This window comes from Arachis ipaensis, chromosome B2, assembly GCF_059453495.1.
Source record: "Arachis ipaensis isolate K30076 ecotype BB chromosome B2, ASM5945349v1, whole genome shotgun sequence".
Lineage (NCBI taxonomy): Eukaryota > Viridiplantae > Streptophyta > Magnoliopsida > Fabales > Fabaceae > Arachis > Arachis ipaensis.
Genome location: NC_142437.1, coordinates 41,516,137 through 41,588,225, shown reverse-complemented (window position 1 = coordinate 41,588,225; position 72,089 = coordinate 41,516,137). Strand labels below are relative to the sequence as shown.

Sequence of the window (72,089 nt, the reverse complement as noted above, 5' to 3'; positions counted from 1 at the left end):
TCACTCAGAGGGTGTGCTTTGGTTGGCGTTCAACGCCAACTCTGTTTGCTTATTGGGCGTTGAACGCCCTTGCTGTCCACCCTGACTGATGTTAAATGCTAGTTTCTCTAGCATTCTGGGCATTGAACGCCCAGCAGAGATGTCCTTGCTGGCGTTCAACGCCAGCTTCCCTAGGCTGGTGGGCGTTGAATGCCCAGTGAGGGGTTTTTCACTGGCATTCAGTGCCAGAATGGCTGCCTGGTTGGGCGTTGAATGCCGAGTAAGGAGTTCCTCACTGGCATTCAATGCTAGGAAGCTTTCTTGTTTGGGCATTGAACGCCCAGCCAGTGCTCCCTAGCTAGCGTTCAACGCTAGCTTTTTTGCCAGGGTGGGCGTTAAACGTCCAGTGAGGACTGCCTCACTGGAATTTAATGCCAGGCTTGCTGCCATTGTGGGCATTGAACGCCCAGTGAAGGCTTCTTCACTGGCATTCAACACCGTCCTAATCTCCTCTGTTTCGGCCTCAACCTCCATAGTTATGGCTTTGCACTCTTCTCTAGGATTAACCTCAGTATTACTGGGAAGAGTGTCTGTAAGAGTCTCAGGGATTCTCTTGCTCAGTTGACCAACTTGCACCTCCAAGTTTCTAATGGAGGACCTTGTTTCATTAATGAAACTGTGGGTGGTCTTAGTGTGGCTGGAGACCAAAATTATTAAGTCAGAAAGGCTCTGCTTAGAGGTCTCCATATTCCCTTGAGAAGATGGGAATGGTGGTCTATTATTGAACCTATTCTAGTTCCTACCACCTTGGTTGTTATTGAAACCTTGCTGAGGTTTCTGTTGATCTTTCCATGAAAGATTAGGATGGTTCCTCCATGAAGGGTTGTAAGTGTTTCCATAGGATTCTCCCATGTAATTCACCTCCTCCATGGTGGGTTGATAAAGATCATAAGCTTCATCTTCAAGAAAAGCTTCCTGAGCACTGCCAGTTGCAGTTTGCATCCCAGTTAGATGTTAAGAGATTATGTTGACCTATTGGTTCAAGATCTTATTCTGTGCCAGGATGGCATACAGAGTCTCAACTTTATGAACTCCTTTCTTCTGAGAGATTTCATGATTTACAGGGTTTCTTTCAGAAGTGTACATGAACTGGTTGTTAGCAACCATTTTAATGAGTTCTCTTGCTTCTGCAGGTGTTTTCTTCAAGTGGAGGGATCCACCTGCAGAGCTATCCAAGGAAATCTTGGATATCTCAGACAAGCCATCATAGAACACGCCTATGAAGGACCATTCTGAGAGCATGTCAGGAGGACATCTCTTGATCAAATGCTTGTATCTTTCCCAGGCTTCATAGAGGGATTCATCTTCTCTTTGCCTGAAGGTTTGAACTTCCACTCTGATCTTACTCATCCTTTGAGGAGGAAAGAACTTAGCCAGAAAAGCATTAACCATCTTTTCCCAAGAGTCAAGACTCTCTCTTGGCAGGGCATCTGGTGCACGAAATTGTGATCATCAACAATGGCACCAAAGACTTGGTGCTCTCAAACGTGAATCACATTTTGTCACAACTTCGCACAACTAACCAGTAAGTGCACTGGGTCGTCCAAGTAATAAACCTTACGTGAGTAAGGGTCGATCCCACGGAGATTGTCGGCTTGAAGCAAGCTATGGTCACTTTGTAAATCTTAGTCTGGCGGATTCAAATGGTTATAGAAAATTGATAATTAAAACATAATTAAAATATAAACTAGGATAGAGATACTTATGTAATTCATTAGCGAAAATTTCAGATAAGCGTATAGAGATGCTTTCGTTCCTCCTGAACCTCTGCTTTCCTGCTGTCTTCATCCAATCATTCCCACTCCTTTCCATGGCAAGCTGTATGTTAGGCATCACCGTTGTCAATGACTACATCCCGTCCTCTCTGTGAAAATGGTCCAATGCGCTGTCACTGCATGGCTAATCATCTGTCGATTCTCGATCATACTGGAATAGGATTTACTATCCTTTTGCGTCTGTCACTACGCCTAGCACTCATGAGTTTGAAGCTCGTCACAGCCATCCCTTCCCAGATCCTACTCGGAATACCACAGACAAGGTTTAGACTTTCTGGATCTCAGGAATGGCCGTCCATGGGTTCTAACTTATACCACGAAGACTCTAATATCTCGGACTCGGTCCCCTGTATTAGATATCTAAGAGATACTCATTCTATCTCATCTTCATGTAGAACGGAAGTGGTTGTCAGGCACGTATTCATAAGTGAGAATGGTGATGAGCATCACATAATCATCACATTCATCATGTTCTTGGGTGTGAATGAATATCTTAGAATAGGAATAAGCTTGAATTGAATAGAAAAACAATAGTACTTTGCATTAATACCCGAGGAACAGCAGAGCTCCACACCTTAATCTATGGTGTGTAGAAACTCTACCGTTGAAAATACATAAGAACAAGGTCTAGGCATGGCCGAGAGGCCAGCCTCCATGATCTCAGAACTAAACGTCCAAAGATCCTCGAATATAATAGTAAAAAGTCCTATTTATGCTAAACTAGTTACTAGGGTTACAGAGATAAGAAAATGATGCAGAAATCCATTTCCGGGACCCACTTGGTGTGTGCTTGGGCTGAGCATTGAAGATTTCATGTGGAGAGGTCTTTCTTAGAGTTAAACACCTGTTTATAACCTGTTTCTGGCATTTAACTCCACTTTGCAACCTGTTTCTGGCGTTTGACTCCAGAATAGGGCAGAGAGCTGGCGTTGAACGCCAGTTTGCATCGTCTAAACTCAGGCAAAGTATGGATTATTATATATTTCTAGAAAGCCCTGGATGTCTACTTTCCAACACAATTGAGAGCGTGCGATTTGGAGTTCTGTAGCTCCAGAAAATCCACTTTGAGTGCAGGGAGGTCAGAATCCAACAGCATCTGCAGTCCTTCTTCAACCTCTGAATCTGATTTTTGCTCAAGTCCCTTAATTTCAGCCAGAAAATACCTGAAATCATAGAAAAACACACAAACTCATAGTAAAGTCCAGAAATGTGAATTTTATTTAAAAACTAATAAAAATATACTAAAAACTAACTAAATCATACTAAAAACTATGTAGAAACAATGCCAAAAAGCGTATAAATTATCCGCTTATCACAACACCAAACTTAAATTGTTGCTTGTCCCCAAGAAACTGAAAATCAAATAGGATAAAAAGAAGAGAATATACTATAAATTCCAAAATATCAATGAAACTTAGCTCCAATCAGATGAACGGGGCTAGTAGCTTTTTGCCTCTTGAATAGTTTTGGCATCTCACTTTATCCATTGAAGTTCAGAATGATTGGCATCTATAGGAACTCAGAATTCAGATAGTGTTATTGATTCTCCTAGTTCAGTATGTTGATTCTTGAATACAGCTACTTTATGAGTCTTGGCCGTGGCCCTAAGCACTTTATTTTCCAGTATTACCACCAGATACATAAATGCCACAGACACATAATTGGGTGAACCTTTTCAGATTGTGACTCAGCTTTGCTAAAGTCCCCAATTAGAGGTGTCCAGGGTTCTTAAGCACACTCTTCTTTTTGCTTTGGACCTCGATTTTAAACGCTCAGTCTCAAGTTTTCACTTGACACCTTCATGCCACAAGCACATGCTTAGGGACAGCTTGGTTTAGCCGCTTAGGCCAGGATTTTATTCCTTTAGGCCCTCCTATCCATTAATGCTCAAATCCTTGGATCCTTTTTATTACCCTTTCCTTTTGGTTTTAAGGGCTATTGCCTTTTTGCTCTTGCCTATTGGTTTAAAGGGCTTTTGGCTTTTTCTGCTTGCTTTTTCTTTTTCTTTTTCTCTTTTTTTTTTTCCCCTAATTTTTTTTCTCTTTTTTTTTTCGCGAGCTTTGTTCTTCACTGCTTTTTCTTGCTTCAATAATCAATTTTATGATTTTTCAGATTATCAGATAACATGTCTCCTTTTCATCATTCTTTCAAGAGCCAACATATTTAACATTCATAAACAACAAATTCAAAAGACATATGCACTGTTCAAGCATTCATTCAGAAAACAAAAAATATTGTCACCACATCAAAATAATTAAACTAGTTTCAAGGATGAATTCAAAATCATGTACTTCTTGTTCTTTTGTAATTAAAATTTTTTTCATTTAAGAGAGGTGATGGATTCATAGGACATTCATAACTTTAAGACATAGACACTTAGACACTAATGATCATATAGTAAAGACACAAACATAAATAAAACAAAAGCATAGTAAATGAAAAATAGAGAAATAAGAACAAGGAGATTAAGGAACGGGTCCACCTTAGTGGGGGTGGCATCTTCCTCTTCTTGAAGAACCAATGGTGCTCTTGAGCTCCTCTATGTCTCTTCCTTGTCTTTGTTGTTCCTCCCTCATAGCTATTTGATCTTCTCTAATTTCATGGAGGATGATGGAATGCTCTTGGTGCTCCATCCTTAGTTGTCCCATGTTGGAGCTTAATTCTCCTAGGAAAGTATTGATTTTCTCCCAATAGTTTTGTGGAGAAAAGTGCATCCCTTGAGGCATCTCAGGGATTTTATGGTGAGGAATTTCCTCATGCTCTTGTTGAGGTCCATGATCTCTTGTTTTCTCCATCCTTTTCTTAATGATGAGCTTTTGAGATGAATCTCTCCATCTCCCATGACTCAGAGGTGGAAGCTTTTGCCTTCCCTTTCCTCTTTCTAGAGGTTTCTCTGGTTTTAGGTGCCATAAATGGTTATGGAAAAATAAAAAGCAATGCTTTTTCCACACCAAACTTATAAGGGTTGCTCATCCTCGAGCAAAAGAAGAAAGAAAGTAGTAGAAGAAGAAGAAAATAGAGGAGATGGAGGGAGAAGGTGTATTCGGACAAGGGGGAGAAGTGGTGGTTGTAATGTGTGAAAAGGAAGGAGTGATGGTTTAAATTTGAGTAGGAGGGTGTAGGTGGGTTGTATGATGGTTTTAGAGGAGTAATGGAGGTGATTGGTGGAGGTTATTTGGGGGAGAGAGTTATGAAAAGGTGTGAAGGGGAGAGAAGAAAAGGTGGGGATCCTGTGGGGTCCACAGATCTAGTGGGGTCAAGGGTTTAACATCCCTGCTCCAATTAGGCGTGTAAAACGCCCTTGCTGTGCAATCCTGACGTTTAATGCCAGACTGCTGCCTGTTTTTGGTGTTAAACGCCCAAATGTAGCCTGTTTCTGGCGTTTAATGCCAGGTAGATGCTTGCTTCTGGCGTTAAACGCCAGCTTGGTGCTTGTTTCTGGCGTTAAATGCCAGACAGATGCTTGTTTCTGGCGTTTAAATGCCAGAATGCTCCTCCTCCAGGGTGTGCTATTTTTAATGCTGTTTTTCATTCTGTTTTTGAATTTTTCAGTAGTTTTTGTGATTTCACATGATCATCAACCTAATAAAATAGGAGATAAAATAAAATGGATATGAATAACATTGGGTTGCCTCCCAACAAGTGCTTCTTTAATGGTAATAGCTTGACAGTGAGCTCTCATGGAGCCTCACAGATAATCAGAGCAAGGTTGGATCCTCCCAACACCAAACTTAGAGTTTGAATGTGGGGGTTCAACACCAAACTTAGAGTTTGGTTGTGGCCTCCCAACACCAAACTTATAGTTTGACTGTGGGGGCTTTGGTTGACTCTGCAGTGAGAGAAGCTTTTCATGCTTCCTCTCCATGGTTACAGAAGGAGAACCTTGAGTCTTAAACACAAGATAGTCCTCATTCAGTTGAAGGACCAACTCTCCTCTGTCTACATCAATTAGAGCTTTTGCTGTGGCTAGGAAGGGTCTTTCAAGGATGATGGATTCATCCTCATCCTTCCCAGTGTCTAGGATTATGAAATCAGTAGGGATGTAAAGGCCTTCAACCTTTACTAGCACGTCCTCTACTAGTTCATAAGCCTCTTTTCTTGAGTTGTCTGCCATCTCTAATGAGATTCTGGCAGCTTGCACCTCAAAGATCCAAAGTTTCTCCATTACAGAGAGTGGCATTAAGTTTATTCCTGACCCCAGGTCACACAAAGCCTTCTCAAAGGTCATGGTGCCTATGTTACAGGGAATTAGGAATTTACCAGGATTCCGTTTCTTTTGAGGTAGAGTTTGCTGAACCAAGGCATTTAGTTCCTTAATGAGCAAGGGAGGTTCATCCTCCCAAGTCTCATTACCAAATAATTTGGCATTCAGCTTCATGATTGCTCCTAAATATTGAGCAACTTGCTCTTTAGCAATGTCTTCATCTTCTTCAGAAGATGAATAGTTATCAGAGCTCATGAATGGTAAAAAGAGGTTCAATGAAATCTCTATGGTCTCTAGATGAGCCTCAGATTCCTCTGGTTCCTCAAAGGAAAACTCCTTATTGGTCAATGAACGTCCCAGGAGGTCTTCCTCACTAGGATTCACGTCCTTCTCCTCCCTTGTAGGTTCGGCCATGATGGTCAAATCAATGGCCTTGCACTCTCTCTTTGGATTTTCTTCTGTATTGCTTGGGAGAGTACTTGGAGGAGTTTCAGTGACCCTTTTACTCAGCTGGCCCACTTGTGCCTCCAAATTTCTAATGGAGGACCTTGTTTCATTCATGAAACTTAAAGTGGCCTTAGATAGATCAGAGACTATATTTGCTAAGCTAGATGAATTCTGCTCAGAATTCTCTGTCTGTTACTGAGTGGATGATGGAAAAGGCTTGTTATTGCTAAACCTGTTTCTTCCACCATTATTAAAGCCTTGTTGAGGCTTTTGTTGATCCTTCCATGAGAAATTTGGATGATTTCTCCATGAGGGATTATAGGTGTTTCCTTAGGGTTCACCCATGTAATTCACCTCTGCAATTGCAGGGTTCTCAGGATCATAAGCTTCTTCTACAGAAGATGCCTCTTGAGTACTGTTGGATGCAGCTTGCATTCCATTCAGACTCTGAGAAATCATATTGACTTGCTGAGTCAATATTTTGTTCTGAGCCAATATGGCATTGAGAGTATTAATTTCAAGAACTTCCTTCCTCTGAGGCGTCCCATTACTCACAGGATTCCTTTCAGAAGTGTACATGAACTGGTTATTTGCAACCATGTCAATGAGTTCCTGAGCTTCTGCAGGCGTTTTCTTTAGGTGAATGGATCCACCTGCAGAATGGTCCAGTGACATCTTTGATAGCTCAGACAGACCATCATAGAATATATCCAAGATAGTCCATTCTGAAAGCATGTCAGAAGGACACTTTTTGGTCATTTGCTTATATCTCTCCCAAGCTTCATAGAGGGATTCACCGTCCTTCTGTCTGAAGGTTTGAACATCCACTCTAAGCTTACTAAGCTTTTGAGGAGGAAAGAACTTGGCTAAGAAAGCCGTGACCAGCTTATCCCAAGAGTTCAGGCTATCTTTAGGTTGAGAGTCCAACCATATTCTAGCTCTGTCTCTTACAGCAAACGGGAAAAGCATAAGCCTGTAGACCTCGGGATCAACCCCATTGGTCTTAACAGTATCACATATTTGCAAGAATTCAGTTAAGAACTGAAAATGATCTTCTGATGGAAGTCCATGAAACTTGCAATTCTATTGCATCAGAGAAACTAATTGAGGCTTTAGCTCAAAATTGTTTGCTCCAATGGCAGGGATTGAGATGCTTCTTCCATGTAAATTGGAATTTGGTGCAGTAAAGTCACCAAGCATATCTTCCTTGCATTATTATTATTTTCGGCCATGTCTCCTTCTTTTTCGAAAATTTCTGTCAGATTTTCTCCAAAGAGTTGTGCTTTGGCTTCCCTTAGCTTCCTCTTCAGAGTCCTTTCAGGTTCAGGATCAGCTTCAACAAGAATGTTCTTATCCTTGTTCCTGCTCATATGAAAAAGAAGAAAACAGAAAAGAAAATATGGAATCCTCTATGTCACAGTATAGAGATTCCCTTTATGTTAGTAGAAGAAGATAAGAATAGAAGAAGGAAAAGATAAGAATTCAAAAATTAATTAAAATAAAATAAAAATATATTTTTTTTATTTTATTTATTATTTAGAATTCGAAAATATGAAAAGGAATAAAATTTAAAATTAAAATTTAAAATAATTAGTTAATTAAAAGGAATTTTGAAAAAGAGGAAGGTGATTTTCGAAAATTAGAAAGAGAGAGTTAGTTAGGTAGTTTTGAAAAAGATATGAATCAAACAAAAAGATAAGATTAATTCAAAAAGATTTGAAAATCAATTTTGAAAAGATAAGAAGCTAGAAAATAAGTTAGAAAATATTTTGAAATTAATTTTGAAAAAGATGTGATTGAAACTTATTTTGAAAAAGATTTGAAAAAGAAATTTAAAAAGATTTGATTTTGAAAATTAAAGTTAATTACTTGACTAACAAGAAACAAAAAGATAGGATTTTAAAATTTAAAGATTGAACCTTTCTTACTAGGCAAGTAACAAACTTAAAATTTTTTGAATCAATCACATTAATTGTTAGTAAAGATTTTGAAATTTTGAAACAAAATAAGAAAAAGATTTTTGAAAATCAATTTGAAATTTTAGAAAATATGAAAGAAAAAATGAGAAAGATTTGATTTTTGAAAAAGATTTGAAAAAGATAGGATTTTTAAATTGAAAATTTGATTTGACTCATAAGAAACAACTAAATTTTAAAAAGTTTTGAAAAAGTCAACTCAAATTTTTGAAAATTTATGAGTGAATAAGGGAAAGATATTTTTTTTATTTTTGAATTTTTAATGAAGAAAGAAAAAAACACCAAAAAGACTCAATGCATGAAAATTTTGGATCAAAACAAATGATGCATGCAAGAACACTATGAATGTCAAGATGAACACCACGAACACTTTGAATGTCAAGTTGAACACCAAGAACTTATTTTTGAAAATTTTTAAGAAAAGAAAAACATGCAAGACACCAAACTTAGAAATTTTCAATGTTGAGACATTAATAATTCAAAAATGCATATGAGAAACAAGAAAAGACACAAAATAAGAAATTTTAAAGATCAAACAAGAAGACTTACCAAGAACAACTTGAAGATCATAAAGAACACATGCATGAATTTTCGAAAATTTTAAGAAAAATTAAAAAGATGCAATTGAAACCAAACTTACAAATTGACACTAGACTCAAACAAGAAACATAAGATTTTTGGTTTTTATGATTTTATAAGAATTTTTTTTGGTTTTTGTTTTTCGAAAATTATTTTGAGAAAAACGAAAAGAAGAAAAAATTTTTTTTTGTATTATTTTCAAAAATAAGAAATAAAAAGCTTAAAAATAAAATAAAATTACCTAATCTGAGCAACAAGATGAACCGTCAGTTGTCCAAACTCGAACAATCCCCGGCAACGGCGCCAAAAACTTGGTGCACGAAATTGTGATCATCAACAATGGCGCCAAAGACTTGGTTCTCTCAAACGTGAATCACACTTTGTCACAACTTCGCACAACTAACCAGCAAGCGCACTGGGTCATCCAAGTAATAAACCTTACGTGAGTAAGGGTCGATCCCACGGAGATTGTCGGCTTGAAGCAAGCTATGGATACTTTGTAAATCTCAGTCAGGTGGATTCAAATGGTTATAAAGAATTGATAATTAAAACATAATTAAAATATAAACTAGGATAGAGATACTTATGTAATTCATTAGTGAGAATTTTAGATAAGCGTATAGAGGTGCTTTTGTTCCTCCTGAACCTCTGCTTTCCTGCTGTCTTCATCCAATCATTCCCACTCCTTTCCATGGCAAACTGTATGTTGGGCATCACCGTTGTCAATGGCTACATCCCGTCCTCTCTGTGAAAATAGTCCAATGCGCTGTCACTGCATGGCTAATCATCTGTCGGTTCTAGATCATACTGGAATAGGATTTACTATCCTTTTGCGTCTATCACTACGCCCAGCAGTCGCGAGTTTGAAGCTCGTCACAGCCATCCCTTCCCAGATCCTACTCGGAATACCACAGACAAGGTTTAGACTTTCCAGATCTCAGGAATGGCCGTCCATGGGTTCTAACTTATACCACGAAGACTCTAATATCTCGGACTCGGTCCCCTGTATTAGATATCTAAGAGATACTCATTCTATCTCATCTTCATGTAGAACGGAAGTGGTTGTCAGGCACGTGTTCATAAGTGAGAATGGTGATGAGCATCACATTCATCATGTTCTTGGGTGTGAATGAATATCTTAGAATAGGAATAAGCTTGAATTGAATAGAAAAACAATAGTACTTTGCATTAATACTCGAGAAACAGCAGAGCTCCACACCTTAATCTATGGTGTGTAGAAACTCAACCGTTGAAAATGCATAAGAATAAGGTCTAAGCATTTCCGAGAGGCCAGCCTCCATGATCTTAGAACTAAACGTCCAAAGATCCCCGAATACAATAGTAAAAAGTCCTATTTATGCTAAACTTGTTACTAGGGTTACAGAGATAAGTAAATGATGCAGAAATCCATTTTTGGGGCCCACTTGGTGTGTGCTTGGGCTGAGCATTGTAGCTTTCACGTGGAGAGGTCTTTCTTGGAGTTAAACGCCAGTTTATAACCTGTTTCTGGCGTTTAACTCCACTTTGCAACCTGTTTCTGGCGTTTGACTCCAGAATAGGGCAGAGAACTGGCGTTGAACGCCAGTTTGCGTCATCTAAACTCGAGCAAAGTATAGACTATTATATATTGCTGGAAAGCCCTAGATGTCTACTTTCCAACTCAATTGAGAGAGCACCATTTGGAGTTCTGTAGCTCCAGAAAATCCACTTTGAGTGCAGGGAGGTCAGAATCCAACAGCATCTACAGTCCTTCTTCAACCTCTGAATCTGATTTTTGATCAAGTCCCTCAATTTCAGCCAGAAAATACCTGAAATCACAGAAAAACACACAAACTCATAGTAAAGTCCAGAAATGTGAATTTTATTTAAAAACTAATAAAAATATACTAAAAACTAACTAAATCATACTAAAAACTATGTAGAAACAATGCCAAAAAGCATATAAATTATCCGTTCATCAACATCCAACCAAAACTTAGCTCTGTCTCTTAAAGCAGAGGGGAAAAGCATCAGCTTGTAGACTTCAGGATTAACTCCATTAGTCTTTATAGGATCACAGATCTATAAGAATTCTGTAAAGAACTTATGTGGATCTTCCATTGGAAGTCCATGGAATTTGCAGTTCTGCTGCAGAAGAGAGACTAACTGAGGCTTAAGCTCAAAATTGTTAGCTCCAATGGCAGGTACAACAATGCTTCTGCCATAAAAGTCAGAGGTAGGCATGGTGAAGTCACCATGGACCTTTCTAGGCTCCTCTTGTGGTTCGGCCATGTCTCCTTGTTCTTGTTCAAAACTTTCTGAAAGGTCTCTTCCGGAGTGTTGTGCTTTAGCTTGTCGTAAACGCCTCCAAAGAGTCTTCTCATGTTCAGGATCAGGAGTCAAGAGGGGTTCTTTATCCCTATTCCTGGTCATAAACAAGAAGAAAAGAAAAGAAAGAAAAAGAAGAAAGTTGTTTCTACCAATAGGCAAGAAGCTCCTCCTTAGAGTTAGAAGTAAAGAAAGAAGAAGAAGAAAGAATAAAATAAATAAGAGAAATAGAAGAAGGATACTTTGAAAACAGGTGATAGAAATAATCAAGATGAGAAGGAAGAATACAGAGTGTGAAGAAGAAGAATGATATAGATGTGAGAAGAAGAGCAGTATAAATAGAAGAAGTAAATAAGAGTTAAAATATTTTTGTTTTTATTTTATTTATTTAATTAATTGATTTTCAAAAATTATGCTTAATAATTTAAAAAGTTTTTAGAATTGGTTAGTGAATTTTCGAAAATAGAAGAGAGAGAGGGAGTAATTTTCGAAAATTAAGAGAGAAGAGAGTTAGTTAGGTGGTTTTGAAAAAGAAGAGAAAGAAGAAGAGATATTGTTTTCAAAAATTAAGAAGAGAAGAATTAGTTAGGTAGTTTTGAAAAAGATGAGAGAGAAGAAGAGAAGTATTTTTTCGAAAATTAAGAAGAGAAGAGTTAGTTAGGAGATTTTGAAAAATAAGAGAGAGAAGATAAGATATTAATTAAGAAAATATTTTAATTTAAAAATAAAATAGAAGATAAGATAAGAAAAGATTTGAAATTAAAGTTTGAAATTAGAAAAAGATAAGATTTTGAAATTTGATTTTGAAAAATATATGATTTTAAAATTTGAAATTTTGAAAAAGATAAGATAAGATTTTTAAATTTTGAAAAAGATATGATAAGATTTTGAAAAAAATAAGATTTTTGAAAAAGATGAGATTTTTTATTTTGAAAAGATTTGAATTTTGAAAACTTGACAACTAAGATAAGATAAGATAAAAATTTAAAATCAAAATCTGAATTTTATTCTAAAAATTTCGAAAATAATAACTAAATAAAGATAAAAAAGATGTTTTTTATTTTTGAATTTTTTTTATGAAAGAGAAAAACACAAAAAAAGACACAAGACTTAAAATTTTTAGATCTAGCACCCCTTTATTTTCGAAAATTTGGAGGGAAACACAAGGGGACACCAAACTTAAAAATTTTAAGATCAAAACACAAACAAGACTCAAGATCACTTTGAAGACTCATAAGAACACAAAGAACACAAGAACATAAAAAGAACACCAAACTTAAAATTTTTAGAAAATTAAACAAAGATTTTCAAAAATCAAAAGAAAATAAATAAGAAAACATCAAACTTAAAGACTTGATACAAGATTTAAATAAAGAAAAATTATTTTTGAAAATTTTTAGAAAGAAAGACTCAAAGAAACAATAATTACCAAGAACATGAACACAACGCTCTAACCAATTGAACAACAAAAATAAAAATATTTTTGAAAAACCTTTTTGAAATTTTCCAAAAATATTAGAGAAGGAAAATAAAAGACTCAACAAGAACATAAACAAAGACTCAAATCAAAGTTATACTCTTGCAAAAATCAAAGACTCATCAAGAACATAAATTGAACTAAGAAAAGAAAAACATTTTTGAAAAAGTTTTTAGTGATTTTCGAAAATTAAGAAGAAGAAGAAGATAAAAATAAATGACTCAATTAAAATAATGTAAAATAAACTTACTTGATCTAAGGAGTAAGACAATCCAGCAGTTTTTCTAAACTCAACAATCCCCGACAACAGCGCCAAAAACATGATGCGTACGAACCCCACACTCTCGTACAGCAGTACCAGCAAGTGCACTGGGTCGTCCAAGTAATACTTGAGTGAGTCAGGGTCGACCCCACAAGGATTGTGGTTTGAAGCAAGCTATGGTTATCTTGCAGGTCTTAGTCAGGTAGATCAGAAGGTTGTTAATTGTGAAAGGAATACCGAATTGGAATAAATGATATGAATAGGGTTAAGGATTGGAGTTTCTTTGTCTTTCTGAATTAACTCTGGTACTACTGTCTTCTCTGCTTGTGAATGATCTTCTTCTATGGCAGGCTATATGTGATCAACCCATGGGCCATGGTCATTGATCTTCTCTGCTACAGATTGAACACCATTGGACGTGGTCATCCAATCTGACGAAGGGTGAAGCGCATAGCAGTCCATTCTCTTGGCGATCCTACTCAAAACGCCACAGACAAGGTCGAATCTTTCGGATTAGAGGATGCTTCTTCTTAGGATTCTAGCCTATACCACGGAGACCCTAATCTCCCCAGAAATCGGCTGAACTGGTGTCTTGAGAAGTCCCCAATGAAGTCGTGGATTAGCCGTCTGAGAGATGTATAAACATAGCAGTTGGCTCGTACTTTCCAATCACGTATTCACACGAACCCAAGTAGATGCAGGTGTTTTTTAGGCACGTTCGTCTTAGTGTGATGAACAGAGCTAATTGGTTAGATCATCCTATTCACCACGATGAAGATCGGATTATACATCTTAGAGATAAATCAAAAACGGATCGAAGAAGAAACAGTAATACTTTTTTTTAATTTATAGGACCCAGCGGGGCTCCTCCCCTCAACCTAGGAGGTTTAGAAACTCATACTGAAATAAAAGCACAATGTAAAAGTGTATAATGCTCTCGTCAATTGAAGATTGTCTGAATTACATAAATAAAATCCTTTAAATACTAAACAAATGACTAGTAAGGGTAAAACAGTCTCTTTAGTGCTAAAATCCACTTCTGGGGCCCACTTGGTGAGTGTTTAGGCTGAGCTTTGATGAGATCCATGTGCTATGAGGTCTCTGGGACGTGGAATGCCTACTAGGGGGTTCTCTTTGGGCGTTTGTATATTGGTCTCTGCTCTTTGGGTGCTGGACGCCTGGAAGGGGGCAGATAGCTGGTGTTGGACGCCAGTTTTGGGCCTTCTAATCCAAGGCAAAGTATGAAATATTATATATTTCTAGAAAGCTCTAGAAGTCAGCTTTCCATAGCCATTGAGATCACTCCATTTGGACTTCTGTAGCTGCAGAAAAGCTCTTCCGAATGAAGGCAGGACAGATCTGGACAGCATCTGTAGTGCTTTTCTGTCTCTGAATCAGACTTCTGCTCCAGCTCCTCAATTTCGGCCAGAAAATACCTGAAATTGTCCAAAAAACAAAAACTCATAGTAGAATCCAAAAATGTGAATTTAACACCAAAACCTATAAAAACTTCATAAAAACTAAATAAAAACTACTAAAAACTATAAGAAAGTGATGTCAAAAAGCGTATAAAATATCCGCTCATCAAGTGCTCACAAAAGAAAAATCAAAAGAGCAAGGATCCATGGCTTTGAGCATCAATGGTTAGGAGGGACAAAGCCCAATTGGGTTGCCATCCCTAACCAAAGGCTTGTGGTGTGAAGGTGTCAAGTGAAAAGCTTCAGACTGAGCAGTTAAAGTCGGGATCCAAAGCAAAAGAGTACGCTTAAGAACTCTGGGTACCACTGACTGGAAATTAAGCAAAGCTAAATTTGAATCCAAAGGGTTCCCCCAGTTAAGTGCCTGTGGCATTTATGTATCTGGAGGTAATACGGGAAAACAAAACGCTTAGGGTCACGGCTAGGCTCAACAAGGTACAAAGCACCAAAGAGGAAGCTGCGTTCAAGAATTGAGAAGAACTTAAAGAAGAGAAGTAATAATATTATCTAGACTGTAACTCTGAGAGATGCCAATGCCTCTGAACTTCAAAGCGATATGAGATGCCAAAGCTGTTCAGAAGTAAAGAACTATTAGCCCCACTCAGTGATTAGATTTGAGCTTCATTGAAAACCCTTAGACTTGTTGTATTTGTGTCTTCTTTTTAATCCTACTTATTTTTGTTTACTTGAGGACAAGCAATAGTTTAAGTTTGGTGTTTTGATGAGTGGATATTTTATACGCTTTTTGGCATCAATTTCATAGCATTTTCAATATGTTTTGTTGAGTTTTAGTAGGTTTTAATGAAAAATTCACTTCTTTGGATATTACTTTGAGATTTTTCGTTTTTCTATGATTTTAGGTGAATTTTGGGTGAAATTGGTGAAGTTCTGGCAATGTCTGATTCAAAGGCAAGGAAAGTAGAGCATATGCTGTCAAATTCTGACCTCCACGCATTCAAACGAGTATTTCTGGAGCTACAAAGGTCCAAATGATGCGTTCTCAATGGCGTTGGAAAGCTAACTTCTAGGGATTTCTAGAAATATATAATGACTTATGCTTTTATTTAGATTGGACAGCCCAAAATGGGCGTTGAATGCCCAAACTACCCTAAGCCCCAAGAGGACCAAACCTAGCATTCAATGCCACAAAGGGAGCAAGAAAGCAGCAATCCTACCCCTAGTGGGCATTCAATGCCCACTTCTTCAAGTTGGACACCAAGCTCTATTCAAATACTCACAAAGTGGGCCCATAAGTAGATTTTTGTGCCTTTAGCTTAGTTTATTTTAATTTTGTAATTTCTAATTACTATTAATGTCTCTTTAGGTTTAGGTTAGTATAAATAGAAAAGAGATCACCATTGTTTAGGATCTCTCTTTTACCACTTTCGAGTATTTCAGTTATTTCTCTGTATACAGTATGAGCAACCAAACCTCCTAGGTTAAGGTTAGGAGCTCTACTGATTGCTATGAATTAATACAAGTACTTTTCCATTTCAATCAATGTGTGATTCTATTCTATGATGCATTATTGTTCTTCATCCTTATGAATCTTGATTCTACATGAGTTCTTACGAGTCTTGACCCGGATTGTACTGAGCTACAGCTTGAGGATGCATCACGGGTTTCAATAAAATTATCTGGATTAATTAGGTATGGGACATATAACCTCGTTAATCAGGGGCAATTGAGGTTCCTGTGGCTCTAAGGGCTAGAACCATAAGAGCAATAATCTCTTATCCGAAAGATCAGACCTTGTCTATGGTGTTTTGAGTAGGATTAGTAGAGAGATTGACTGGCGTGCGCTTCACCCTCTCCCAGATTGATCCAGTCCGTTCGGATGTTTGGTCTGGACTTGAGGAAATTAATGACCACGACCCATAGCTTAATCACTTGCAACCTTGCCATTGAAGGAATCATTCATTGTTGAAGTAGAGAGTACGATGTGTTAATTAAGAAGAAAAAGTACCTCCGAAGCCTTAACTGACGTCTCATCACTGAACCTACTGTATCCATTTACCGCTTTTGTTATTGTTGCTTATGCTCCTACACAATAAACTTACCTTTCTATTTGCCTGACTAAGATTTGCAGGATAACCACAGCTTGCTCAATTCGACAATCCTCGTAGGATTCGACCCTCACTCACCTGAGGTATTACTTGGATGACTCGGTGCACTTGCCGGTTCAGTTGTGCGAGTTTAAATTTCGTGCACCAGTGTCTTTTAGTGTTTCCCTCTCCAATTTTTCGAAATTAGTGTCTTTTGATTTCAAAATTTTTAAGTTTGGTGTCCATTTAGTGTTTTTCTTTTCTTTTTAATTCAAAAAAAAGAAAATAAATAAATATATTTTTGAATTTTTTTTTGATTGGTTTCAAATTTTAAGTTTGGTGTCTTGATTAGTAATCTTGGTTTTCTTGTTTAACTTTTCTATCTTTAAAATATTTTATCTTATCTTTTTCTTTGATTTCAACAATTTTGTTATCTTATCTTATTTCAAATTTTAAATTTTTGTATCTTGTTAGTTTTGCTTTCTTTTAAAATTTCAATTTTAAAATTTTTATATTTTTAAAACTTATCTTATCTTTAACTTAAAATTCAAATTTTAAAAGTTTATTATTTTGTTAGTTTTCTTTCTTTTAAGTTTGAATTTTAAAAGCTTTACATTTATAAAAATCTTATCTTATCTTGTTTCTCTCTCTCTTGACTTTTCAAATTTTGAATTTCAAAATCTTTATTTGTCTTTTCATTTTAAATTTCAAATTTCTTTGAATTCAAATTTTTATTTCTCATATCTTGTTACTTAATTGTTTGTTTTATCTTATTTTAATTTTAAAAGTTTGGTGTCTCTTTAATTTTTCTTTCGCTTCTTTTTCAAAAATCTCTTCTTCTTTCTCTCTCTCTCTCTCCTTTTTCGAAAATATTCAGACTCCATTCTCTCTCTTTATTTTCGAAAACTCTTTTTAAATAAAAGACACCTTTATCTTATTTTCTCTTTATCTAAGTCTTTAACAAGGAGTTTTCTATACTCTAACATAGAGACTCCTTTCTTTTACTTTTCTTCATTTTTTTTTCTTGTTTATGAGCAGAAATAGGGATAAAGAAACACTCTTTGATCCTGATCCTAAACCTGAAAGGACCTTAAGGCGGCGTTTGCAACAAGCTCAAGCTAGCAGAGCCGTAAGGAATCTCACAGAAGCTCTTGAACAAGAAGCTGAAGATACAACAATGGCAGCCAATCTAGAAGCTAGAAGAGACACAAGAAAGGCCTTCGGATCTTACACTGCACCCACATTTGACTTTTATGGGCGCAGCATCTCCATACCTACCATTGGTACAAACAACTTTGAGCTGAAGTCTCAACTGGTCACTCTAGTACAACAGAATTGCCAATTTCATGGACTCTTGCAAGAGGACCCCAACAAGTTCATCTCTGATTTTCTGCAGATCTGTGATACTGTCAAGACTAATGGAGTAAATCTAGAGGTTTACAAGCTCATGATATTTCCCTTTGCTGTAAGGGACTAAGCAAGGCTATGGCTGGATTCTCAGCCTAAGGAGAGCCTAGATACATGGAAGAAGGTGATCAATGGATTCTTGACAAAGTTTTTTCCACCTCAAAAGCTGAGCAAACTTAAGGTGGAAGTCTAGACCTTCAGACAGAAAGAGGGAGATTCCCTCTATGAAGCTTGGGAAAGATACAAGCAGTTGATCAGGAGATGTCCTCCTGACATGATCTCAGAATGGACCATGCTAGAGATTTTCTATGATGGTCTCTCTGAGATATCCAAGATGTCATTGGACCACTCTGCTGGTGGCTCACTTCACATGAAGAAGATGCCTGAGGAGGCGCAGGAGCTTATAGAAATGGTTGCCAACAACCAATACATGTATACTTCTGAGAGGAACCCTGTGAACACTGGGGCTGCTCAGAAGAGAGGAGTCATAGAGGTCAGCACTTTGGACACCATCCTAGCTCAAAACAAGCTCATATTCCAGCAGATCAACATGATCTCCCAGCACTTGAGTGGAACACAGAGTTCAGCTGCTTACTCCCCAGAGATAGCGTATGAAGTGGACGCTGATGACTCTGCATAGACTACCATGGAGGAGGTGAACTACATGGGAAACTCCTCCAAAAACTCCAACAATAATCCCTATTTAAATACTTTCAATCAGGGATGGAGAAACCACCCCAACTTCGGGTGGAAAGATCAGTAGAGGCCTCAACAAGGCTTCAACAACAATCAGGGGGGAATGAACCAGAATAGGTTTAACAACAGACCATTTCAACCCTCTCAGCAGCAGATGGAGACCCCTACACAAAGACTTTCTGACCTGGCTACTATAGTCTCTAACCTCTCCAAGACCACTCATAGTTTCATGGCAGAAACTAAATCCTCCATCAGAAATTTGGAGATACAGGTAGGTCAGCTGAACAAGAGGGTCCTGGAAACTGCATCCAACACTCTTCCAAGCAACACTGAGGTGAATTCTAAGGAAGAATGTAAGGCCCTAACCATGGAAGCTAAGGCCGAACCGAAGAAGGAGCCTGCTACCTAGGAACTAAAGCAAACCAGAGCTCAGGAGGAGCCCATGAATGTCCCCATGCACACCACAATGAAGATGGAAGAGCCTAAAGAGCATCCCTCTCCAGACGTGCAAGAGGATCCTGAGGATGAGCAACTTGCTTAGTTCTTAGCAGTCCTCAAGAAGCTGCAAGTCAACATCTCTTTTGCAGAGGTGTTGGAGAAGAAACCCCTTTAATGGCATGTCTAAGAAGTTTAATTTCTGACAAGAAGAACTTAAAGGAAGATAAGATGGTAGTGCTGACCAAGGAATGCAATGCCTTGGTCCAGAAGAAACTACCTTAGAAGCTACCAGATCCCGAAAGCTTCCTTATTCCCTGTACTATAGGGACTATCACCTTTGAGAAGGCATTGTGTGACCTTGGCTCAAGCATCAACCTTATGCCTCTCTCTCTATGAAGAAGAAGCTGGGGATCCTAGAGGTGCAACCTGCCAAGACCTCACTGGAGATGGCAGACAAGTCCCTTAAACGGGCATTTGGCATGGTGGAAAACGTCCTTGTAAAAGTGGAAAACCTTTACCTTCCTGTAGATTTCGTGATTCTAGACACTGGGGAGGGCAGAGAAGACTCCATCATCCTTGGAAGGCCTTTTCTTGCTACTGCAAAGGCCTTAATTGATGTGGAAAAATGAGAACTAGTCTGGAGGTTGATTGAAGATCATATCTTATTCAAGATTCCCAACCCTCAGTCTCCTTAGGACAAATGAGGTACTGGTGTGCTTGTACATAAAACCCACAGTATTTTATACAACAGAAGCAGTACCAGCAAATACACTGGGTCGTCCAAGTAATACCTGAGCGAGTCAAGGTCGATCCCACGAGGATTGTGGCCTAAAGCAAGCTTGTGGTTGTCTTGCAAGTCTTAGTTAGGTGGAATCAGAAGGAGTTATATTGAATGTGCAAAGCATGTGTTTTAAAATTGTCAGGAATTATATGAATGGAATAGAATTGAGAGTTGGAGTTGCTTTGTCTTTCTTAAGTAACTCTAGTACTATCATCTTCTTTGCTTGTGAATGATCTTCTTCTATGGCAGGCTGTAAGTAATCAAAGCCACACCAATGGTCTTTGATCTCCTCTGCTACAGAATGAACGCCAAGGCCCTTGGTATTCAATCCAATGGAGGGTGAAGTGCATAGCAATCCATTCTCTTGGCGATCCTACTCAAAACTCCACAGACAAGGTAGAAGCTTTCGGATTAGAGAACGTTACTTCTAGGATCTAGCCTATACCACGGAGACCTTAATCTCCTCGAAGATTGACTGAACTGATGTCTCGAGAAGTCCCCAATGAAATCGTGGATTAATCGTCTGAGAGATGTAAATCCAAAGCTGTTGATTCGTGCTTTCTGGCCAAATATTCATACGAACCCAAGTAGACGTGGGTGGTTGTCAGGCACGTTCGTCTTGGTGTGATGAACAGATCTGATTTGTCAGATCATCCTGTTCATCATGATGAATATCGGGATATACATCTTAGAGATAGATCAGACACAGATCGAAGAAGAAGAAATAGTACTTTAATTAATTTATAGGACTCAGTAGGGCTCCTCCCCTCAACCTAGGAGGTTTAGAAACTCATACTGAAAATAAAAACAATGGTGGAAAATATAACTGGAGCTCTCCTAAAATGGAGAGTCTCTAAAAAGATGATGGAATGTTGAATGCCGATCTAAATTTCATAAGTTTAATCCCTTAAATACTAAACAGATGACTAGTAATAGGTAAAACAGTCTATTTAGTGCTAAAATCTACTTCTGGGGCCCACTTATTGAGTGTTTGGGCTGAGCTTTGATGAGATTCACGTGCATTGAGGTCTCTGGGGCGTGGAATGCCAACCAGGGGTCCTTTATGGGCCTTTGGACGTTGGGCTCTGCTCTTTGGGCGCTGGAAGTTTGGAGGAGTGCAGGTAGCTGGCGTTGGACGCCAGTTTTGGGCCTTCAAATCCAAAGCAAAGTATGAACTATTACATATTGCTGGAAAGCTCTGAAAGTCAGATTTCCATAGCCGTTGAGAGCGGTCCATTTAGGCCTCTGTAACTCCAGAAAAGCTTTTTCAAATGCAAACAGGTCAGATTTGGACAGCATCTGCAGTGCTTTCTCTGTCTCTGAATCAGACTTCTGCTCTAGCTCCTCAATTTCAACCAGAAAATACCTGAAATTGTCCAAAAATACAAAAACTCATAGTAGAATCCAAAAATATGATTTTAACACTAAAACCTATAAAAACTCAATAAAAACCAAATAAAAACTACTAAAAACTATATGAATATGATGTGAAAAAGTGTATAAAATATCCGCTCATCACAACACCAAACTTAAACTGTTGTTTGTCCCCAAGCAACTAAAAATATAGTAGGATAAAAAGAAAATTAAGATACAATAAATTTCTAAGTTTCAAATGAAGCTTAGTAAAAATCAGATGAGCGGGACTTAATAGCTTTTTGCTTCTGAAAATAGCTTGGCATCTGACTGTTCATTGAAACTCAGAGATGTTGGCATCGTTAGGAACTTAGAGTACAGATGATATTATTTACTCTCTTAGTTAAGCTTATTTTGATTCTTGAACACAGCTTTTTGAGCCTTGGCTATGACCCTAAGCACTCTGTTTTCCAGTATTACCACTGGATACATTCATGCCACAGACACTTTACCTAGGTGAATCTTTTCAGATTCTGACTCAGCTTTGCTAGAGTCCCCAGATAGAGGTGTCCAGAGTTCTTAAGCACACTCTTTTTGCTTTGGACCACGACTTTAACTGCTCAGTCTCAAGTTTTTCACTTAACACCTTCACGCCACTAGCACATGGTTAGGGATAGCTTAGATTGAGCAGGCAAGGATTTTATTCCTTTGGGCCTTCCTATCCATTAATGCTCAAAGCCTTGGATCCTTTTACCCTTGCCTTTTGGTTTAAAGGGTTACTGGCTTTTTCAATCTGCCCTCATTTTCCTACATTTTTGGGCAGTAATGGATTTTTCTGCTTTATTTTTTTTCTTTTTCGCCATTTTCTTTCTTTTTTTCGCATGCATAATAATTTTTTTTCTTTTGCAACATGCTTTTTCTTTTGCCTTTTTGCTGCTTTTTCTTGCTTCAAGAATCAATTTTCAGATTTTTCAGATTATCAATAATATTTTTCCTTTTTCCTTATTCTTTCAAGAGCCAACATTCATAAATTTCAACTTCAAACATGCACTGTTTAAGCATGCATTCAGAAAACAAAAGAAAATGACACCACATCAAACTAATTAAACTAATCTTATTTTAAACTTGAAATTCATGCATCTCTCAATTCTTTTCAAAAATTTTTTATTTAAGCAAGGTGAGAGATATATGGAACATTTTACAACTTAAAGACATCAAATGTAAATGATCATGCAACTAGGACAAGAAAATAGAAAATAGAAAAATAACAGAAAATGAGTAAAAGAGAACGAATCCACCTGAATGATGGTGGCCAGTGCTCCTCCTTGAGGATCCCATATAGTGCTTGATCTCTTCTATGTCACTCCTTTGTCCTTGTTGAGGCGGCTGCACAAGTTCATGTGCATGTTCTCTAGTTTGCTCCATCCTCTTCTTTTATACTTAAGAGTGGTAGAAGTCACAAAGCAAAGCTTTGGCAACACCAAACTTAAGGGTTTTGCTCGTCCTCGAGAAAATATGATCAATGGGGAAGAAAGTGGGATAAGTGGAGCTTCTGTGGGACCTCTTGGTCCTGACAGGCTAGGAAATTCCAGATTTCTTGCTTCTCTGCACTGGCATTTAACACCAGTAATGCTCCCCTCTTGGGGTTTTGAACGCCTAGAAGGGCTTCCTCGCTGGTATTCAACTTTAACACTCCACTAGGAGTGTTCTGTTTTTACTGTTATGAAATCTATCTCTTGACTGATGCACATGATCATTACTTAGACAACTGAAAGGAAAAACAAAAGGAAAATAAATGGTTTAGTAAAGTTGGGTTTTCTCCCAATAAGCGCTCTTTTAAAGTCACTAGCTTAACCTTCAACTCCTTAAGGAGGTGAGTAAGAGCTCAGATTTTTTCCCTTGACAGTGAATTTTCTTTCTGTCCTCTCATGAATGAGCTCTACATGCTCTAGAGATAGGACACGACTCACTATGTGTGGTAAGGCTGGCTTCTTAGTGAAGACAACTCTCATGCCAGGTGAGAGGCCTTCAGTTGGGACCTTCTTGTCCTTTCAGCCTTTAGGTACTTTCTTTTTAATACCTTTGTACTTAGAGCTTGTTGAGGGCTACCCAACACCAAACTTAGAAGTGATGTCTGGGGCTTTGCAGAGCTCTGCATAGAAAGAGAGGGTTAGCACACTAGATGTTGCACAGTTGTCTCTTTCTTATTGGAGGGAAAATTAGGATTGGACATCTTAAATAACATGTAGTCCTCTCCTAATTGGAAAACTATTTCTCCGTTAGCTACATTAATCAAGGCTTTTGCAGTAGCTAATAAGGGTCTTCCAAGGATGACACAGTTATCCTCATCATCTCCAATGTCCAAGACAATGAAGTTTGCAGGAGTGTAGTGGTTTTCAACTTTAACCAAGGCATCCTCTACTAAGCCATATGGATTTTTCATTTTCTTGTCTTCCATCTCTAAAGAGATGTTTGCAGATTTCACCTCAATGATGCCCAGCTTCTCCATTTCTGAGAGTGGCATGAAGTTAATACTTGACCCTAGGTCACACAGAGCCTTTTCAAAGGTCATAGTACCTATAGTGCAAGGAATCAGAAAGCATTTAGGGTCTGGAAGCTTCTGAGGTAGCTCTTGCTGAACCAAAGCATGGAGTTCTTTGGTAAGTAGTGGAGGTTCTTCCCCCAGAGGCTTTGTACCAAATAGTTTGGCGTTCAGCTTCATTAGAGCTCCTAGGAAACAAGCAACTTGCTCTACCCTAGTGTCTTCATCCTCACTTGAGGATGAGTAGTCACCAGAACTTATGCACTGCAGAAGTGTATTCAAAGGAACCTCAATTGTCTTTATGGTTTCCTTTAGTTCTGGGCTGGTGGGCGTTGAACGCCCAGTGAAGGCTTATTCACTGGCGCTCAATGCCTTCCTAATCTCCTCCAATTCGGCCTCAACCTCCATGGTGATGGCCTTGCACTCTTCTCTAAGATTAACCTCAGTATTACTGGGGAGAGTGTTAGGAGGGATCTCAGGGATCCTCTTGCTCAGTTGACCAGCCTGTACCTCCAAGTTTCTAATGGAGGGCCTTGTTTCATTAATGAAACTGTGGGTGGTCTTAGTGAGGCTGGAGACTAGAATGGCTAAGTCAGAAAGGCTCTGCTTAGAAGTTTCCATATTCCCTTGAGAAGATGGGACTGGTGGTCTGTTATTGAACCTATTCTGGTTCCTACCACCTTGATTAAAACCTTGCTGAGGTTTCTATTGATCCTTCCCTGAGAGGTTTGGATGATTCCTCCATGAAGGGTTGTAAGTGTTTCCAAAGGCTTCTCCCAGTAATTCACCTCCTCTATGGTGAGTTGATCAGGATCATAGGATTCTTCTTTAAGAGAAGCTTCCTGATTATTGCCAGCTGTAGTTTGCATCCCAGTGAGATGTTGAGAGATGATGTTGACCTTTTGGGTCAAGATCTTATTCTTAGCCAAGATGGAATTCAGGGTCTCAACTTCATGAACTCCTTTCTTTTGAGAGGCTCCATGATTTACAGGATTCCTTTCAGAGGTGTACATGAACTAGTTGTTAGCAACCATCTCAATGAGTTCTCTAATTTCTGCAGGTGTTTTCTTCAAGTGGAGAGATCCACCTGCAGAGCTGATGAGTTATTTTGGAGGAAAAATAAATTTCTCCCAAAACACCAAAAACTAACCGGCAAGTGTACCGGGTCGTATCAAGTAATAAAAACTCACGGGAGTGAGGTCGATCCCACAGGGATTGAAGGATTGGGCAATTTTAGCTTAGTGGTTGATTTAGTCAAGCGAATCAAGATTTGGTTGATGGTTTTGTGACTTGCAGAATTAAATTGCATTGAAGTAAAGAGAACAAGAAATAAATTGCTGAAAGGTAAAGGACAAGAAATTAAATAGCAGAAACTTAAAGTGCAAGAAATGTAAATTGCGGAATCTTAAAGTGCAAGAAATGTAAACAGCTGGAATTGTAAAGGGAATTGGGGAATGGATTTGCAGAATTTAAACAAGGAAAAGTTGAATTGCATTAAACAGAAGAGGGAAAGGGAATTGGGATTGAAACGGATCTTGAAGCAGTAAAGTAAATGAACATTAAAAGCAAGAAACAGAGAATATAAAATTGAGATCTCAGGGCCCAGAGACTAGAAAACCAAGTCTAGATCTCAATGCCTTCCTAGATCCAACAAGAACAATTGCAAAGAAAATGTAAATTGCAAAGAAAAGAGATGAAGAGCAATTAACCGGAAATGAAATTTAATTAACAGTAAGAAACAGAGAGATCCAAGATTGAGATTGAAACAGAATTTCTTCAATTCTCCAATCCAAGATCCAAGACAAGTGTAAATGAAATTGAAAGCAATGAAAACAAAGAAATTAAAGTTCACTCAATAACAAAAGCTCTCCGAAAACTATTATGAAAATTCTAAAAGGAAAGCTCCCCGAAGAACTTGAATTCTATCCTATTTATACACTTTCTTCAAATGATCTTCAAGCCTTGAGTTGGGCCTTTGCTCTTGGTGGAATTGGGTTGAAAGAGGCCTTGGTTGATTGCTCTTGAAGTTTGGAGAAGAACCGAAGTGAACCAATTGAACCGGTTTTGAGGTTAGCAAAAGTTGGACCAAAAGTTTGAGCCAAAGTTAGGGGTCTAACTTTGGCTCCAACTTTTCATAGCAGTAAACACATTTTTCTGGTATGAATGTTGGTGCCAACGTTAGGGGTCTAACTTTGACCCTAACGTTGGCCTTGTCTAGTGTGCTTGTGGTGCCAACGTTAGCCACCAAGTTAGGGGGCTAACGTTGGCGCAAACTTTTGCTCCTTCCCCATTGTAATTCATGTGCCAACGTTAGCCTCCAAGTTAGGGGGCTAACGTTGGCGCAAACGTTGGTGCCCAGGGGAGAAACTCATGTTCCAACGTTAGCCTCCAAGTTAGGGGGCTAACGTTGGCGCAAACGTTGGATGGCCAGGGAGGAATTCATGTGCCAACGTTAGCCTCAAAGTTAGGGGGCTAACGTTGGCGCAAACTTTTGGTGCCCAGGGGAGAAATCCATGTGCCAACGTTAGCCTCAAAGTTAGGGGGCTAACGTTGGCGCAAACTTTTGAAGCCCAGGGGAGAATTTTCAAGTTCCAACGTTAGCCTCCAAGTTAGGGGGCTAACGTTGGGGCTAACTTTTCAACCAAAAGTTTGTGCAAAAGTTTGATGCTAACTTTAGGTCCAGCTTCTTGCTTCCTGGTTCAATTTCACTTATTCCATTGTCCTCTCTTCACTCCTAGCCATTCCTTCTTGCTTCAACCTTCCTCCAAGCTTTCTTCACCTATCATTAATCAACCAAACTCATCAAAGCTATGCTCAAAATCATGAGATATTCATTCTTTCATAATATGCAACAAATATAGCATAAAACCTCATGAAATGGCATGAATTCATATATGGTTGGTTCAATCAAGGGAAACATGAAAATCTACTCAATTAGCTTGCTTGTAGCTCAAGAAAGTGCATAATTCTAATGAAAACAAAAGAAAAAGACTAGCTAAAATAGGCTAGGATGACTTGTCATCAAGAGCTATCTAAGGAAATCATGGATATGTCAGATAGGCCATCATAGAACAAGCTTATGAGGGACCACTCTAAGAGCATGTCAGGAGGACATCTCCTGATCAGTTGCTTGTATCTTTCCCAAGCTTCATAGAGGGATTCACCCTCTCTTTGTTTGAAGGTTTCAACTTCCACTCTAATCTTGCTTATCCTTTGAGGAGGAAAGAACTTATCAAGAAAAGAATTAACTAGCTTTTCCTAAGATTCCAGACTCTCCCTTGGTTGGGCAACCAACCAAAACTTAGCTCTGTCTCGCAAAGCAAAGGTGAAAAGCATCAGCTTGTAGACTTCCAGATTAACTCCATTAGTCTTTACAGTATCACAAATCTGTAAAAATTCTGCTAAGAACTCATATGGATCTTCCAATGGAAGTCCATAAAATTTGCAATTCTGTTGTAGAAGAGAGACTAACTGAAGCTTAGTTAGCTCCAATGGTAGGTACTCCTTTCTGGTCTCCTCTTGTGGTTCGGCCATATTCTCTGTTTCTTATTCAAAACTTTCTGAAAGGTCTCCTCCAGAGTGTTGTGCTTTAGCTATTTGTAAACGCCTCCTCAGAGTCTTTTCAGGTTTAGGATTAGGAGTCAAGAGGGGCTCTTTATCCTTGTTCATGGTCATAAACAAGAAGAAAAGAAAGAAAATAAAGAGACCACGCCAATAGGCAAATAGCTCCTCCTGAAAGTCAGAAGTAGAGGAAGAAGAAGAAGAAGATAAAAATTAAAAATAAAAATAAATAAAATAAGTATAGGCTAAATACCTTGGATATAGTAGATAAGAGATAATAAAGAAAGAAAATCACAAGAGAGCTTTCTATGCCAATTGGCAAGAAGCTCCAAGTGAGATGTGCAGAAAGACAATAAAAGAGAGAATAGAAGAAGAGAGATAAGTATACTTTGAAAATAGGGGATAACAATAATTAAGATGAGAAGAAGAGAGGTATAAATAGAAAAAGAAAATTAAAATATTTTTATTTTTATTTATTTATTTAATTATTTTTTGAAAGATTAGTTAATTTATTTAAAATAATTTGAATTTTAATTGTTAAATTTTCGAAAACAGAAGAGAGAAAGGGAGAATTAATTTTCAAAAATAGAGAGAGAATAGAGTTAGTTAGGTAGTTTTGAAAAAGAAGATAGAGAAAAAGAGATATAATTTTCGAAAATTAAGGTAGAGGAGAGTTAGTTAGGTGGTTTTGAAAAAGAAGAGAGAGAAAAAGAAAGTTAGTTTTCGAAAATTTGAGCGAGGTGAGAGTTAGTTAGGTAGTTTTGAAAAAGGAGAGAAGAAAGAGATATTTTTTTGAAAATTAAGGTAGATAAGAGTTAGTTAGGAAGTTTTGAAAAATAAGAGAGAGAAGATGGAGATATTAATAAAGAAAAGATAAAAATAAAAATAATAAAAAAATAAAAGATAAGATATGAAAAGATTTAAATTTTAAAATAAGATAAAAAGTAAGATAAGAAAAGATTTTGAAATTAAAATTTGAAATTAGAAAAAGATAAGATATGAATTTTCAAAAAGATTTGAAATTGATTTTAGAAAGATAAGATTTTGAAATTTGATTTTGAGAAAGATATGATAATTTTTGAAAAAGATAAGATTTTTACTTTTGAAATTTTTGATATTTGAAAACTTAATAACTAAGATAAGATAAGATAAAAATTTAAAATTGAAAATTTGAATTTTGTTAATTTTCAAAAATTTATTGTTAAAATTAGTTAGAAAATATATTTTTTTAATTTATTTGAATTTATTGATAAAAAGAAAAACACAAAAAAGACGCTAGACTTAAAATTGTTAGATCTAGTGCACCCAAACTTTCAAAAATTTGGAGGGAAACACAAGGGAACACCAAACTTGAAAATTTTAAGATCAAGACACATACAAAACTCAAGAACACTTTGAATAAACACAAGAACACAGAACAAAAATTTAAAGACTCAAAGAACACAAGAACACAAAAAGAACACTAAACTTAAAATTTATAGAAAACCAAAACAAGATTTTCGAAAATTGCAAGAAAATAAACAAGAAAACACCAAAATTAAAGACTTGACACAAGATTAAATAAAAAAAATTATTTTTGAAAATTTTTAGAAAGAAAGACTTAAAAAGGGACGAAAATTTCACAAAAACAAAACAAAAAGACTCAAACTAAGAGCAAAGATTAAACAAGAAAATTAAAAATATTTTTGAAAAAAGTTTTTATGGTTTTCGAACATTTTGAAGAAGAAAATAAAATTAAAGACTTAATAAGAACATTCTCAAAGACTCTCAAACAGAGAAAAGACAAATAGCTAAAAAAAGAGTAGGAAGGAGTTTGAAAATTTTTGGAATTGAAAAATAGGAAACAAGAACATTGAAGACTCAACACCAAGAACAAAAATTAAACAAAAAAAAGAAAATAAAAAACTTTTTTAAAAATTTTTTAAGAGAATTTCGAAAAAAATTAGAAGAAGAAGAAGAAAACAAAAATTAAAGATACAATTAAAATAAAATAAAAATAAATTACCTGATCTAAGGAGCAAAACAATCCGACAGTTTGTCCAAACTCAACAATCCCCGGCAATGGCACCAAAAGCTTGGTGCGCGTGTACGCAAAACCAACATTATTTTGTACAACAGCAGCAGTACCAGCAAGTGCACTGGGTCGTCCAAGTAATACCTGAGCGAGTCAAGGTCGATCCCACGAGGATTGTGGCTTGAAGCAAGCTTGTAATTGTCTTGCAGGTCTTAGTCAGGCAGAATCAGAAGCAGTTATGTTGAATGTGCAAAGCATGTGTTTTAAACCTGTTAGGAATTATATGAATGGAATAGAGTTGAGAGTTGGAGTTGCGTTGTCTTTCTGAAGTAACTCTGGTACTATCATCTTCTTTGCTTGTGAATGTTCTTCTTCTATGGTAGGCTATAAGTGATCAAAGCCATGCCAATGATCTTTGATCTCTTCTTCTACAGAATGAACGCCAGGGCCCTTGGTATTCAATCCAATGGAGGGTGAAGCGCATAGCAATCCATTCTCTTGGCGATCCTACTCAAAACTCCATATACAAGATAGAATCTTTCGGATCAAAGAACGCTGCTTCTTGGATCTAGCCTATACCACGGAGACCTTAATGAAATCATGGATTAACCGTATGAGAGATGTAAATCCATAACTGTTGATTTGTGCTTTCCGGCCAAGTATTCACACGAACCCAAGTAGACGTGGGTGGTTGTCAAGCACGTTCGTCTTGGTGTGATGAACAGATCTAATTTTTCAGATCATCTTGTTCATCTCGATGAAGATCGGGATATACATCTTAGAGATAGATCAGACACAGATCGAAGAAGAAGAAATAGTACTTTAATTAATTCATAGGACTCAGCAGGGCTCCTCCCCTCAACCTAGGAGGTTTAGAAACTCATACTGAAAATAAAAACAATGGTGGAAAACATAACTGGAGCTCTCCTAAATCAGAGAGTCAACAAAAAGATGATGGAATGTCGAATGCTGATCTAAATTTCATAAGTTTAATCCCTTAAATACTAAACAAATGATTAGTAAGGGTAAAACAGTCTATTTAGTGCTAAAATCTTACTTCTGGGGCCCACTTGGTGAGTGTTTGGTCTGAGCTTTGATGAGATCCACATGCATTGAGGTCTCTGGGGTGTGGAATGCCAGCCAGGGGTCCTTTCTGGGCCTTTGGACGTTGGGCTCTGCTCTTTGGGCGCTGGAAGTCTGGAAGAATGCAGGAAGTTGGCGTTGGACACCAGTTTTGGGCCTTCTAATTCGAAGCAAAGTATGGACTATTATATAGTTCTGGAAAGCTCTAGAAGTCAGCTTTCCATAGTCATTGAGAGTGCTCCATTTGGGCTTCTGTAGCTCCAGAAAATCTCTTTCAAATGCAAGCAGGTAAGATTTGGACAGCATCTGTAGTGCTTTCTCTGTCTCTGAATCAGACTTCTGCTCTAGCTCCTCAATTTCAACCAGAAAATACCTGAAATTGCCCAAAAACATAAAAACTCATAGTAAAATCTGAAAATGTGATTTTAACACTAAAACCTATAAAAACTTAATAAAAACTAAATAAAAACTACTAAAAACTATATGAAAATGATGTGAAAAAACGTATAAAATATCTGCTCATCAGGTACCACAGTGCAGCACTTGGTTTTTCAACCCTCTCTCTCAGTGTAGAGCCATATAAAGCCCCCTGACATCAAAACTATGTTTGGTGTTGAGCATCCATCACAAGCCACTGAGGAAGGAGGTGACAAGAAAAAGGTACCCAAATGATGGAGGAGCAGGAAGATTCTAACTGAAGACTTCTCACTTGGCATGAGAGTTGTCTCACTAGACGTCCAGTCATTCCACATACTGTGAACCAGATCCTGTCTCTAGAGCATGTTGAGCTGATTCATGAGAGTACAGGAAGAAGGTTCACCATGAGGGGTGAAGATCTGAGCCCCTACCAACCTCCATAAACGAGTTGTCCGTCAAGCTAATGACGGTAAAGAAGTGCTTATTGGGAGGCAACCCAACCATTAGTATAGTATTCTCATTCTTTTTCTTTTCATTTATTTATAGTTTAATTTTCATATTATTTTACTTTCTTTTCATGTGTAGCACTCAGAACAGGAACAGCACGCTTAGAGTTGAAAACAAAACACCCTAGAGAGAACCCCTTACTGGCGTTGATCGCCAGAACTGGTGCCCAGCGCCAGAAGGGGAGGAAGCTAGGTGTTCAATGCCCATTGAGGAGTCTTTGCTGGCGTTCAACACCAGTAATAGGAGGAGATGCGCATTCAACTCCCATCACGGAGCAGCTCTGGACCATTTCCTTGTTCCCCATTGGGCGTTCAACGCCCATTTCCTTAATGTTGAACGCCCCACCGAACCAAAAAAAATTGAATCCCCACCTGGCGTTGAACGCCCAGGCAGGGACAGGGTGATTGCACATTTGAATCTTGCACAGCCAGTGGGTCCCACAGAATCTCCACCTACCACACCTATCATTCACTCCCTTCCTTCTCTCTCCTCTTACACTCTATATCTCATCCACATTCATCCATCATATCCCAATCACCATTCCCTTTTCTAAATACACACTCTTCCTAACACCCTTCATAAATCCCATCACTTTTCCCACCTACCCCACCTACTTCAAATTCAAATTTTCCCACCCACCTTTCCCTACCATATGACCGAACCTTACCCCTCCCCACCCCTATAAATACCCCTTCATCCTTCATTCATCCTCACACTTTCACTAAACCCTTCCCTTCCTCCATCATACACTTCATACATTTCCTTCCTTTCCTCTTCGTCCTCACTTGGCCGAGGCCTCCTAAGCCTTCCCCTCTCTTTTTTCTTTCTTCTCCTACTATTTTCTTTTTCTTTTATCACTTTTTGCTCGAGGATGAGCAAAGTCCCTAAGTTTGGTGTTGAAAAAGCTCTGTTTTTTGCTTTCTACTCTATCTCCATGGCACAAAAAATTGGAGAATCCTCAAGAAAGAGGAAAGGAAAATCCCCCGCCTTAGCCTCCGAACCTTGAGAAACATGGAGATTCTCCATCAAAGTTCACCAAGACCACTTCTATGCAGTGTGAGGCACAAAAAGGTGATACCCGATGTCCCCTTTAGGCTCAAAGAAGATGAGTATCTGAAGATCTTACAAGAAATATGGAGAAGGGATTGGAAAGTTCTAGCCTATCCCATTTCAGCAGTTGGAACGTTGATGGTGCAAGAGTTTTATGCCAATGCTTGGTCACCAAGATGCATGACACCGTTGTGAACCCAGTACCAAAAAACTAGCGCACCATGGTTAGAAAAAATCTTGAATTTTAGCCCAGAAAGTGTGAGATTGGCGCTACAGCTGTCTCGAATGCAAGGGGACCCATATTCTTACACTAGAAGGGTCAACTCTGACCAAAGGCTGGTTCAAATGCTTGCGGACATTTGTGTAGAAGGAGCTCAATGGAGGAGGGACGCATACAGCAAGCCCTATCAACTGGGTAGGCTTGACCTCAAGCCCATAGCTAGAGGATGGTTGGAGCTTATCCAACATTCCATCATCCCACAACTAACCGATATGAGGTTACCATTGACCGAGCAATAATGGTTCATTGCATCATACTCAGGAATGAGGTGGAAGTGCACGAGGTCATTCCTCAAGAGATCTACAAGACAGCAGAGAAGGCCTCCACCAATGCAAGGCTACCATTCTCCCATCTTATCTATCATATGTGCAACTCAGCTGGAGTTTGCATAGCAGCTGACGCCCTTGTTGAGGAGGATAAACTCATCACAAAAAAGAGGATGGAAAACATCAGGGAGCCTGCACACAGACCACAGCACGAGCCAATTCAGTTGCCTCCACTAGAGAACCCAGAGATGCCTCAGGGAATGTACTTCCTTCCCCATGATTATTGGGACTAACTAACTACATCTCTAGGGGAGTTGACTTCATCTGTGGATTAGCTGAGGATAAAGCATCAAGAGCAATCTACCATCCTCCATCAGGTAACGGAGTATCAGAGGATCATGAGAGAGGAGCAACTGAGATAGGGGCGAGAGATTGAGGAGCTCAAATGCTCCAGAGGATTCTCCAGAGGGAGTAGCAGCTGCCGTCACTAAGGTGGTTGAGTTTCATTCTCCTTTCGTCTATGTTATTTCTGTTTTCATTCTCCTTTCGTCTATGTTATTTTTCCAATTCTAGTGCATAATCACATTTTTCTTTTCTAGTGTTGTTTTCTTTTCTTTGTTTTGTTATAAGATATTGATAAACACCAATTTTGTGGTTTATCTTGTGTAGAATTTGGAGGGCTTTATCAATATTTTTCACATTTATTCATATAAATTGCATGGTTTTGTGTTTCTTTCCTAATTTTGCTTCATGGTTTATAACATGCTTCTTTAACCCTAAAAATGCCAAATTTTAATCCTCTTCTATTATCATTCACTTGGCCATATATGCATCCTTACCCTTACCCTAACCCCATTACAACCTAAAGATAAGCCCTCATGATGAATGTATGCATGCATCGAGTAACTGTTGATTGTTAGATGAAAAACAAATCTTGGAAAGCATAATTTGAAGAGAATTGAGCGAATCAACCCTATACACTAGAGCGAATAAAGCGAATACACTTCCGGTGAGGGTTCGATACTCAACTCCTTGTTTCCAGCTTTCACAAGCTTTCTTCTTGCAAGTTGTTTACACGACATTCTAAAATTTGAATTGGTAGAGTTCATAAATCATCTAATCACCTTGGCCCTATGTATTCATATATGTTCTTGGGAGGTTAATTTACTTTTAACCAAGTAGATAGAAGCATTTACATTAGTTGCATCCATGTAGGTACATTGCATTTCATAAACCTCATTCTTCTATGTTTTTTGGTCTTTTGATTTTTAGCATGAGGACATGCTTTTAGTTTAAGCGTGGAGAGGTTTGATAAACCCCAATTTTGTGGTTTATCTTGTGTAGAATTTGGAGGGCTTTATCAATATTTTTCATACTTATTCATATAAATTGCATGGTTTTGTGTTTCCTTCCTAATTTTGCTTCATAGTTTAAAACATGCTTCTTTAACCCTAAAAATACCAAATTTTAATCCTCTTCTATTACCATTCGATGTCGTGATGTATTTGTTAAGTGGATTCAGGATCTATAGGGCAAGAATAGCCTAGAAGATGGAAAGGAAGCTTGCACAAGTGGAAGGGATGTGAAGAATAGAGCTTTGGAGAATTGGTGGTGACGCGCACGCGTGGCCGACGCGCACGCGTGGCCGACGCGCACGCGTGGCCGACGCACACGCGTGGCCCATGTAGCTAAGACTGGCATGCCAAAGCTGGCGCATTCGCGTGGTGATGCGAAATCCCACCGACACGTATGCATGACCAACGCATACGCATGGCCGAGGAGTTCATATGACTCGCATGCGTGACGCCCAGCACATGACCTGGTTAATGAAATCGTGGCTGGAAATATCTGAGAGGCTTCAGGCCCAATTTAAGCTGAATTCTACATGGAAAAGACCCAAGGAACTAAGGGAAAAATGGGGGATCACTCATTTGACATACGCACATAATTTTAGCTAGTTTTTGTTCTTGTTTTCTAGAGAGAGAAACCCTTACTTCTCTCTAGATTTAGTTTGTTTTGATTTCCCTTTGTTGAATTTTTGAATTGGGTCTTGTTAATTTCTAGTTTCAATTACTTAATTTTAGTTCTCTAGTTCTAATTTTGTTTAGATGTTGTGTTGGAATTGAGTTCTCTTGTTATTTCCCCTTTTCTTCTCATCTTATGAACTTTGTTGATTTTGAATCCCTTTTAGTGCATTGATATTTTCTATGATTGATAGTGTTATTTGAGTTGTTTCCTATTGATAATTGTTAGTGGGTACTTGTAATTTCTAATTAATTTGCAATTTGAATATGTCTTTAGTTAGTGCATACCATGTGTTTGATGAAGTGTTTCCCTTGATTATGGAGTAATTTTCTATACTCTTGGCCTAGGCTAACGGAATTGGGTGAACTTGAGTCATTGGGTCTAATTGAGTTGGTAATTTGAGAATCCTTAGTGGTCAAATTGATACCCATTGACACTAATCTGCTATTAAGCTAATTAGTACGTGGATTAGGACTTATGAGTTGAAATTGACCAAGCCATTTGAGTAACTTCACTTGTAGAAGTAGACTTAATAGGCTTGGTTCCTCATAATTGTCAATATATGGTTATTAGACAAGGTTGGTGACCCCAATTCCTATCTCTAGCGAAGAGTTCCTTTTTGTAATTCATACTTGTAACCTAAAAATGCCAATGCTTGACTCTTGTTATAGTTAGTTTAGTTGTCCACTCAGTCTTAAAATAGAAGTAGTTTTATATGTTATCTTGTTAGATTGCACTTACTCATACCTCACTTTAATTGCTTTGATTTAGTTTCTTGCACTTTAAATTTCTTGCATGTTAAGCTTTAGTAGTTTAAATTCTTGTTTATGACTCTCAACCCCGGAACTCTAACCAATATTGATGCACATGTTTGCCCATTCTCTTGAGGACGACCCGAGACTAATACTCTCGGTTACTTTTTATTGGGGTTGACTTTGTGACAACCAAATCAAAATTTGATCGATAGGATTATATACTGATCTAGGACTATACTATGACAATGATTTGATTTTCCATTGATGAAAATTCTAGACCGGCCATAAATTTTACCATCAGATATCTTATGTATCCATCATCAAGCTTAAAAGAAAAATTTATTGAAAAGGAATAGTAAAGGTACATGAGATTTCGAGTTATATCATGAGTTATTCCAATTATTTAAGACATAGTGGCCTTGTCTTCATTTTCTGAATGTATGTATTAATAGTGCATAATTGATATTGAAGTTAAGTATGTTGGCTCTTAAAGAACAACAAATTTAGAGAAGTATTATTAAGTCTTTGAAAAATAAAAAAATATTGATTCTTGAAACAAGAAAAAGTAGCAAAAAAAAAAAGAAAAAGAAAAATGAAAGCTCAAAAGAAAATTCGAAAGAGCAAGGATCCAAGGCTTTGATAATCAATGGTTAGGAGGGTCAAAATTGGCCTAAAAAACTCAAATGAGTTGCTATCCCTAACTAAATGCTTATGGTGTGAAGGTGTCAAGTAGAAAGCTTGAGACTGAGCAATTAAAGTCATGATCCAAAGCTAAAAGAGTACGCTTAAGAACTCTGAGCATCACTTTTTGGGATTTTAAGCAAAGCTAAATTTGAATCCAAAGGGTTTCCCCAGTTAAGTGCTTGTGGCATTTATGTATCTGGTGGTAATACTTGAAAACAAAACGCTTAGAGTCACGGCTTGGCTCAAAGGTGCAAAGCACCAAAAAGAAGCTGTGTTCAAGAATCAAGAAAAGCTAAAAGAAGAGGATCAATAATATCATCCGGATTCTAAGTTCCAAGGGATGCCAACATTTCTGAGCTTCAAAGAAAAATGAGATGCCGAAACTATTCAGAAATAAGGAACTCATAGCGCCATTCAGTAATTGGAACTAAGCTTCATTGGCAAACTCTAAAACCTCATGTATTTTTCTCTTCTTCCTGTCCTATCTTGTTTTTGGTTACTTGAGGACAAGCAACAGTTTAAGTTTGGTGTTGTGATAAGTGGGTTTCTTATACGCTTTTTCATAGTATTTTCTTAGTGTTTTTAGTTTGATTTTATTAATATTATTAAGTTTTTGTGTGTTTTAGTGTAAAATTCATATTTTGGATGCTACTTTGAGTTTTTATATTTTTTCTATGATTTTAGGTGATTTTTGGGCGAAATTGGCAAAGTTGGCAAAGCCTTGTTTAGAGACGAAGAAAGGATAGCAGATGCTGTCAAATCCTGACCTTTGTGCATTCCAACGAGCATATCTTGACCTACAGAGGTCTAATTGACGCGCTCTCAACGGCGTTGAAAAGCTAACTTCCAGAGCTTTCCAGCATAACATAATAGTTTATACTTCAATATCACTGCCCATAACTAGTGTTGAACATCCACATCTAGAGTTCAACGCCCAAAAGGGAGCAAGTCCAGCGTTGAACGCCCAAGAAGAATCAAGCCCAGGATTGAACGTCCAAAACTGGCATTCAACGCCCAGAAGCCCAAGTTGAACGCCAGGCATACGAAGCACCTGACCAAAGTGGGCCCAAAGTGGATTTTAGCACTCCTTAGCTTGTTTAGTCTTATCTTTGTACTTTTTAATTTTAAGTTAACATCTTTAGGGTTAGCATCTCGTATTTAAAGAGGATATCACTTAGGAATTAATCATACCTCCCAGGAGGGGAGAAGCATAGGCACATTACTTTATACTTTCTTCTCTGTTTTCTTTGTAAAGCATGAGTAACTAAACCTCCCGGTTAAGGTTAGGAGCTCTGCTGATTCCTATGGATTAATAATATTATTGTTTCTATTTCAATATATGTATGATTCTCTTCTATGATGTATTATCGTTCTTCATCCAAATGAGACTGGGTATGTCCCTTTTCTCTACATGAGTTCTTTATGAGTCCTGACCCGGATAGTATTGAGCTAAAGCTTGAGAATACATCACCTGAGCCAATAATTCATCTGGGCTAATCAAGGATAAGTGACATATAATCCAGTTAGTTATGGGTGATGAGGTTCTTGTTGCGCTAAGGTTAGAATCATAGAGCATCATTCTCTAATCCGGAAGATCTAACCTTGTCTATGACGTTTTGAGTAGGATCATAAAGGAGAATGAAATGCGTAGGCTTCATCCTCGGCCATAGTGAATGACCATGAGTTAACTTGATGAGAGGGCATGAGTTAATCTCTGATAGCTTTGCTATGGTTTAGGGGAGATTAACTTGATGAGAGGACATGAGTTAATCACTTACAGCTTTGCCATAGAACGAATCATTCATTGTCGAAGTAGCCAGTAAGACGTATTGATCCAAAAAGATAAAGCATCTCCAAAGCCTTAATTGATTTCTTATTATTGTTTTCACGTTAATTCTTTACTGCTTTCTTTTATACACATTCAACAACAATAACTATATATCCTTCTATTCGCCTAACTAAGATCTGCAGGATAACCACAGCTTGCTCAATCCAACAATCCTCGTGGGATCGACCCTCACTCACTTGAGGTATTACTTGGACGACTCGGTGCACTTCCCGGTGAAGTTGTGCGAGTTCAATTTCGTGCACCACTAGCCTTGACTCTAAGTGTTTTGTTTTCAAGCTTTCTGCTTGATACATCAACACCACAAGTACTTGACTAATGAATTGTCATTGGCACTCAGAGCCTTCAACTTTCTCATTTTTCCCTTTTTCTTTCTTGATTATTAATTAGTTTGCTTCTTCAAGATTTTTAAAATTTCAAAAATCTCATAAAATATTCCAGATGAAAACTTCAATCAAAAAAATTCTAATGCATACCTTCTAATACTCATATGCTCATGCTAGCTTTTTCTTTAATTACCTTATTTGTTTATGATCATGGTGCTTAATTACTTTAACTCACAAATTTCAAGATGTCACAGCAACATGTTACAATTCAAATCAAACTATGCTTATTTCAGAGGAATAATACACATGCATATAAAGAAAATAGAAGACAATCATGCAATTGAATGTACAGAAAACAAACGAGAGGAAAAGAAACTTAACCACATTGTAGATCTTCATCATTGTTGTTGTCATTTTCCTCCTATTCTTCCCCTCCCACACCAAACTTAGAATGATTGCTTGTCCTCAAGCAACAACTAAAATAGTAGTGATGGAATTTATGATGAATCATGAATGTATTAACACAATTATGTAAGTAATGAATATATTTAAGCAAGCAAAGTTAAAGATAACAACAAAGGCACAAGAAAGAAGATAGAGACAATGTGATTACATTAATAAGTGGGTTGTGCAAGGTACATTGCATGAAAATAAGGGACAACATCAAACTTAGTGTGACACTTTCATTTTAGAATGATGCAAGTACTCAGTAAAAATTTGGAAATCAAATTGTTGCATGGCAACACCAAACTTATTCTACGCAATCATATGCCATATTATTTGAAAGTAAACTAAGTAAAGTAAAAAATTGTTACCAACGGTTAGGTTGCCTCCCAACAAGCGCTCTTTTAATATCATTAGCTTGACATGTTGTTCTTGAATTTCTTCCTCTTCTTCCAGTTAGTTAAGAGAAATGACTTCAAGGGAGAAGAAGAGAAAATTGAAGTCCCCTATTTTGATCTCCTCCGAGGAAGCTTTCTTTTGTTATCAGCTTGATTCACTTTTCTTGTTGGGGGTAGGGGTGTGATTGCTTTTTGTTGACCTTTTTTTCTTCATGGATATTGTCTTTGGTTTCTTGGTCACAATCCTTCTTTGAGTGCTTTCTTTGATTGCCTTCACTTCTATGATTTTGAGATTTGGGTGTTGTGTGATGGTTAGAATGTCCTCTTCATCAAGAACCTCTTGGATTGATGGTTCATTTAAATCCTCCTCCATGCAACTCTCTGTTTCATGGGAGTATGAACTCCCTTCGTTGATTTTCTCCTTTTCTTTTGTAGGATCTTTCATTGCCTCCTTTGGGAGTGAGTTTGTATGTTCCTTTGTCACCTTTAGTGGCCTTTGTGGATGGTGCACGAAATTGTGATCATCAACAATGGCGCCAAAGACTTGGAGCTCTCAAACGTGAATCACACTTAGTCACAATTCCGCACAACTAACCAGCAAGTGTACTGGGTCATCCAAGTAATACCTTACGTGAGTAAGGGTCGATCCCACGGAGATTGTCGGCTTGAAGCAAGCTATGGTCATCTTGTAAATCTCAGTCAGGCAGATTCAAATGGTTATGGAGGATTGATAATTAAAAGATGAATAAAACATAAAATAAAGATAGAGATACTTATGTAATTCATTGGTGAGAATTTCAGATAAGCGTATGAAGATGCTTTGTTCCTCCTAAACTTCTGCTTTCCTATTGCCTTCATCCAATCATTCATACTCCCTTCCATGGCAAGCTTTATGTTGGGCATCACCGTTGTCAATGGCTACTTCCCGTCCTCTCAATGAAAATGTTCCAAATGCGCTCTCACCGCACGGCTAATCATCTGTCGGTTCTCGATCATGTTAGAATAGGATCCATTGATCCTTTTGCGTCTGTCACACGCCCAACACTCGCGAGTTTGAAGCTCGTCACAGTCATCCCTTCCTAGATCCTACTCAGAATACCACAGACAAGGTTTAGATGTTCCGGATCTCAGGAATGGCCGCCAATAATTCTAGCCTATACCACGAAGGTTCCAATCTTAGATTAGAAACCCAAGAGATACACATTCAAGCTTGTTTGCATGTAGAACGGAAGTGGTTGTCAGTCATGCGTTCATAGGTGAGAATGGTGATGAGTGTCACATGATCATCACATTCATCATGTTCTTGGGTGCGAATGAATATCTTGGAGAAGAAATAGACTTGAGTTGAATAGAAAAACAATAGTACTTGTATTAATTCATGAAGAACAGCAGAGCTCCACACCTTAATCTATGGTGTGTAGAAACTCCACTGTTGGAAATACATAAGAACAAAAGGTCTAGGAATGGCCGAATGGCCATCCCCCAAACGTGAAAAGGTCTATCAAAGTATGAAAATACAATAGAAAAAGGTCCTATTTATAGAGAACTAGTAGCCTAGGGTTTACAAAAATCAGTAATTAATGCAGAAATCTTCTTTCGGGCCCACTTGGTATGTGCTTGGGCTGAGCATTTAAGCTTCCATGTGTAGAGACTTTTCTTGGAGTTAAACGCCAGCTTTTGTGCCAGTTTGGGCATTTAACTCCAGCTTTTGTGCCAGTTCCGACGTTAAACGCCAGAATTCTTGAGCTGACTTGGAACGCCTATTTGGGCCATCAAATCTCAGGCAAAGTATAAACTATTATATATTGATGGAAAGCCCGGGATGTCTACTTTCCAACGCAATTGAGAGCGCACCAATTGGGCTTCTGTAGCTCTAGAGAATCCACTTCGAGTGCAGAGAGGTCAGAATCCAACAGCATCTGCAGTCCTTTTTCAGCCTCTGAATCAGATTTTTGCTCAGGTCCCTCAATTTCAGCCAGAAAATACCTGAAATCACAGAAAAACACACAAACTCATAGTAAAGTCTAGAAATGTGATTTTTATTTAAAAACTAATAAAAACATAATAAAAACTAATTAAATTATACTAAAAATATACTAAAAACAATGCCAAAAAGCGTATAAATTATCCGCTCATCACAACACCAAACTTAAATTGTTGCTTGTCCCCAAGCAACTGAAAATCAAATAGGATAAAAAGAAGAGAATATACAATGAATTCCAAAAACATCTATGAAGATCAGTATTAATTAGATGAGCGGGGCTTTTAGCTTTTTGCTTCTGAACAGTTCTGGCATCTCACTTTATCCTTTGAAGTTCAGAATGATTGGCTTCTATAGGAACTCAGAATCCAGATAGTGTTATTGATTCTCCTAGTTAAGTATGTTGATTCTTGTACACAGCTGCTTTATGAGTCTTGGCCGTGACCCAAAGCATTTTGTTTTCCAGTATTACCACCGGATACATAAATGCCACAGACACATAACTGGGTGAACCTTTTCAGATTGTGACTCAGCTTTGCTAGAGTCCCCAATTAGAGGTGTCTAGAGCTCTTAATCACACTCTTTATTTGCTTTGGACCATGACTTTAACCGCTCAGTCTCAAGTTTTCACTTGACACCTTCACGCCACAAGCACATGGTTAGGGATAGCTTGGTTTAGCCGCTTAGGCCAGGATTTTATTCCTGTGGGCCCTCATATCCACTGATGCTCAAAGCCTTGGATCCTTTTTTATTTTACCCTTGCCTTTTGGTTTAAAGGGCTATTGGCTTTTTCTGCTTGCTTTTTCTTTTTCTTTCTTTTCTTTTTTCTTTTTCGCATTTTTTTTGCAAGCTTTTCACTGCTTTTTCTTGCTTCAAGAATCAATTTTATGATTTTTCAGATCATCAGATAACATTTCTCCTTTTCCCATCATTCTTTCAAGAGCCAACAATTTTAACATTCATAAATAATCAAATTCAAAAAATGCACTGTTCAAGCATTCATTCAGAAAAACAATGGTATAGCCACCACATCAAAATAACTAAACTGTTTTAAAATTTGAAATTCATGCACTTCTTTTTCTTTTTCAATTAAAAAAATTTTTCATTTAAGAAAGGTGATGGATTCATTTTCATAGCTTCAAGGCATAGACACTTAGACACTAATGATCATGTAATAAAGACACAAACATAAATAAACATAAAGCATAAAAATTTGAAAAACAGAAAATAAAGAACAAGAAAATTAAAGAACGGGTCCACCTTAGTGATGGCGGCTTGTTCTTCCTCTTGAAGATCTTATGGAGTGCTTGAGCTCCTCAATGTCTCTTCCTTGTCTTTGTTGCTCCTCTCTCATGGTTCTTTGGTCTTCTCTAATTTCATGGAGGAGGATCGAATGCTCTTGGTGCTCCACCCTTAGTTGTCCCATGTTGGAACTTAATTCTCCTAGGGAGGTGTTGATTTGCTCCCAATAGTTTTGTGGAGGAAAATGTATCCCTTGAGGCATCTCAGGGATTTCATGATGAGGAGTTTCCTCATGCTCTTGTCCATGAGTGGGATCTCTTGTTTGCTCCATCCTTTTCTTAGTGATGGGCTTGTCCTCATCAATGAGAATGTCTCCCTGTATGTCAATTCCAACTAAATTGCAGAGGTGACAAATGAGGTGAGGGAAGGCTAACCTTGCCAAAGTAGAAGACTTATCCGCCACCTTGTAGAGTTCTTGGGATATAACCTCATGAACTTCTACTTCCTCTCCAATCATGATGCTATAGATCATGATGGCTCGGTCTATAGTAACTTCAGACCGGTTGCTAGTGGGAATGATTGAGCGTTGGATGAACTCCAACCATCCCCTAGCCACGGGCTTGAGGTCATGCCTTCTTAGTTGAACCGGCTTCCCTCTTGAGTCTCTCTTCCATTGGGCACCCTCTTCACAGATGTCCATGAGGACTTAGTCCAACCTTTGATCAAAGTTGACCCTTCTAGTGTATGGGTGTGCATCTTCTTGCATTATAGGCAAGTTGAATGCCAACCTTACATTTTCCGGACTGAAATCTAAGTATTTTCCCCGGACCATTGTAAGCCAATTCTTGGGGTCCGGGTTCACACTTTGATCATGGTTCTTGGTGATCCATGCATTGGCATAGAACTCTTGAACCATTAAGATCCCGACTTGTTGAATGGTGTTGGTGAGAATTTCCCAACCTCTCCTTCGGATCTCATGTCGGATCTACGGATACTCATTCTTTTTGAGCTTAACAGGGACCTCGGGGATCACCTTCTTCTTGGCCACAACTTCATAGAAGTGGTCTTGATGCACCCTTGAATGGAATCTCTCCATCTCCCATGACTCGGAGGTGGAAGCTTTTGCCTTCCCTTTCCTCTTTCTAGAGGTTTCTCCGGCCTTTGGTGCAATGGTTATGGAAAAACAAAAAAGCTTTAGCTTTTACCACACCAAACTTAGAAGGTTGCTCGTCCTCGAGCAAAACAAGAAAAAAGAGAGTGGAAGAAGAAGAAATAGAGGAGATAGAGGGGGCTTAGTGTTTCGGCCAAGAGGGATAGGTAGTGTGTATGTTGTGGGAAAATGAAGGAGTGAAGATGGGTTTATATAGGAGTGGAGAGAGGGGTATGGTTCGGCCATTATGGGTGAGTTTGGGTGGGAAAGTGGTTTGAATTTGAATGGTGAGGTAGGTGGGGTTTTATGAAGGATGGATGTGAGTGGTAAAGAGAATGGTGGGATTTGATAGGTGAGGGGTTTTTGGGGAAGAGGTATTGAGCTGATTGGTGAATAGGTGAAGAAGAGAGAGAGAGGTGGGGTAGGTGGGGATCCTGTGGGCTCCATAGATCCTGAGGTGTCAAGGATATCTCATCCCTGCACCATGTGGCGTGCAAAACGCCCCTTGCTGCCAATCCTGGCGTTAAACGCCAGGCTGCTACCCATTTTCGGCGTTTAACGCCAGCTTCTCGCCCATTCCTGGCATTAAACGCCAGTCTGGTGCCCATTTCTGGCGTTAAACGCCCAGAATAGTGCCAGACTGGGCGTTTAACGCCCATTCTGCTACCCTTACTAGTGTTTAAACGCCAGTAAGTTTCTCCTCCAGGGTGTTCTATTTTTAATTCTATTTTTTATTCTGTTTTTGCTTTTTCAATGGTTTTTGTGACTTCACATGATCATCAGAAAACATAAAATAACAAAAGAAATTTAATATAGATAGTTAAAGATTGGGTTGCCTCCCAACAAGCGCTTCTTTAATGTCAATAGCTTGACAGTGGGCTCTCATGGAGCCTCACAGATGTTCAGAGCAATGTTGGAACCTCCCAACACCAAACTTAGAGTTTGAATGTGGGGTTTCAACACCAAACTTAAAGTTTAGTTGTGGCCTCCCAACACCAAACTTAGAGTTTGACTGTGGGGGCTCTGTTTGACTCTGTTTTGAGAGAAGCTCTTCATGCTTCCTCTCCATGGTTACAGAGGGATATCCTTGAGCTTTAAACACAAGGGAGTCTTCATTCACTTGAATGATCAATTCTCCTATGTCAACATCAATCACAGCTTTTGCTATGGCTGGGAAGGGTCTGCCAAAGATGATGGATTCATCCATACACTTCCCAGTCTCTAGGATTATGAAGTCAGCAGGGATGTAGTGGCCTTCAACCTTTACCAAGACATCCTCTACAAGTCCATAAGCCTATTTCTTTGAATTGTCTGCCATCTCCAGTGAGATTCTTGCAGCTTGTTGGTATGCGAAATTGTTACTCTGAGGTTGTAAAATTTGTTGTTCATTCTCTCCCTGGTAATGGCGCCAAAAACTGGTGCACCATACCATGGTCCAAACATAACTTCACAACTTCGCACAACTAACCAGCGAGTGCACTGGGTCGTCCAAGTAATAAACCTTACGTGAGTAAGGGTCGATCCCACGAAGATTGTTGGTATGAAGCAAGCTATGGTCATCTTGTAAATCTCAGTCAGGCGGATATCAAATGGTTATGGAGTTTTCGAATAATAATAATAAATAAATAGAAAATAAAGATAGAAATACTTATGTATATCATTGGTGAGAATTTCAGATAAGCGTATAGAGATGCTTTCGTTCCTCTGACTTTCTGCTTTCCCGCTGTCTTCATCAAATCAGTCTTACTCCTTTCCATGGCAAGCTTTCTGTAAGGGCATCACCGTTGTCAATGGCTACATCCCATCCTCTTGTGAAAAAGGTCCAAATGCTCTGTCACAGCACGGCTAATTATCTGAGGTTCTCGATTATACTGGAATAGGATTCACCCTCCTTTTGCGTCTGCCACTACGCCCAGCACTCGCGAGCTTGAAGTTCGTCACAGCCATCCCTTTCCAGATCCTACTCGGAATACCACAGACAAGGTTTAGACTTTCCGGATCTCAGGAATGGCCATCCATGGGTTCTAACTTATACCACGAAAATACTAATAACTCGGACTCGGTCCCCTGTATTAGATATCTAAGAGATACTCATTCTAGCTTGGTTGCATGTAGAACGGAAGTGTTTGTCAGGCACACGTTCATAAGTGAGAATGATGATGAGCGTCACATAATCATCACATTCATCATGTTCTTGGGTGCGAATGGATATCTTAGAAGCAGAATAAGTTGAATTGAATAGAAAAACAGTAGTACTTTGCATTAATCCTTGAGGAACAGCAGAGCTCCACACCTTAATCTATGGCGTGCAGAAACTCTACCATTGAAAAATACATAAGTGAAAGGTTCATGCATGGCTGAATGGCCAGCCCCCATGATCTAAGAACTAGAAGTCCCAAGATGCCTAATACAATAGTAAAAGGTCCTATTTATACTAAACTAGTTACTAGGGTTTACAGAAGTAAGTAATTGATGCATAAATCCACTTCCGGGGCCCACTTGGTGTGTACTTGGGCTGAGCTTGAATGTTACACGTGCAGAGGCTTCTTCTGAAGTTGAACGCCAAGTTGTAACGTGTTTTTGGCGTTCAACTCTGGTTCGTGACGTGTTTCTGGCGTTTAACTCTAGACTGCAGCATAGAACAGGCGTTCAACGCTCTTTTGCGCCATCTAAACTCGGCCAAAGTATGGACTATTATATATTTCTGGAAAGCCCTGGATGTCTACTTTTCAACGCAATTAAAAGCGCACCATTTTGAGTTCTGTAGCTCCAGAAAATCCACTTTGAGTGCAGGGAGGTCAGAATCCAATAGCATCAGCAGTCCTTCTTCTACCTCTGAATCTGATTTTTGCTCAAGTCCCTCAATTTCAGCCAGAAAATACCTAAAATCACAGAAAAACACACAAACTTATAGTAAAGTCCAGAAATGTGAATTTAACATAAAAACTAATGAAAACATCCCTAAAAGTAACTAGATTCTGCTAAAATCATATTAAAAACAATGCCAAAAAGCGTATAAATTATCCACTTATCACAACACCAAACTTAAATTGTTGCTTGTCCCCAAGCAACTGAAAATCAAATAGGATAAAAAGAAGAGAATATACTATAAATTCCAAACTATCAATGAAACATAGCTCCAATCAGATGAGCGGGACTTGTAGCTTTTTGCCTCTTGAATAGTTTTGGCATCTCACTTTATCCATTGAGGTTCAGAATGATTGGCATCTATAGGAACTCAGAGTTCAGATAGTGTTATTGATTCTCCTAGTTCAGTATGTGGATTCTTGAACACAGCTACTTTATCGGTCTTGGTCGTGGCCCTAAGCACTTTGTTTTCCAGTATTACCACCGGATACATAAATGCCACAGACACATAAATGGGTGAACCTTTTCAGATTGTGACTCAGCTTTGCTAAAGTGCCCAATTAGAGGTGTCCAGGGTTCTTAAGCACACTCTATTTTTGCTTTGGACCTTGAATTTAACTGCTCAATCTCAAGTTTTCACTTGACACCTTCACGCCATAAGCACATGGTTAGGGACAGCTTGGTTTAGCCGCTTAGGCCAGGATTTTATTCCTTTAGGCCCTCCTATCCACTGATGCTCAAAGCCTTGGGATCCTTTTTATTTACCCTTGCCTTTTGGTTTTAAGGGTTATTGGCTTTTTGCTCTTGCCTCTTGGTTTTAAGAGCTTTTGGCTTTTTCTGCTTGCTTTTTCTTTTTCGAATTTTTTTTGCTATTTTTTTTTTGCAAGCTTTGTATTCATCGCTTTCTCTTGCTTCAAGAATCATTTTTATGATTTTTCAGATTATCAAATAACATGTCTCCTTGTCATCATTCTTTCAAGAGCCAACATATTTAACATTCATGAACAACAACTTCAAAAGACATATGCACTGTTCAAGCATTCATTCAGAAAACAAGAAGCATTGTCACCACATCAATATAATTAAACTAAGTTCAAGGATAAATTCGAAACTCATGTACTTCTTGTTCTTTTGAATTAAAACAGTTTTCATTTAAGAGAGGTGATGGATTCATAGGACATTTATAACTTTAAGACAAAGTTACTAAATACTAATGATCATGTAGTAAGACAAAAACCTGGATAAGCACTTAACATAAAGAAAACGAAAAACAGAGAATGTAAGAACAAGGAATGAGTCCACCTTAGTGATGGTGGCGTTTTCTCCTTGAGGAACCAATGATGTCCTTGAGCTCTTCTATGTCTCTTCATTGTCTCTATTGCTCCTCCCTCATTGCTTTTTGATCTTCTCTAATTTCATGAAGGATGATGGAGTGCTCTTAATGTTCCACCCTTAATTGTCCCTTGTTGGAACTTAATTCTCCTAGGGAGGTGTTGATTTGCTCCCAATAGTTTTGTGGAGGAAAATGCATTTGAGGCATCTCCGGGATCTCATGGTGATGAGCTTCATGCGTCTCTTGAGATCCATGAATGGGCTCTCTTGCTTGCTCCATCCTTTTCTTAGTGATGGGCTTCTCTTCCTCAATGGGAATGTCTCCTTTTATGAAAGCTCCAACTGAGTAACATAGATGGCAAATAAGATGAGGAAAAGCTAGCCTTGCCCAAGGAGAGGGCTTTTCGGCTATTTTGTAGAGTTCAAGGGAGATGACTTCATGAACTTCTACTTCCTCTCCAATAATGATGCTATGGATCATGATGGCCCGATCTACAGTAACTTTAGATCGGTTGCTAGTGGGGATGATGGAGCGGTGGATGAACTCCAACCATCCTCTAGCCACAAGCTTGAGGTCCAATCTTCTTAGTTGAACCGGCTTGCCTTTGGAGTCAATCTTCCATTGAGCTCCTTCCATACATATGTCCATGAGGACTTGGTCCAACCTTTGATCAAAGTTGACTCACCTTGTGTAGGGGTGTGCGTTCTCTTCCATCATTGGCAAGTTGAACGCCAACCTTACATTTTCCGGACTAAAATCTAAGTATTTTCCCCGAACCATTGTAATATAATTCTTTGGATTCGGGTTCTTACTTTGATCATGGTTCTTAGTGATCCATGCATTGGCATAGAACTCTTGAACCATTAGGATGCCGACTTGTTGGATGGGGTTTGTTAGAATTTCCCAACCTCTTCTTTGGATTTCATGTCGGATCTCCGGATACTCATTTCTCTTGAGCTTGAAAGGGACCTCGGGGATCACCTTCTTCTTGGCCACAACATCATAGAAGTGGTCTTGATGAGCTTTGGAGATGAATCTTTCCATCTCCCATGACTCGGAGGTGGAAGCTTTTGTCTTCCCTTTCCCTTTTTTAGAGGATTTTCCGGTCTTAGGTGCCATCAATGGTAATGGAAAAACAAAAAGCTTATGCTTTTACCACACCAAACTTAGAATATTACTCGCCCTCGAGTAAGATAAGAAAGAATAGATGAAGAAGAAGAAGAAAACATGGAGGAAAGGAGGGAGAGGTGTATTCGGCCAAGAAGGGGAAGAGAGGGTTGTGTTGTGTGAAAATAAAAAAGAATGGAGGGCTTTATATAGGGAAGGGAGGGGGGTTTAGTTTCGGCCATATAGGGTGGGTTTGGGTGGGAAATTGATTTTGAATTTTGAAGGTAGGTGGAGTTTATGAGGTAGGTTTATGGGGAAGAGTGGATGGATGTGAGTGGTGAAGTGGTGATAGGGAAGAGAGATTGAGGTGATTAGTGAAGAGTTTTGGGGAAGAGTGTTTATTGGGAAGAGAGGATGAACATTGAGAAGAGGGAAGAGAATGAGTGGTGGTAGGTGGGGATCCTGTGGGATCCACAGATGCTGAGTTGATCCTGTGGGGTCTACAGATCCTGAGGTGTCAAGGAATTGCATCCCTGCACTAATTAGGCATGTAAAATGCCTTTTCATACAATTCTGGCGTTTAAACGCCGAATTGATGCTTGTTCTGGGCGTTCAGCGCCCAGATGCAGCATATTTCTGGCGTTGAACGCCAGCCAGATGCTTGTTTCTGGCGTTCAGCGCCAGCTCTTCCTCAGTGTGCATTTCTGGCGTCTGACGCCAGGATGCTGCTTGTTTCTGGCGTTCAACGCCAGATCCATGCTCTGTTCTGGCGTTGAACGCCAGCCAAATGCTCCTTACTGGCGTTTAAACGCCAGTAAGATCCTCCTCCAGGGTGTGATTTTTCTTCTACTGTTTTTGATTCTGTTTTTAATTTTTTGATTTATTTTGTGACTCCACATGATCATGAACCTAATAAAACATGAAATAACAATAAAAATAAATTAAAATTAGATAAATAAAAATTGGGTTGCCTCCCAACAAGCACTTCTTTAATGTCAATAGCTTGACAGTGGGCTCTCATGGAGCCTCACAGATGTTCAGAGCATTGTTGAGACTCCCCAACACCAAACTTAGAGTTTGGATATGGGAGTTCAACACCAAACTTAGAGTTTGGTTGTGGCCTCCCAACACCAAACTTAGAGTTTGACTGTGGGGGCTCTAGTTGACTCTGCAGTGGGAGAAGCTTACTGTGCCTCTTTTCCATGTTTACAGAAGGATAACCTTGAGTTGTAAACACAAGGGAGTCCTCATTCAATTGAAGGATTAGTTCACCTCTGTTAACATCAATCACAACTCTTGCTGTGGCTAGGAAGGGTCTTCCAAGGATGATGGATTCATCCTCATTCTTTCCAGTATCTAAGACTATGAAATAAGCAGGGATGTAAAGGTCTTCAACCTTTACTAACACGTCCTCTACTTGTCCATAAGCCTGTTTTCTTGAATTGTCTGCCATCTCTAATGATATTTTAGCAGCTTGCACCCCATAGATTCCCAGTTTCTCTATTACAAAGAGGGCCATGAGGTTTATCACTGAACCAAAGTCACACAGAGCCTTTTCAAAGATCATGTTGCCTATGGTACAAGGTATTACGAACTTTCCAGGATCCTGTTTCTTCTGAGGCAATGTCAGTTGATCCAGATCACTCAGTTCATTAGTGAACAAGGGAGGTTCATCTTCCCAAGTCTCATTACCAAATAATTTGGCATTCAGCTTCATGATTGCACCAAGGTACTTGGTAACTTGCTCTTCAGTAACATCCTCATTCTCTTCAGAAGAGGAATACTCATTAGAGCTCATGAATGGCATAAGGAGGTTCAATGGAATCTCTATGGTCTCTAGATGAGTCTCAGATTCCATTGGTTCCTCATAGGGAAGCTCCTTATTGATCACTGGACGTCCTAGGAGGTCTTCCTCCTTGGGATTCACATCCTCTCCCAAGGAGAAAATCCAAAAGGAGAGTGCAAGGCCATTGATATAACCAATGGTTATATCAATGGCCTTGCACTCTTGGTTATATCAATGGCCTTGCACTCTCCTTTTGGATTTTCTTCTGGGGAGAGGACGTGAACCACAGTGAGGAAAACCTCCTTGGACATCCAGTGATCAATAAGGAGTTTCCCTCTGAGGAACCAAAGGACTCTGAGGCTCATCTAGAGACCATAGAGATTCCATTGAACCTCCTTATGCCCTTCATGAGCTCTGATTAGTATTCTTCTTCTGAAGAGAATGAGGATGTTACTGAAGAGCAAGTTGCCAAGTTCCTTGGTGCAATCATGAAGCTGAATGCCAAATTATTTGGTAAAGAGACTAGGGGAGATGAACCTCCCCTGTTCACCAATGAACTAAATGCATTGGATCAACTGAGATTGCCACAGAAGAAATAGGATCTTGGAAAGTTCGTAATACCTTGTACCATGGGCACCATGACCTTTGAGAAGGCTCTCTGTGACCTTGGGTCAGGAATAAACCTCATGCCACTCTCTGTAATGGAGAAACTGGGAATCTTTAAGGTGCAAGTTGCTAGAATCTCATTAGAGATGGTAGACAATTCAAGAAAAGAGGCTTATGGACAAGTAGAGGACGTATTAGTAAAGGTTGAAGGCCTTTACATCCCTACTGATTTCATAATCCTAGATACTGGGAAGAATGAGGATGAATTCATCATCCTTGGAAGACCCTTCCTAGCCACAGCAAGAGCTGTGATTGATGTTGACAGAGGAGAATTAGTCCTCCAATTGAATGAGGACTCCCTTGTGTTTACAACTCAAGGTTACCCTTCTGAAAACATGGAAAGGAAGCATAAAAAGCTTTTTTCAAAACAGAGTCAACCAGAGCCCCACAGTCAAACTCTAAGTTTGGTGTTGGGAGGCCACAACCAAACTCTAAGTTTGGTGTTGAACTCCCATATCCAAACTCTAAGTTTGGTGTTAGGGAGTCTCAACAATGCTCTGAACATCTGTGAGGCTCCATGAGAGCCCACTGTCAAGCTATTGACATTAAAGAAGCACTTGTTGGGAGGCAACCCAATTTTTATTTATCTAATTTTAATTTATTTTTATTGTTCTTTCATGTTTTATTAGGTTCATGATCATGTGGAGTCACAAAATAAATATAAAAATTGAAAATGGAATAAAAAATAGCAGAAGAAAAATCACACCCTGGAGGAGGATCTCACTAGCGTTTAAATGCCAGTAAGAAGCATCTGGCTGGCGTTCAACGCCAGAACAGAGCATGGTTTTGGCGCTGAACGCTTAAAATGGGCAGCATCTGGGCGTTTGAACGCCAGAATTGCACCCTGGAGAAGCGCTGGCGCTGAACGCCCGGAACAAGCACCAATCTGGCGCTGAACGCTCAGAGTTGTGTGCAAAGGCATTTTGCATGCCCAATTTGGTGCAAGGTTGTAAATCCTTGAACACCTCAGGATCTGTGGACCCCACAGGATCACCTCAGGATCTGTGGACCCCACAGGATACCTACCTACCTCCACTCACTTCTTCTCACCCCTCTTTCACACAATCCCATAAACACTCTTCCCCAAAACTCTTCACCAATCACCTCAAACACTCTTCCCTATCACCATTACACCACTCACATCCATCCACTCTTCCTCATAAACCTACCTCATAAACTCCACCTACCTTCAAAATTCAAAATCAATTTCCCACCCAAACCCACCCTATATGGCCGAACTTTACCCCCCTCCCTTCCCTATATATAGCCCTCCATTCTTCCTCAATTTCACACAATACAACCCTTTCTTCCCCTTCTTGGCCGAAACACATCTTCCTCCTCTCCTCCATATTTTCTTCTTCTTCTTCATCTATTCCTTCTTTTCTTGCTCGAGGGTGAGCAATATTCTAAGTTTGGTGTGGTAAAAGCATAAGCTTTTGTTTTTCCGTTACCATTGATGGCACCTAAGACCGGAGAATCCTCTAGAAAAGAGAAAGGGAAGACAAAAGCTTCCACTTCCGAGTCATGGGAGATGGAAAGATTCATCTCCAAAGCTCATCAAGACCACTTCTATGATGTTGTGGCCAAGAAGAAGGTGATCCCCGAGGTCCCTTTCAAGCTCAAGAAGAATGAGTATCCGGAGATCCGACATGAAATCCAAAGAAGAGGTTGGGAAGTTCTAACAAAACCCATCCAACAAGTCGGAATTCTACTGGTTCAAGAGTTCTATGCCAATGCATGGATCACTAGGAACCATGATCAAAGTAAGAACCCGAACCCAAAGAATTATCTCACCATGGTTCAGGGGAAATACTTAGATTTTAGTCCGGAAAATGTGAGATTGGCGTTTAACTTGCCAATGATGCAAGGTGATGCACGCCCCTACACTAGAAGGGTCAACTTTAATCAAAGGTTGGACCAAGTCCTCATGGACATATGTGTGGAAGTAGCTCAATGGAAGATTGACTCCAAAGGCAAGCCGGTTCAACTAAGAAGACTGGACCTCAAACCTGTGGCTAGAGGATGGTTGGAGTTCATCCAACGCTCCATCATCCCCACTAGCAACCGATCTGAAGTTACTGTGGATCGGGCCATCATGATTCATAGCATCATGATTGAAGAGGAAGTAGAAGTTCATGAAGTCATCTCCCTTGAACTCTACAAAATAGCCAAAAAGCCCTCTTCTGGGGCAAGGCTAGCTTTTCCTCATCTTATTTGCCATCTATGTCACTCAGCTGGAGCTTTCATAGAAGGAGACACTCCCATTGAGGAAGAGAAGCCCATCACGAAGAAAAGGATGGAGCAAGCAAGAGAGCCCATTCATGGATCTCAAGAGACGCATGAAGCTCATCACCATGAGATCCCGGAGATGCCTCAAATGCATTTTCCTCCACAAAACTATTCTGAGCAAATCAACACCTCCCTAGGAGAATTAAGTTCTAACATGGGACAATTAAGGGTGGAACATCAAGAGCACTCCATCATCCTTCATGAAATTAGAGAAGATCAAAAAGCAATGAGGGAGGAGCAACAGAGACAATGAAGAGACATAGAAGAGCTCAAGGACATCATTGGTTCCTCAAGGAGAAAACGCCACCATCACTAAGGTGGACTCATTCCTTGTTCTTACATTCTCTGTTTTTCGTTTTCTTTATGTTAAGTGCTTATCCAGGTTTTTGTCTTACTACATGATCATTAGTAGTTAGTAACTCTGTCTTAAAGTTATGAATGTCCTATGAATCCATCACCTCTCTTAAATGAAAAATTTTTTAATTCAAAAGAACAAGAAGTACATGAGTTTCGAATTTATCCTTGAACTTAGTTTAATTATATTGATGTGGTGACAATGCTTCTTGTTTTCTGAATGAATGCTTGAACAGTGCATATGTCTTTTGAAGTTGTTGTTCATGAATGTTAAATATGTTGGCTCTTGAAAGAATGATGACAAGGAGACATGTTATTTGATAATCTGAAAAATCATAAAAATGATTCTTGAAGCAAGAAAAAGCAGCAAAGAACAAAGCTTGCAGAAAAAAAATAGAAAAAGAAAAAGTAAGCAGAAAAAGCCAAAAGCTCTTAAAACCAAGAGGCAAGAGCAAAAAGCCAGTAACCCTTAAAACCAAAAGGCAAAGGCAATAAAAAGGATCCCAAGGCTTTGAGCATCAGTGGATAGGAGGGCCTAAAGGAATAAAATCCTAGCCTAAGCGGCTAAACCAAGCTGTCCCTAACCATGTGCTTGTGGCATGAAGGTGTCAAGTGAAAACTTGAGACTGAGCGGTTAAAGTCAAGGTCCAAAGCAAAAGAAGAGTGTGCTTAAGAACCCTAGACACCTCTAATTGGGGACTTTAGCAAAGCTGAGTCACAATCTGAAAAGGTTCACCCAATTATGTGTATGTGGCATTTATGTATCCGGTGGTAATACTGGAAAACAAAGTGCTTAGGGCCACGGCCAAGACTCATAAAATAGCTGTGTTCAAGAATCATCATACTCAACTAGGAGAATCAATAACACTATCTGAACTCTGAGTTCCTATAGATGCCAATCATTCTGAACTCCAATGGATAAAGTGAGATGCCAAAACTATTCAAGAGGCAAAAAGCTACAAGTCCCACTCATTTAATTGGAGCTATGTTTTATTGATAGTTTGGAATTTATAGTATATTCTCTTCTTTTTATCCTATTTGATTTTCAGTTGCTTGGGGACAAGCAACAATTTAAGTTTGGTGTTGTGATGAGCGGATAATTTATACGCTTTTTGGCATTGTTTTTAGTATGTTTTTAGTAGAATCTAGTTACTTTTAGGGATGTTTCATTAGTTTTTATGTTAAATTCACATTTCTGGACTTTACTATGAGTTTATGTGTTTTTCTATGATTTCAGGTATTTTCTGGCTGAAATTGAGGGACTTGAGCAAAAATCAGATTCAGAGGTAGAAGAAGGACTGCTGATGCTGTTGGATTCTGACCTCCTTGCACTCAAAGTTAATTTTCTGGAGCTACAGAACTCAAAATGGCGCGCTTCCAATTGCGTTGGAAAGTAGACATCCAGGGCTTTCTAGAAATATATAATAGTTTATACTTTGGCCAATTTTAGACGACGTAAAGAGGCGTTGAACGCCAGTTCTACGCTGCTGTCTGGAGTTAAACGCCAGAAACAAGTCACAAACCAGAGTTGAATGCCAGAAATACGTTACAACCTGGCGTTCAACTCCAGAAAGAGCCTCTGCACGTGTAACATTCAAGCTCAACCCAAGCACACACCAAGTGGGCCCCGGAAGTGGATTTATGCATCAATTACTTACTTTTGTAAACCCTAGTAGCTAGTTTATTATAAATAGAACTTTTTACTGTTGTATTAGACATCTTTGGAAGATCCTGGATTGTATTTTTGATCCTGTGATCACGTTTTGGGGGCTGGCCATTCGGCCATGCCTGGACCTTCATCACTTACGTATTTTCAACGGTAGAGTTTCTACACTCCATAGATTAAGGTGTGGAGCTCTGTTGTTCCTCAAAGATTAATGCAAAGTACTACTGTTTTTCTATTCAATTCAACTTATTCTGCTTCTAAGATATTCATTCGCACTTCAACCTGAATGTGATGAACGTGACAATCATCATCATTCCCTATGAACGCGTGCCTGACAACCACTTCCGTTCTACCTTAGATTGAATGAGTATCTCTTGGATCTCTTAATCAGAATCTTCGTGGTATAAGCTAGATTGATGGCGGCATTCATGAGAGTCCGGAAAGTCTAGACCTTGTCTGTGGTATTCCGAGTAGGACTCTGGGATTGAATGACTGTGACGAACTTCAAACTCGCGATTGCTAGGCGTAGTGACAGACGCAAAAGGAGGGTGAATCCTATTCCAGCATGATCGAGAACCTCAGATGATTAGCCGTGCTGTGACAGAGCATTTGGACCATTTTCACAAGAGGATGGGATGTAGCCATTGACAACGGTGATGCCCTTACATAAAACCAGCCATGGAAAAGAGTAGGACTGATTGGATGAAGACAGTAGGAAAGCAGAGATTCAGAGGAATGAAAGCATCTCTATACACTTATCTGAAATTCTCACCAATGATATACATAAGTGTTTCTATCCTTATTTTCTATCTATTTATTATTTAAATTCGAAAACTCCATAACCTTTTGATATCCGCCTGACTGAGATTTACAAGGTGACCATAGCTTGCTTCATACCAACAATCTCCGTGGGATCGACCCTTACTCACGTAAGGTTTATTACTTGGACGACCCAGTGCACTTGCTGGTTAGTTGTATCGAAGTTGTGAATGAAAAACGATTTACTAAGACGTGCATACAGAGTTTTTGACGCCGTTGCCTGAGATCACAATTTCGTACACCAGTACTGTTGGATACAGCTTGCATTCCATTCAGACTCTGAGAAATCATATTGACTTGCTGAGTCAATATTTTGTTCTGAGCCAATATGGCATTCAGAGTATCAATTTCAAGAACTCTCTTCTTCTGAGGCGTCCCATTACTCACAGGATTCCTCTCAGAAGTGTACATGAACTGGTTATTAGCAACCATGTCAATGAGTTCTTGAGCTTCTGCAGGCATTTTCTTTAGGTGAATGGATCCACTTGCAGAAGTATCCAATGTCATCTTAGCTAATTCAGACAGACCATCATAGAATATATCCAGGATGGTCCATTCTGAAAGCATGTCAGAAGGACACTTTTTGGTCAGTTCCTTGTATCTCTTCCAAACTTCATAGAGGGATTCATCTTCTTTCTGTCTGAAGGTTTGAACATCCACTCTAAGCTTGCTCAGCTTTTGAGGAGGAAAGAACTTGGCTAAGAAAGCCTTGACCAGCTTATCCCAAGAGTTCAGGCTATCCTTAGGTTGAGAGTCCAACCATATTCTAGCTCTGTCTCTTACAGCAAATGGGAAAAGTATGAGCCTGTAGACTTCAGAATCTATTCCATTAGTCTTAACAGTATCACAAATCTGCAAGAATTCAGTTAAGAACTGAAAAGGATCTTCAGATGGAAGTCCATGAAATTTGCAGTTTTGTTGCATTATTGAAACTAATTGAGGTTTCAGCTCAAAATTGTTTGCTCCAATGGTAGGGATAGAGATTCTTCTTCCATGTAAATTGGAATTAGGTGCAGTAAAGTCACCAAGCATCCTCCTTGCATTATTATTATTTTCGGCTGCCATATCCTCTTCCTTTTCGAAAATTTCTGTAAGGTTGTCTCTGGATTGTTGTATTTTAGCTTCTCTTAGTTTCCTTTTCAGAGTCCTTTCAGGTTCAGGATCTGCTTCAACAAGAATGTTTTTGTCCTTGCTCCTGCTCATATGAAAAAGAGGGAACAGAAAAATAATAATAATAGGGATCCTTTTTACCCAGGTATAGAGGTTCCCCTGTGTGAGTAGAAGAAGAAAAGAATGTAATGTAAAGAAGGGAAGAAGAAAAACTCGAACACAGAGAGGGAGGTAGTGTTCGAATTTTTGGATGGGAGAGAAGTGTTAGTAAATGAATAAATAGAAGGAGATGAGAGAGAAGGATTTTCGAAAGTTATTTTTGAAAAATGGTTAGTGATTTTTGAAAATTAAAAGAAGAAATATTAAAATTAAAATTTGAAACAATTAGTTAATTAAAAAGAATTTTTGAAAAAGAGGGAAGAGATTTTAAAAAATTAGAGGGAGAGAGTTAGTTAGGTAGTTTTGAAAAAGATAAGAAACAAACAAAAGTCAATTAGTTAGTTGAAAAAGATTTGAAAATCAATTTTAAAAAGACAAGAAGATAAGAAGTTAGAAAAGATATTTGAAAATCAAATTTTTGAAAAAGATATGTTTTAAAAAGATATGATTAAAAAGATATGATGTTGGAAAAGATAAGATAAAAAGATATTTTTGAAAAGATATGATTGAAATTAGTTTTGAAAAAAAAGATTTGATTTTTAAAATCACAATTAATGACTTGATTCACAAGAAATCACAAGATATGATTCTAGAACTTAAAGTTTGAATCTTTCTTAACAAGTAGGTAACAAACATGAAATTTTTGAATCAAAACATTAATTGTTGATAATATTTTCGAAAATTATGAGATAAAATTAAGAAAAAGATTTTTGAAAAATACTTTTATAATTTTCAAAAATAATAAGAAAAATAAAAAAGATTTGATTTTTGAAAAAGATTTTTGAAAAAGATAGGATTTTTAAATTGAAAATTTGATTTGACTCATAAGAAACAACTAATTTTTAAAAAATTTTGAAAAAGTCAACTCAAATTTTCGAAAATTTATGAGTGAAAAAGGGAAAGATATTTTTTTTTATTTTTGAATTTTTAATGATGAGAGAGAAAAACATGAAAAATGATGCAATGCATGAAAATTTTGGATCTAAACATGTGATGCATGCAAGAACACTATGAATGTCAAGATGAACACCAAGAATACTTTAAAGATCATGATGAACATCAAGAACATATTTTTGAAAAATTTTCAATGCAAAGAAAACATGCAAGACACCAAACTTAGAAATCTTTCATGTTCAGACACTATGAATGCAAAAATGCACATGAAAAATAAGAAAAGACACAAAACAAGAAAACATCAAGATCAAATAAGAAGACTGGCCAGGAACAACTTGAAGATCATGAAGAACACTATGAATGCATGAATGCAATGAATTTTCGAAAAATGCAGAGAATTTTTAGAAAAAAAATGCAATTGACACTAAACTTGAAATTGACTCAAGACTCAAACAAGAAACACAAAATATTTTTTATTTTTATGATTTTATGATTTTTTTGGATTTTTCGAAAATTAATGTGAAAAAGGAAAATAAGGATTCCAAAATTTTTAATGTGAATTCCAGGAATCTTGCACTCTTAGTCTAAAGCTCCAATCTGAGGGTTAGACATGGCTTAATAGCCAGTCAAGCTTTAGCATGTAAATCAGGTGGATCAGGAACAGCAGCAGGTGGATTAGCAACAACTAGCTTGCTCTTGATAATGTTGGGTTGGAAGCCCCAGTCCAAATAGATTTAGACATGGCTTTACAGCCAGTCAGGCTTCAACATGCTTCATGAAACACTAGAATTCATTCTTAAAAAATTTTAGAATAATTTTCGAAAACAGATGAGAAATTTTTGAAAAATTTTTGAAAATAAAACAAAAAGAAAATTACCTAATCTGAGCAATAAGATGAACCGTCAGTTGTCCAAACTCGAACAATCCCCGGCAACAGCGCCAAAAACTTGGTATGCGGAATTGTTACTCTGAGGTTGTAAAATTTGTTGTTCGTTCTCTCCCTGGTAATGGCACCAAAAACTGGTGCACCATACCATGGTCCAAACATAACTTCACAACTTCGCACAACTAACCAGCAAGTGCACTGGGTCGTCCAAGTAATAAACCTTACGTGAGTAAGGGTCGATCCCACGGAGATTGTTGGTATGAAGCAAGCTATGGTCATCTTGTAAATCTCAGTCAGGTGGATATCAAATTGTTATGGAGTTTTCGAATAATAATAATAAATAAATAGAAAATAAAGATAGAAATACTTATGTATATCATTGGTGAGAATTTCAGATAAGCGTATAGAGATGCTTTCGTTCCTCTGACTCTCTGCTTTCCCGCTGTCTTTATCCAATCAGTCTTACTCCTTTCCATGGCAAGCTTTCTGTAAGGGCATCACCGTTGTCAATGGCTACATCTCATCCTCTTGTGAAAAAGGTCCAAATGCTCTGTCACGGCACGGCTAATCATCTGAGGTTCTCGATCATACTGGAATAGGATTCACCCTCCTTTTGCGTCTGTCACTACGCCCAGCACTCGCGAGTTTGAAGTTCGTCACAGCCATCCCTTCCCAGATCCTACTCGGAATACCACAGACAATGTTTAGACTTTCTGGATCTCAGGAATGGCCATCCATGGGTTCTAACTTATACCACGAAGATACTAATAACTCGGACTCGGTCCCCTGTATTAGATATCTAAGAGATACTCATTCTAACTTGGTTGCATGTAGAACGGAAGTGTTTGTCAGGCACGCGTTCATAAGTGAGAATGATGATGAGCGTCACATAATCATCACATTCATCATGTTCTTGGGTGCGAATGGATATCTTAGAAGCGGAATAAGTTGAATTGAATAGAAAAACAGTAGTACTTTGCATTAATCCTTGAGGAACAGCAGAGCTCCACACCTTAATCTATGGAGTGCAGAAACTCTACCGTTGAAAAATACATAGGTGAAAGGTTCAGGCATGGCCGAATGGCCATCCCCCATGATCTAAGAACTAGACGTCCCAAGATGCCTAATACAATAGTAAAAGGTCCTATTTATACTAAACTAGTTACTAGGGTTTACAGAAGTAAGTAATTGATGCATAAATCCACTTCTGGGGCCCACTTGGTGTGTACTTGGGCTGAGCTTGAATGTTACACGTGCAGAGGCTTCTTCTGGAGTTGAACGCCAAGTTGTAACGTGTTTTTGGCGTTCAACTCTGGTTCGTGACGTGTTTCTGACGTTTAACTCCAGACTGCAGCGTAGAACTGGCGTTCAACTTCCTTTTGCGTCATCTAAACTCGGCCAAAGTATAGACTATTATATATTGCTGGAAAGCCCTGGATGTCGACTTTCCAACGCAATTGAAAGCGCGCCATTTTGAGTTCTGTAGCTCCAGAAAATCTACTTTGAGTGCAAGGAGGTCAGAATCCAACAGCATCAGCAGTCTTTCTTCTACCTCTGAATCTGATTTTTGCTCAAGTCCCTCAATTTCAGCCAGAAAATACCTGAAATCACAGAAAAACACACAAACTCATAGTAAAGTCCAGAAATGTGAATTTAACATAAAAAATAATGAAAACATCCCTAAAAGTAACTAGATTCTACTAAAAATATACTAAAAACAATGCCAAAAAGCGTATAAATTATCCGCTCATCACTTGTACCTCAATGATCCCTAGCTTCTCCATTACAGAGAGAGGCATTAGGTTTATGCTTGACCCTAGGTCACACAGAGCCTTCTCAATGGTCATGGTGCCTATGGTACAAGGTATTGAGAATTTTCCAGGATCTTGTCTCTTCAGAGGTAATCTCTGCCTAGTCAAGTCATCCAGTTCTTTGATGAGCAATGGAGGTTCATCCTCCCAAGTCTCATTACCAAACAACTTGGCATTTAGCTTCATGATTGCTCCAAGGTACTTAGTAACTTGCTCTTCAGTAACATCTTCATCCTCTTCAGAGGAAGAATACTCCTCAGAGCTCATGAATGGCAGAAGTAAATTCAATGGAATCTCTATGGTCTCTGTGTGAGCCTCAGATTCCCATGGTTCCTCATCAGGGAACTCCATGGAGGTCAGTAGATGTCCATTGAGGTCTTCCTCAGTGGAGATCACTGCCTCTTCCTCCTCTCCAGGTTCGGCCATGTGAGTTGTGGTTATGGCCTTGCACTCTCTCTTTGGATTCTCTTCTGTATTGCTTGGGAGAGTACTAGGAGGGAGTTCAGTAATTTTCTTACTCAGCTGACCCACTTGTGCCTCCAAATTTCTAATGGAGGACCTTGTTTCAGTCATGAAACTTTGAGTGGTTTTGATTAGATCAGAGACAATGGTTGCTAAGTCAGAGTGGCTCTGCTTAGAATTCTCTTTCTTTTACTGAGAAGATGATGGAAAATACTTGCTATTGCTAAACCTGTTTCTTCCACTATTATTGTTGTTGAAACCTTGTTGAGGTTTATGTTGATCCTTCCATGAGAGATTTGGATGATTTTTCCATGAAGGATTATAGGTGTTTCCATAGGGTTCTCCCATGTAATTCACCTCTTCCATTTCTGGGTTCTCAGGATCATAAGCTTCTTCTTCAGAGGAAGCTTCCTTAGTACTGCCTGTTGCTGCTTGCATTCCAGACAGACTCTGAGAAATCATATTGACTTGCTGAGTCAATATTTTATTCTGAGCCAGTATGGCATTCAGAGTATCAATCTCAAGAACTCCTTTCTTCTAAGTTGTCCCACTATTCACAGGATTCCTTTCAGAAGTGTACATGAATTGGTTATTTGCAACCATTTCAATGAGTTCCTGAGCTTCTGCAGGCGTCTTCTTCAGATGAAGAGATCCTCCAGTAGATCTATCCAATGATATCTTGGATAGTTCAGACAGACCATCATAGAAGATACCTATGATGCTCCATTCAGAAAGCATGTCAGAAGGACACCTTCTGATCAATTGCTTGTATCTTTCCCAAGCTTCATAGAGGGATTCACCTTCCTTCTGTCTGAAGGTTTGGACTTCCACTCTAAGCTTGCTCAATTTTTGAGGTGGAAAGAACTTTGCCAAGAAGGCATTGACTAGCTTTTCCCAAGAGTTCAGGCTTTCTTTAGGTTGTGAATCCAACCATGTCCTAGCTCTGTCTCTTACAGCAAAAGGAAAGAGCATAAATCTATAGACTTCAGGGTCAACCCCATTGGTCTTGACAGTGTCACAGATTTGCAAGAATTCAGCTAAGAACTGATGAGGATCTTCCAATAGAAGTCCATGAAACTTGCAATTCTGTTGCATTAGAAAAACTAATTGAGGCTTAAGCTCAAAGTTGTTTGCTCCAATGGCAGGGATTGAGATGCTTCTCCCATAGAAGTCGGGAGTAGGTGCAGTAAAGTCACCAAGCACCTTCCTTGCATTGTTGGCATTGTTGTTTTCGGCTGCCATGGCTTCTTCCTCCTTGAAGAGCTCTGTTAGGCCCTCTAGAGAGAGTTGTGCTTTAGCTTCTCTTAGCTTTCTCTTCAAGGTCCTTTCAGGTTCAGGATCAGCTTGAACAAGTATGCCTTTATCTTTGCTCCTGCTCATATAAAAGAGAAGAGAACAAGAAAGTAGGGAATCCTCTATGTCACAGTATAGAGATTCCTTGAGGTGTCAGAGGAAAAGAAGAATAGCAAGAGGAGGTAGATAGAAGAGAATTCGAACTTATCAAGAGGGATAAAGTTCGAATTGCACCTTGAGGAGGAGTGTTAGTCCCTTAAATAGAAGGATGTGAGAAGAGGGGAAGAATTTTCGAAAATAAATTAAAAAGATTTTGAAATAATTAAAAAGAAATTTGAAATTTTGATTGAGATTTTCGAAAATTAAGATTAGGAAAGAAATTAAGTGATTTTTGAAAAAGATTTTGAAATTAGAAATTAAAAAGATATGATTGAAAATTAATTTTGAAAAAGATGTGATTGAAAAGATATGATTGAGAAGATATGATTGAAGATCAAATTAAAAAGAGAAAGTTTTAAAATTAAAGTTGATTACTTGACTAACAAGAAATTAGAAGATATGATTCTAGAATTTAAAATTTGATCCTTTCTTAATAGGCAAGTAACAACTTAAAAATTTTGAATTAAATCATTAATTATAGCAAGGATTTTCGAAAATAATAAAAAATAGAAAGAAATTGATTTTGAAGAAATATGATTGAAAAGATATGATTTGAAAATGATTTGATTTTGAAAAATTATGAAAATTTGAAAAAGATCTGAATTAAAAACAAAATCTTTCCTCTAGTGTCATCCTGCCCTTAAACGCCCAGAATGGCATCCATTCTGGCGTTTAACGCCCAAAATTCTACCTTTTTGGGCGTTAAACGCCCAGCCAAGTACCCTGGCTGGCGTTTAAACGCCAGTTTTCCTTCTTTACTGGGCGTTTTGAACGCCTAGCTTTTTCTGTTTGATTCCTCTGCTGAATGTTCTGAATCTTCAATTCTCTGTATTATTGACTTGAAAAGACATAGTTTTGAAAATATTTTTGAATTTTAATGATGAGAAACAATAAAAAATGTAACTAAGATCAAATAAACAATGCATGCAAGACACCAAATTTAAAAATTGACACTAAGATACATAAAATATTTTTGATTTTTTTTATGATTTTATAAATTTTTTTTGTGATTTTTCGAAAATCATATGGAAAAGAGAATAAAGAGATTCAAAACTTTTAATAAGAATTCCAGGAATCATGCAATGTTAGTCTAAAGCTTTAATCCAAAAAAATTAGACATGGCTAGCCAAACTTCAGCAGGACATTACATTCAGCAGCTAAATTGATGAGAATCAATCAGCTTTTGTGATGATAAGAACATCACCTTGAAACTCTAGAATTCATTCTTTAAAATAAAAAGAAAAGTACCTAATCTAAGCAACAAGATGAACCGTCAGTTGTTCAAACTCGAGCAATCCCCGGCAACGGCGCCAAAAACTTGGTGCACGAAATTGTGATCATCAACAATGGCGCCAAAGACTTGGAGCTCTCAAACGTGAATCACACTTAGTCACAATTCCGCACAACTAACCAGCAAGTGCACTGGGTCATCCAAGTAATACCTTACGTGAGTAAGGGTCGATGCCACGGAGATTGTTGGCTTGAAGCAAGCTATGGTCATCTTGTAAATCTCAGTTAGGCAGATTCAAATGGTTATGGAGGATTGATAATTAAAAGATGAATAAAACATAAAATAAAGATAGAGATACTTATGTAATTCATTGGTGAGAATTTCAGATAAGCGTATGAAGATGCTTTGTTCCTCCTAAACTTCTTCTTTCCTATTGCCTTCATCCAATCATTCATACTCCCTTCCATGGCAAGCTTTATGTTGGGCATCACCGTTGTCAATGGCTACTTCCCGTCCTCTCAGTGAAAATGTTCCAAATACGCTGTCACCGTACGGCTAATCATCTGTCGATTCTCGATCATGTTGGAATAGGATCCACTGATCCTTTTGCGTCTGTCACACGCCCAACACTCGCGAGTTTGAAGCTCGTCACAGTCATCCCTTCCTACTCAGAATACCACAGACAAGGTTTAGACATTCCGGATCTCAGGAATGGCTGCCAATAATTCTAGCCTATACCACGAAGGTTCCAATCTTAGATTAGAAACCCAAGAGATACACATTCAAGCTTGTTTGCATGTAGAACGGAAGTGGTTGTCAGTCACGCGTTTATAGGTGAGAATGGTGATGAGTGTCACATGATCATCACATTCATCATGTTCTTGGGTGTGAATGAATATCTTGGAGAAGAAATAGACTTGAGTTGAATAGAAAAACAATAGTACTTGTATTAATTCATGAAGAACAGCAGAGCTCTACACCTTAATCTATGGTGTGTAGAAACTCAACCGTTGAAAATACATAAGAACAAAAGGTCTAGGCATGGCCGAATGGCCAGCCCCCAAACATGAAAAGGTCTATCAAAGTATGAAAATACAATAGAAAAAGGCCCTATTTATAGAGAACTAGTAGCCTAGGATTTACAGAAATCAGTAATTAATGCAGAAATCTTCTTTCGGGCCCACTTGATGTGTGCTTAGGCTGAGCATTGAAGCTTCCATGTGTAGAGACTTTTCTTGGAGTTAAACGCCAGCTTTTGTGCCAGTTTGGGCGTTTAACTCCAGCTTTTGTGCCAGTTCTGGCGTTTGAGCTGACTTGGAACGCCTGTTTGGGCCATCAAATCTCGGGCAAAGTATGAACTATTATATATTGCTGGAAAGCCCATGATGTCTACTTTCAAACGCAATTGAGAGCGTGCCAATTGGGCTTTTGTAGCTCCAGAGAATCCACTTCGAGTGTAGGGAGGTCAGAATCCAACATCATCTGCAGTCCTTTTTCAGCCTCTGAATCAGATTTTTGCTCAGGTCCCTCAATTTCAGCCAGAAAATACCTGAAATCATAGAAAAATACACAAACTCATAGTAAAGTCCAGAAATGTGATTTTTATTTAAAAACTAATAAAAACATAATAAAAACTAATTAAAATATACTAAAAATATACTAAAAACAATGCCAAAAAGCGTATAAATTATCCGCTCATCAGTGGATATGGAATTCTGGGTTTGTATACCTCTACATCCTCCTCGTTCATTACAATTGCACTTGATATAGAGGCCTCTTTTTCTTGCTCTTCCAATTTCGCCTTTGCTCCCACAATTTGATCTTCCTCTTCCTTGCTACGCACCACTCCATTCATCAAGCTTATGGCATTGTACTCTTCCCTTGGCCTAAGAAAGATATTGGTTGGTCCATCAACAAAATGTTGTGCCATTTGATATGTAGTTAGGAGGGTATTTTCGTCATCTTAAATCTAAGGGGTAGAATGGTAATCTTGTCATATTCAAGGATCTGAATACTAGAAGAATTGTGCCATGCCAGTCTTGGACATCAAGAAGACCGAGAGTCCGTCTCAAAAATAGTGGTGCTGAAAGGGCAACAATTCATAAAGCCTATTGGGCCTAAGGCAAGACAACAAGAAGCCCAATAAAGCTTTTCAAATTCAATGGGAGGCATATTTTATTATTTATTTTAGAATTTTTAGGCCTTTATTTTAAGTTTGTTTTGTTGTTAGAGTTTGTTGGAAGATTTGATTTACTTTTGATTTGTTTAGTAGTATTTTTAGGGATTTTAAATTTAAATCAAATCTAATCTAATCTAATAAGATCAAATCTGATTTGAATTAGTTATCATATCTTTAGGATTTTAAAATTTAAATCAAATCTGATCTAATCCAATAAGATCAAATCTGATTTAAATTAGTTATCTTATCTTATCTTTTAGCTAGTCCATTAGAGTCTATTTAAACACCTTTGGTGAGACAATTTACACAACTTTTGATGAATAAATTTTCAGTTACTTTTAAGCATGTTTTTTAGTGTGAGGAGTGAGGTGAGTTATTTGCTTCGCTTGTTGCATGGAGAAGATTGAGTGATTCAATTTTCATCCCTCTGATCTAGGTTGTCAAGGACAGGTTCTTTGAAGGTCTAGTAGGGAGCCCCTTCCGGTGACCTAGGTTGCTAAGAACAGGTTTCTTAGAGGTCTAGTAGGAAAATCTTTTATCTATCTTTTATGTTTCCGCTGTGTCTGTTTATGCCAATAAATTTCTCTCCTTAATGCCATTCTTTTCTTGTCCCCCTTCCATTAGGATTTTATTACTTTGAATGTATTAAACCCCAATTAAATTCTTATCACCATTGGGTTGAATTGCACCTCTAGATTTCTTCTTGAGGCCTCCATGTTTTCAATCCTTTCTCTGGTCTCTTCCCTTAAGAGCTCATCCTTAAGTGCTCAAGGAAATGGATAATTGAGTCATTTGACTGGACAATTTGTTCTAGTGAACGTGTGAGAAAGGATAATTGATGATATTGTAGAGGTGCATAAGTTGTGGTGAAATTGTTATGAGCGTTATGGAATGAATTTTGCCGGTAATGATATAGATTTTGTGGATTATGAAAAGAATTTTGTGTATAGTGGAATAAATTTTATAGGTGGTAAAATGAATTGTATGGATTTTGGAAGAAATTTTATGTTGGGATATACTCAAATGGTGAAGAATTTTGATATGAAAAATTAGGAGGTGAGGTTGGACAATTAAAAGATGATGGCTCTTGATGGAGAAATTCTAGAGCATTAGAATATCCTCCCTAGCCACAATTCGGGTAGTTGTCATAACAATATGAATTATTTTGTGGCTCTGGGAAGCATTCCATCATTTCTTGTTTATATTCCCAGCCACCATTAGAATAGTAACAGGAATCATTTCGTGGTAGTGAGAAATATCCCATGTAGTATGATTGATCAAAGGGTGATGGAAAATCCATTTTTCTTAAAATGCTCTATAACAAACAACACAATTACCAAGAGAAATTAAAATTCCTTTTGCAATAGATAACAAATTTTTAGTGAGGCAATAACACAAATATTTAATTGGAAAGAGAAAATAAAGACACAAAAGCAATAAAAAATGTCTAATTTAGGTAATTAACCAACCAGTAGTTTGTTAATCACAATTAACCCCGGTAATGGCACCAAAAACTTGATACGGATTTATAATTCAATATTCTGTAGAACTACTAGCAAGTGCACTGGGTCGTATCAAGTAATAAAACTCACAAGAGTGAAGTCAATCTCACGAGGATTAACGGATAAAGCAAGCAATAGTTGATTGATTATTCTAGTTAGACGGTTCAATTTTTAGTGATGAGCAAACAAGGAATGTAAATGACTTGAAATTAGATGAAAACAATAAAGAACAAGAAAGTAAAGAGCATAAAAATAAAGTACAAGAAAGTAAAGTACTGGAAATTAAATTGCACGAAATGTAAAATACGGGAAAGTAAAGTGCAAGAAAGTAAAGTGCAAGAAAATAAAGTACTAGAATTAAGAAATAAAAGAACATCGGGATCAAGAGATATTGTATTCTCAGGATCAATAATTCTCATATCCTCTTCAATCATGCAATCATTGATCTCTTGGCAAATCATAAGTAATCAAACCCCAATCTCTTGGTGATTTGATTTCTCTTAACTTGATCAATTGCCAATCTCTTGATCTAATTTCTCATGAGAAGAGATTAAGAGTGGTCTCTAATTTGGAGCCACACACCCCGCAAGATTTTAATTCAAAGTGATTATATCTCACATATCAAGCTAAGAATTATCAATCAAGAGAGTTGTGAGAGAAGAGCCTTGAACTGAATTCTATGAATCATTTCTCAAGCTCATTATAAAATTCAAATAGATCTAATCCCTCTCTCGATAGAATTAGATCTTTGAAGAACAAAGACTCTCTCTAAAGAAGCAATGAAAGAAGAATTGAAGATGAAGAATGAAAACAAATCAATCCATTAAATTACAATAGAGATCTCTTTTCCAATATTGGAAATTAGAAGCTCATAACTAAGGAAATTACAAAATGGGTATGAAAGAAAATGGAAGAGGAGGAGAGAATGAGAGTGAGGAGATAAGAGTCTGAAGACCCCTTCCCCAGTTGTCTAAATGATGAAACTAATGCCTATTTATAAGCTATCCTAAATTAAAAATTCAAACAAAATTGAAAACAAATTATAATCAAATGAAAATTAACAACTTGTAGATGATTCTTGTGGCCTTGATTTGTTAACAATTTTGGGCTTGCTTGCTTGAACTTTGAGGTGGACTTAAGTGAGAAAAGTGGATCAATAAGAAGCTCCAAGTGTGACTTGAAGTTGCTTTGGGTTGGGCGTTAGTTTGAAACAACACCCCTTGTATTAGGCGTTGCCAACGCCCAAGTATTGCTCCCAGGGGTGTTGCTGGCATTATCTCCACTAACGCCTTTTGAATTGGGCATTGCCAATGCCAGGGATTGAGCTTCAGGGGCTCTTGGCGTTATCAAGAAGAGGCGCCAGCTTTAATGGGCATTAACAATGTCACTTGCCAATTGCTTCATGTAATTCACACTCAAAGCTCATTGCCTCATTATTATTAACTGATATATGCTTATTTTTTGTGCCCCAATTGCATGTCCATTATAGACTATTATACATCGTTGGAAAGCTTTGAATGTCACCTTCTAACACCGCTGGAAGTGCATCATTTGGACCTCTGTAGCTCAAGTTATGCTCTTTTGAAGCGGAAGAGGTCATGTTGACAGGGTCGTAGGCATTATTGCGGAATAATAGCCCTTACAATAGGCGTTGTCAACGCCAGCTTCTGAGGCTTAAAATGGATCTCCACCCTATACTATTATATACGAAAATCTCTGAATGTCTACTTTTTAATATTTTTGGAAGCGCATCATTTAGACCTCTCTAGCTCAAGTGATGCTCCTTGAAAGTTGAAGAGATCAGCTGGCGTTACCTTGGATGACGCCTCTTCTCCTTGGCGTTGTTTGAGAGGGGTGCTCCATCTTTTGGGCATTACTAATGCCCAAATTAACAAGATCGAGGGTTGGGAAGAGTCGCAGCCATTATTGTGGATTAACGCGAGTAACACTTTGTATTTTGGGCGTTAATAACGCCCACATTTGTTGTTGGACGTTAGCAACACCGGTTGGTGGCATTAGTGTTCATGGGCGTCAAATGATGCTCATTGTTCATAGCCAAAACTGAATGAAACCATAGACTATTATACATTGTTGAAAATCTCCGGATGTCTACTTTCTAACGCTACTAGAAGCAAACCATTTAGATTTCTGTAGCTCGATTTATACTCCTTAGAAGGTGAAGAGGTCAGCTGGCGTTACTACAAGCTGATGCTATGCTCATCTTTGCATTTTGGGGTGAATTTCTCCCTCAGATTCAGTTTCTATCATGTAGTGCCATATATAGTTGGAAAGCTCAAGATTCCTACTTTTCAATGCCACTAGAATCATCTTATTTGGAGTTTTGTAGCTCAAGTTATCTTTGTTGGAGTATGAAGAGGTCAAGGTTGCAAATCTCCTTTGAATTCCCTTTGTAGTTGGCGCTGCCTTGGATAATGCCCCCTTCTTCTTGGTGTTACCTTGGAAAACGCCTTATCATGCTCATGGGCCATGGGTTCCACTTTTAAAAGCATGGCCTAAGATTCCAAAGCGTATCCAAGCTTCAAAATGTGTCCAAAATCTCCTATTTTCTTCTTTTGAGCTTGTTTTGTGCTTTTTTGCTTTTTTTCCTATCATTTTCTACAAAATTCATCAAATCAAAGAGATCAAAGCAATAGATGACTTAAGCACAAAAACACTCAACAATTGAGCATTATGAATATATTTTTGATATGAAAAAGTAAAGAAAAACACCACATGATGCGCATGCATCAAGTATAACACAGGAATTCTCACATATAACTCAGGTACTCTCACGTATAATGCAGGAATTTCCAAGTATAATGCAAGAATTTAACGCAAGAAGAGGCTATGCTAGATGCATGTCCCTTATATACTGTTATATATCGTTTAAAATCCCTGGATGTTAGCTTTCTAATGCCACTAAAATCTCTTCATTTGGACCTCTCTAGCTAAAGTTATGCTCGTTGGAGTATGAAGAGGTCATATTTTGGCGTATGTAAGCCAAATGGCATGCGTATAATGTAGGTTTCAAGTATGTACACCAGGTTCCACGCATTATACGCATGGGCTAAATTTGGCCACTAGAAGATGCATGTTTTGTGCATATAACGCCTAGGATTTGGCATATAATGCATGGGCTTTCTTCAATACTCCAGGGGCTTCAATTTTTGCATGCTTGGTCTAGAGAGCTCTCTGTTTGTTCTAGGAATCTTTTTGTTTGCTCCATAGGCTTCTCTATTTGCCTCTCCTTCCTTGCTTCTAGTGCTTCTCTTGCTTGTTTCTATTCATCCTTGTTCTTAGTTATTTTCAACACTTTCCTACACATACTAAAGCTCAAAGCAACTTCAAGATATATTGATTAAGGCACTAAAAATCTCAATTATAACAAGGAATTCAGTAACTTTATTAAGAGATTACTAAAAAAAATAACTAAAGATCCTCATGCATCACAACACCAAACTTAAGATTTTTCTTGTCTCCAAACAAGAAAAGGACTATGCACAAAAGAGGCCTCTAAATTGGAGTGTGTTGAAGAATTATTTGACATTTTAGTGAGTGAAGTGATCAACTGACAGTGGGGTGAACTTCGAATTGTATGAGCATGTATTGATTCCAATGCTTACTAGGCTTACAATTGAAAGTCTTAGAACTTAGGAATTCCAATGGAGGTCTCTTTATAG

The 72,089-nt window shown here is 38.3% G+C and overlaps 4 non-coding genes across 4 annotated transcripts; all 4 read left to right on the top strand.

Moving 5' to 3' along the window:
• The first annotated feature begins 1,279 nt into the window (after positions 1–1,279).
• On the top strand, positions 1,280–1,383 carry LOC148573736 (small nucleolar RNA R71). Its single transcript, XR_015906431.1, has one exon. It is a non-coding gene; the product is annotated as a small nucleolar RNA R71 (small nucleolar RNA).
• A 5,811-nt stretch (positions 1,384–7,194) lies between these two features.
• LOC148573735 (small nucleolar RNA R71) lies at positions 7,195–7,302 on the top strand. The gene has a single exon (XR_015905842.1). It is a non-coding gene; the product is annotated as a small nucleolar RNA R71 (small nucleolar RNA).
• Positions 7,303–57,284: 49,982 nt separating this feature from the next.
• On the top strand, positions 57,285–57,392 carry LOC148573734 (small nucleolar RNA R71). The gene has a single exon (XR_015905987.1). It is a non-coding gene; the product is annotated as a small nucleolar RNA R71 (small nucleolar RNA).
• A 5,385-nt stretch (positions 57,393–62,777) lies between these two features.
• Positions 62,778–62,885, top strand: LOC148573733 (small nucleolar RNA R71). The gene has a single exon (XR_015906031.1). It is a non-coding gene; the product is annotated as a small nucleolar RNA R71 (small nucleolar RNA).
• Positions 62,886–72,089: the final 9,204 nt, after the last annotated feature.